The sequence below is a fragment of the Asparagus officinalis genome, chromosome 8, assembly GCF_001876935.1.
Source record: "Asparagus officinalis chromosome 8, Aspof.V1, whole genome shotgun sequence".
Classification (NCBI taxonomy): Eukaryota; Viridiplantae; Streptophyta; class Magnoliopsida; order Asparagales; family Asparagaceae; genus Asparagus; species Asparagus officinalis.
Window position 1 is genome coordinate 100,866,149 of NC_033801.1, and position 72,089 is coordinate 100,938,237.

Consider the following 72,089-nt stretch of genomic DNA (forward strand, 5'->3'; position numbering starts at 1 on the left):
GGTAGCTACTGGAATTATCGACGACTTCGGTTGGTTCACCGGATGTTGAACTTGCGTCGAAGGCTGCAACGATTGTGCCTTAGCCTGAATCGCCGCTTCAGACTTCAGCCTCCATACTTGGCGGGTTGGTGGCGGCTTCTTGGCCACTTCCTTCTGTAGCCTTCTACGGGCCTCTTGGACTTAAGCCCGTGCCTGCGCTGACATTGCGCGATGCTTGTGAATGCGCTCTTCGAGTGTCGAACGATTCCGTTTGACACGGACCCATTCGTTCGTTGGCGGCTTAGAAGAGCTGTCATTCATCGGTGGTTGAGGCTGTTTGCCTCTCCTGTTCTTCAGATCCGCGTGATAGCGGATTCTGTCAGTGGACTTCATCGCTTTCGCGAGTTGCCGCGCCAAGCGTTGACGTCGCCTCTGGCGGGCTCTCTTTGAGAGAGTCACAACGCCCTCAACGGTGGAGGCATCAGCGAGAACATGGTTGACCTGGTTGGAGGTCGGTGGAACTTCACCCGATGCCACTTTGGCATCAATTGGGGTGAGAACTTCGTTGGCGTTCTGTACTTCTTCATACCAACGAACTTTTCTCCTGGAGGAGAACTTCTTGGACTTACGGGGGGAGGTAGATCCGGACGAGGATGACAGATACTCCTCGAACTTTTGTTGGTCGAATTCATACTCGATCTCCTCCTCGACCGGGATTGAGATCCGCGGCTGCGACGCAACGATCTCAGCAGCGAGATCGGTGGCTCCCCGCGGCTGCGACGCAACGATCTCAGCAGCGAGATCGGTGGCTCCCACTGTGGTCGCCAGATTGTTCGCAGGAAAAATTATTTTCTTTGATGATTCCATTGTTTTCTTTGTTAACAGTTTTTCAGTTATAAAGATCCGGTCTTTTTATAAGATCCGGTTACAATAAAATCAAAAGAAAATGAAAATTACAACTTTCCTTATTTATCGAACGAATCACGAGATCCTGTTTTGCGGTCTCTCGCTTTTGTGGGTTCTTTGCCTGCGCCGGGGTTAATCCGTGGACCACTGCGCGATCTAGATCCGGTCGGATCTACACGATTATACGGGTATTATTCCACGAAGGGAATAATAGCCGGGAGGGATTAGTCCACCAAGGGAATAATCGCTCAGATCTCGGGATCTAAGACCAAGCTTAGATCCGGAGTATGATCACGTGTAGATCTCAGATCTGTTCTTCCTCTCTCTCGAACACCTGCCTTTTGTGACGTTGATGCTCGCCGAGATTCAGATCTGAATGTCCAAGTCTTCAAGTCTTCAAAACTCTAAGCTTGATCTTCAATTCGGCAGAGTTTCGGCTCTTGAAAGTTCCACCCCCCGAAAATGAACATCTCTAGGCCTATTTATAGGCTCTCAAGACTGTGCCCGCGCACAGAGAAATGTCAGCCACCCATAGGTGGCCGGCACTGTGCCGAGCCACCCATGGGTGGCTCTGGCCGCCGAGCCACCTAGGTGGCTCGGTGAGCCGCCTGAGTGGTTCGGGTTCGACCGAGCTCTTCCGGGTGTTCGTTGTTGTGTTCGTTGTCCGGTTTTGCGCTTTGTTGTTGATCTGGACTCTGATTTGGCAGTCCGGATCCCGATATGGCATTAAACCCGCTTCGGTGTTCGAGTTCGAATCCGTTATGCAGTTGGATGACTCGTTGACTCACCGAACCGTTAGCTTGATTCTGCACGCGAGTGGATGTATTCCGTTGTTTGCGTGTGGTTTGTTAGCCTCGTCACCTCGTTAATCCGCTTCGTCGCGTGTCACTTGGTTTCGGTGTTGCGGATTAATGCTCGTGTTTAGATACGTCACCCGATGGTTCGTTGGTTTGTCGAATCACTGTGCTGAGTTGTGCTAAGGGGACCCATAGGCAGTTTTATACGCCTACAGGAGGGAGCTAAAAGGATTACGGATCCAAACTACTGTGCGTACCACAAAAGGGTTCTTCATCCTACCGAGATTTGCTTTGGACTGAAAAACAAAATCCAAGCCTTAATTGACTCCGGTGTCATAACGGCGAAACAAGCCAAGTAAAGATGACTCTAACTCCATTGGGTGCACGAGTATAAACTGTTTCCCCTCACTCCAAAGAGTATATGAGTATAAACTGCTCCTCGATACTCCAATAGGTATATGAGTCTAAACTATTTCCCACTCTTGACGGGAAGTTCCTGGAGAATTTTTACATGTAATATTCTTAAGGATAACCCGGTCATGTAACTCGGTATAATGTTAGACCCAGTTTTGTGAAGAAAGCTGGGGGTGGATGGTTCGTGTAACAGAAGTTCCCAAAAGAATGTTATATATAATCTTAGGGATAACCCGATCATTACAAACAAAGTGATAAACACTACATCCCCACGATGATTTCTGAATACTCTTTTGTTGAGATGAGATTCGATCACTTTGTTGGATCAATCTTCCCTTACAAATTCTCATTTGGTCAAACCTTTAAACAGTTAAGACCAAAACCAAAATCCCCTCTCGATTCCTTCCATGAACGAGAGGTCCACTCAAATTGAACGATCAAACCTTTAAACAGTTAGGATCGTCTCAAACCCCTATTTGGTCAAACATTTAAACAGTTAAGACCAAAACCAAAATCCCCTCTAGATTCTTTCCATGAACGAGAGGTCCACAAATTGAACGATCAAACAGTTAGGATCGTCTCAAAACTCCCACTTGGTCAAACCTTACTACAGTTAGGACCAAAGCCAAAATCCCCTCTCGATTCCTTCTATGAACGAGAGGTCCACAAATTAAACGGTCAAACCTTTAAACAGTTAGGATCGTCTCAAATTCCCATCTGGTCAAACCTTTAAACAGTTAGGACCAAAACCAAAATCCCCTCTCGATTCCTTCCATGAACGAGAGGTCCACAAATTGAACGATCAAACAGTTAGGATCGTCTCAAAACTCCCACTTGGTCAAACCTTACTACAGTTAGGACCAAAGCCAAAATCCCCTCTCGATTCCTTCCATGAACGAGAGGTCCATAAATTGAACGGTCAAACCTTTAAACAGTTAGGATCGTCTCAAATTCCCATCTGGTTAAACCTTTAAACAGTTAGGACCAAAACCAAAATCCCTTCTCGATTCCTTCCATGAACGAGAGGTCCACAAATTAAACGATCAAACAATTAGGATCGTCTCAAAACTTCCACTTGGTCAAACCTTACTACAGTTAGGACCAAAGCCAAAATCCCCTCTCGATTCCTTTCATGAACGAGAGGTCCACAAATTGAACAATCAAACCTTTAAACAGTTAGGATCGTCTCAAGTCCCCATTTGGTCAAACCTTTAAACAGTTAGGACCAAAACCAAAATCCCCTCTCGATTCCTTTCATGAACGAGGGGTCCACAAATTGAACGATCAAACCTTTAAACAGTTAGGATCATCTCAAGTCCCCATTTGGTCAAACCTTACTACAGTTAGGACCACAACCAAAATCCTTTCGATTCATTTTGCGAACGAAAGGTTCAACTTTGAATTGGATAATCAAACCTTATGACAGTTAGGATTATTCAAACCAATCCAGATTCTCTAAGTGGAGATCCCACTTCGAGTTTCCTTTAGACCAGGAGATAGAATATAAAATTCTTCCTCTCCGATTTCGGGTTTATCTCTACCAATAAACAAGAGACCAGGAGATAGAATATAAAATTCTTCCTCTCCGATTTCAGGTTTATCTCTACCAACAAAAAAGAGACCAGGAGATAGAATATAAAATTCTTCCTCTCCATCATCAGATTTATCTCTACCAACAAAAAAGAGACCAGGAGATAGAATATAAAATTCTTCCTCTCCATCATTGGGTTCATATCTACCAATAAAAAAGAGACCAGAATACTCCAATAGGTACACGAGTCTAAACTGCTTCCCTACCCTCAACAGGAAGTTTCTGGAGAATATTAATCTGAATATTCTTAAGGATAACCTGACGAACTCACAAGGGACATACAAGCATCAATCTGGAAATACCAGCCTCGATTCAAGATCTCAACCATGGTCAAGCGATAAACGCAATGCCGGAGAAGCATTAGCTATTCTACAAAGAACTGAATAGACTAATGGATGAAGAGATCAAGAGTCGAAGCCATTTTATGGATTCCTCTACACGATCTACTCAACCAAGTATTGAAGAGATCGTAAGTAAAATCTATCTTATCCAAAGTATCCCAGACTCCTCTATACAAGAATGAGTCTAGAATACTTCGGAGGGGGTATCTGTAGGCGTCAAAAAATGCTAATAGATATCCAAATACAGCCCAAGAGGAGATCATCAAAAAATCAAAAGAATACAGATATGAACTGTCTCGCCCGCGAGGGAGACAGTCTTTACTGTCTCGCAAGCGAGATAGTCTTTACTGTCTCGCAGCGAGACAGTGTTTACTGTCTTGCCAGCGAGACAGTGTTGAAATGGTCAACAACCACCTTGATAACTGTCGTACACGTGTCCATAAACTGCCAAGGACGTGGAAAACATCGTGGGCGAGAATCACGTGGATAACTATCAAAATAACGGAGTTTGAAATGTGGGAAGGCAATTACTGCAGAAACCACTGTGCAGTTAGGTTTTCTGAGACAGTGTTTACTGTCTCGGAACCCGAGACAGTAAACTCTGTCTCGGCCGCCGAGACAGCAAACACTGTCTCGGTAGTCAAGACAACAAATGCTGTCTTGCGAGCTCATTTTCCTCTAACTGTTCATAGGGGTTATAAATAACCCCCTGAGGTCGATTTTTGAAAGGGGCTGATCATTTTGTATACGAAGGAAGAATCATTAAGCCCCCTTCACGATCTGTGATTCGGCGGTCCACGAACCAAAGCGTTCCCGACACAGGCAAAATCCCACAAAACAGGATTCGATAAACGACTTCTGTGTTATTTTCTCAAAAGTTGCAATTTTCTCTTTGTTGTGTAAAAGAGGTCTTATAAAAAGACTATATCTTTGAATTTGTTGTAATCAAACAAAAAATATAATGAATTCCATAGCAAAACCAACTTTTGACGAAAACAGTGAGCTTGGCGAACAGGCGGGGTCGGCTGGTGGGCCCCTCTAATGTGTGAGATGGCGTTCGTTGGCAAGCAGAGTTCGTGTGGGCGAACTCCCTACAGGCGTGCCTGGTTCATGCGGGCGAGCGAAGCATTCAAGCGAAGCTTATGCTCTGCGGGCGAGCTCAATAAACAGGCGAGATTGATCTCTACGGGCGAGCTCAATGAACAGGCGAGATTGAGCTCTACAGGTAAGCTCAAGGAACATGCAAGATTGAGCTCTACGGGTAAGCTCAATGAACATGTGAGATTGAGCTCTACAGACGAGCTTAATAAAATAGGAAAGATTGAACTCTGTGGGTGAGCTCAATAATCAGGCGAGATTGAGCTCTACGGACCAGCTCAAGTAAGGAGAGGTTGCTGAGCTATGCGAGTGAATTCAATAGACATGCGAGGTTGAGCTCTACGGGCGAGCTTAATGAACAGCAGCGATCAAGCTTTGCGGGCGAGCTTAATAAATAGGCGAAGTTGAACTCTACGGGCAAGCTCAATGAATATGGGCCATTGAGCTCTACGGACGAGCTCAATAGACATGCGAGGTTGAGCTCTACGGGTGAGCTCAATAAAGGAGAGGTTGAGTTCTACGGGCGAACTCAACAATTGGGTGTGATTGAGCTCGAGCGGGCGAGCTCAGTAAACAGGTGATTGAGCTCTACGGGCGAGCTCTTCTGGGCTTCGTTGAATGCAAACGAGCCCAAGCTATTGGCAGGCAGCTTTTGACACTTAGGCAATTTTTACTGCCTACAAGACCCCGTCAAAGTTTTCAGACCTAAATCACATTGAATATGGTCTGGAATACTTTGAATGAAAAGGCTCACTGCTTCTCTCGCTCAAGCGAGTTCAGACGCCTTTGTTGAGTTGAGCTCTTTGGGCGAGCTCAATGAATTGTAGGTGAGCTCGAGCTTTTGGGCGAGCTCAAGACAAGTATAGGCGAGCTCCAAATGGGCGGGCGAGCTACATGTCCGTATGTGGGCTTTTGTGCTTGCCAGTTAAGGCATGCTAGCTCACATTGAATGCATTCTGATGGGGGGCACCTTATCTTCACACGCTCAATCTGAGCCATGGATTTGGTGGCGTCTCTGATCTCAATCATCATTTCGATGAGAGATCATGGTCGTTCAATCTGAACTGCCTCATCTCGACCGTTCGTCGGGATTCCTAACGTCCTGCCATCTGGAACGCGATCGTGGCCGTTCGATTCGAATTGTCAAATCGAACCGTCATAGGTGATCTGAGTCGTTTATTTTTTGCTGTGATGGCGAATCTTAGCCGTTTGTGTAGCTTGTCTAAAAAATCATAACATATAGCTAATCACTATCACATTCAATATTTTGACAATGAAAGTTACAATCAAACGACTTTCACGAAAGGTGCAAATGGAGGACTTTTCACATAGATCGAGAGGAGTTACAATTCAACAACCCTTCCGACGACTGATGAAAACTTTATTCAGCGGTCTTTACAATCAACCATGAGAGTTACAATCTGACGGATCTCGCACCCTAAATAGCTAAAGCAAAGATTACAGAACAACGATCATTGCAGACGCTCCAATAGAAGGGGTTACAAATCAACAACCACTTCTAAACGCAGAGTTCACCTCTGCGTTCAACTTTCAAAACGCAGGCGACCCCTGCGTTCAGTTTTTGGCCCAAACCGAACTCTGTGTCTCAATTCTGAGATGCAGGGTTAATGTCCAGAACGCCAAAATAGATGTTGTTTGACTCATTCAACATGAGCTGAACGGTTCTAAAACCGTTTCCCATGATTTAGGGGCAGTTGATGCGGTATAAACATATACCAAAAAAGTGCAAGTGCACAACTAATCAAGTTATAGTATAAATATTTATCGATCCCACGAGGAAGGTGTTTTGTAGGAGAAAATATAAAATCGGTTCTTATGTTGTGTGCGTGACAAATATGAGTGATGAGTGAATGTGATTGTGGAGATATAATGAGAGTGAAAGTGATAGTGTGTAAATCAATGTTTTTGAGAGTGGATGTGAGTAAAAAATAAATGTGATCAACAAAGCAAGAAGGAAGAATGAATAAAATCGAGAAACAAATAAAAAATCAAGAATGTAAAGATAACGGATTCAATTAAAGATATGTGTAATCTAGAATTGAATCTACTTCTTAGAAAAATGTGATTCCCTACAGGGTTCTAGCCTAAAGGCAAATCAAAGAATGTGAAAATAAACAAAAAGAAAAACTAAACCCAAGAGGGTTCTAGCCTTAAGGTGAATAGTGCAAGAAATTAAAATCTAATTACAAAATAAATTATAAAATCTAAACTACAAGATAAATTACAAGAATTAAATGTAAGAAAATAAATCTACTCTATAAGCATGAAATAAATCTAATCTATGAGCATGAAATAAATCTAAGGCAAGTGGGTTTTAGCCTCTTGGCTATTTAAACAAGAAAATAAAATCTAATTACAAGCATGAAAATAAATCTAAACTAATAAACAATAAAAGAAAAATAAGAAAAACAAACCTTCAAATTAATCTCCATCTTTATCTTCATCTTCATCATCCAACAAAGAGAAGAAGTGAAAATTTTAAAATGATGAAAAATTTATTTTATTAATTGTAACAAAAAGTTACAAATTTGGAAGGTCTTCTCAATTAAGAGTAGCAATCCTCTCCAAAAGAAGTTACAAAAATTTTTACACCCTCAACCTCTTACTCTCTACCCCTATTTATAGTAAACAACAATGAATGAGAGCCCTTGGATAAAGACTTAAGCCCTAAGGAATCATTTTTAGCCTTTGAGCTTTTGGGCTTGAATTCTTAGGTCTTTTGCTTGTTTTCTTCATTAATTCAATGGGCTTTTGCTGAAAGAAGAGATCTTGAGCTTTATTCTTCATTAACCTTCACATTCTTCCCATAATTACTTCTCTAGCACAGAAATTCAGATTGTGCTTCTTTGTATGAATATTTGTCCATGATATATTCCGATTTCAGAGATCTCATAAATACAAAAGTTATAGATCTCGTTCTTAGCTTTCCAGAGAATGTTTATTTAGCCAATTCTGAGTTAATACGAGAGAGATATGGTCAAAATACCAAACATTACCAAAATATCCAGATTGCATGATTTGTTTCCTTTTTCACAAAACTTCTTCATTTGTTCCTTGATGGTATATTTATTTTTCTTGGGCTTTTGGGCTTGGACTTTTGGACATTTTCTTGACATTTTGGGCTTCAATGCTTTATTAAATATTAAAAGAAATTATTTGGCTTCATGGGCTTCATTCTTTTGCTTTTGGCTTTGGTGTTAAATCAAGGGACCTTTGTTGAGAGATGAGAGTTTGAGATTTACTCTTCATTAACCTGTAATTAAAAGATAAAAAATAATTATTAGTGGTATATTTATTCATAAAAAATAGATAACGAGGGTATAAAATTATAATAAAATGTGATTATCAAATACCCTCACACCTAAACTTTTGCTAGTTCTCTAGCAAAGAAAGAAAACTGAAAGAAAACCTAACTCACTTTCGCAGGAATCACGATTGTATTTAGCACATACAACAAGTTTTTAAACTCCTAGGTTACCCTAGTGGACGAGTTGTAGTCTCGTGAGGGTTTGCAGTGAATATACCCAAAAAATTCGGTCATCTTGCCAAATTAAAGAAGTTAGTAAATAACTAAATTTACTTGATAATTGAAGCTAGTTATTACTCAAAAAAACATTTTTATATATAATTCTAAGGTATATTTCCTAAAAAATCTTCTCATTATAGCAAAACCAAGCCAAACTTAGAAATTTAATTTAAAAGTTTTGAAAAGAACATGCTAACTCTTTGTTTAAAATAATATTCAAGTTGCTTGATCTAAAATATTTTCTAAGACCATATTTACATATATAAAACATTTATTAGTATTTTTATTTTTATTTTTTTTATTTTTTTATATTATCTTTAACTCTTTCTTCCTTGGTGATTTGTTTTTCTATTTTAACGGGCTTTCTAAGCGACCATTTAACGAGTTTTGGGCCAATGGATCCCAACCCAATTGGGCTTAGGTCATTAAGTATGGAAATACTCATTGGGCTTAATTACTCGATCAGCTTAGGCTTTATAAGATAGAATCACCTTGAATTTAAGAGTTTTTTTTTCTTTTGGTGCCCATTTTTCGCACTCTTCTTTTTGTGATTTTTTTATATGTATATGTGTATATATTCTAAAAAATATGTAAGTCAAGCCACTTTGAAAATTTATTTTTAACTCTAAGCTAAACATGTATTCCATTATTTTAAATAAAAATCTAAGTTAAGGCTTAAGTAAAGTATACTAATTTGAAAATCATTTCTTAAGAACTTTATTTAGAGTTATCATAAAAGGTGAACTTGAGTAAATAACAGATTAGAAAATTTAAAATTTATTAAATAAATCCATTATTACATAACTCTATCAATTTGGCAAGTGACGATATTTTTATAATTTTTTTTAGGAAAAGGAAAAAAATGACAAAAATGCAACAAAAATGTAAAACAAAGAGAAAAATTAACTAATTCTCACCCCCACACCTAAGTTCTGCATTGTCCTCAATGCAAACTCTATGATGCACAAAGTAAAGCATATAAGAAGTGAAGTACTTACATTTGATCAACTGATAAAAATCTACAATTACCTTTGGTCTGTGGAGGATAGAATCAAAAATTTATTATTCTCTTTTTTTTTCTTTTTTTCTTTTTTTTCTTTTTTTTCAACTGAATAAGAAACTCTCGAATGTGAGAAGAATAAATTCTTTTTATTATTCTGAAATAAACAAAACAAATAATGTAGAATTAAGTGTTCAACACGAAGAGCTCGTATTCTATATTGAATCCTACCTTATTGTTAAAAATTCTTCCCCGGATTTTAAATAAATTCAGAATGATATAATTAATAATGTTAAATTCTAAGCATTTTGGGGTGTTCAATAATTCTTGCAACAAAGTAAGGTAGGTATTATTGGTATCATGCATTTTGTATTTCTTAATGAACTCAGACTCTTGTACTGTGAAGGTTTGTTTTCTAACAACCAATTCTTCTGTAGAGTTCTGAAAATTTGGTTGTTGATTATTCTCTAAGAATCTAAGTTCATCAAGAAAGAGTTCTTTAAAATTTAATTCAAAGCAGCAAATGTTTAACTCGGTTTCATTATTCTCAAGGACCTGATCTGCTTCTTCTAAAAACTCTAACTCTTTATCAAAAATTTCCTCAAAACTCAAATCAGACTCTTCTTCTTCTTCTGATCTTTCCTGAATGTAATTTATTTCTAGAGGCTGATTTTTTGGTTGGTCCCCTGGATTAAAAATATTGAGATCAGCAGTCAAATTCCCAAAGGACAGCTTCATTTGACCAGTTCTACAGTTAATGAGAGCATTAGAAGTGGCTAAGAAAGATCATCCTAAGATGACAGGTGTCTGTCCTTTGGGATTGGAAACAGGTTGTGTTTCCAAGACTACAAAATCTACTGGAAAAATAAAATCTCCAACCTTAATCAGAACATCCTCTAACTCACCCATAGGGACTTTAACAGGTCTATCAGTCAACTGTAAGGTGCATCTGGTTGGGTTTAGTACACCTAGACCCAATTGCTGGTAGACTGAATATGGAAGCAAATTGACACTGGTCCCTAAGTCTAAAAGTGCCTTATCAATGTGAGTATTACCAATGATACATGAAATGATGGGGGAACCTGGATCTTTACGTTTAAAAGGTATGAGATTTGATAGCATTTTACTGATATTGGCGGCTAAAAAGACTTTCTTTGGAACATTTATTCTCCTCTTATTAGTGCATAATTCTTTTAAAAATTTAGCATAAGATGGAATTTGTTCAATTACATCTAAGAGAGGAATATTGACCTTAACCTGCTTGAATGTTTCTAGGATCTTCTCCTCCTGAGGAGAGTGTTTCCTAGACCTGAGTCTATCTGGAAAGGGAGCAACCGGTCTGAATCTATCAAAAGCAGGCTCAGGTTCGGGTTCAGGTTCTTGGTCATCTGAGGGGGGTGATTGTTGAATAGATTCATCAGAAGGAGAAGGAGAAGGAGAAGGAATTAGTATTGGATCAAAAGTTTGACTTGGAGGAGTTCTCACTTGATTATCGACCTGTCTACCTAACCGAAGTGAATGGATTGCATTCACTTGAGCTTCATAAGATGAACTGCATCCTGTATTTTTAGGGTTGACCACGGGTTGACTCGGAAATTTTTCTTTCTCTCTTTCACTCACGGCACTAGCTAGTTGACCAAGTTAGGATTCTAATCTAGCTATAGCTTAAGTGTTAGAGTTGAGCATTTGTCCAGTTGATTGCATAAAGGAATTCAGAGTACTAGACGTTTGAGTCAACATATTCGTGGTTTGAGTGGAGGCCTTAATTATGGTTTCCAAACCTCTTTCCAAGACATTGAGACGTTTATCCTGATCTGGATTGTGAGGATTCTGAATTATAGCTTGATGAAGAGGAGACTGATTTTGATACGGCAGATTGGGTTGTTGAAATTATGGATGAGAATTGAAAGGAACTGTGTTTCCCCTAGGAAAATGTTGGGTCGAAGCGGGAGTGAAGTTTTGAGTTCCGGGAGAATTTCCTCGATTCCATGCAAAGTTAGGATGATTTCTCCAACCTGGATTATAGGTTGGAGAAAATGGATTATTTCTAGGGTGCTGGAATACATCGTTCATCTATTCTAATGCATGGTTGTTTCCTAGGAGAGGGTATTCCTCTGAAACGTTGGTAGGAGACTGACAATTATGACATCCTGGGGCAGAAACATGATTGATTTGAGTTGGAGCTCGTTCCTTAATTTCTAAGTCTTCTAACCTCCGCAGAATTGTCGCCATCTTCGCTTCAGAAGCAATGTTTGACTCCAAGGAAAGATCACTAGACTTAGAATGGGGAACTGATAAAACTCTGTCATCACAATGTTCTCATTGCATTGTTTTCTCGGATAGACTCTCTAAAAATTCCCAAGCTTCGTCGGCATTTTTCCTCATGAAATCCCCATGACACATTGATTCTAATGAAGTTTTTGCAGAGTAATCTAATCCCTCATAAATTATTTGGCACAATCGCCATTTTTCTAAACCGTGATGAGGACATTGGATGAGAAGATCTTTAAATCGGTCAAAATACTTTTAAAAAGGTTCTCCCGAGACAATTTTAAAATTCATGATGCTGTTTCATAGCTTCACCGTTTTATGGATAGGAAAAATTTTCTTAAGAAAAAACGGTGATAAATTTCTCCCAAGTAGTGATGGAATTTACGGGTAAGCTATACAGCCATTTTTTGCTTTGTCTTTGAGAGCAAATGGAATAAATCTGAGTTTGATCGCATATTCTGTTAATTCTCTCATTTTAATCATAATACACACTTCCTCAAATTCCGAGATAAAAATATATGCATCTTCTGTTTCATTTCTAAGGAATTTGGGAAGCATGTTTATGTAATGCGGTCTAAGCTCAAAATTTATTCCATTTGTTTCGGGGAGCCTAATGCAAGAGGGGATTGCATTCCTAATGGGATAGCACATATCTTGAAGAACGGGTGGATTAGGATGCTCTATTTCTATGATTGGTTCAAAGCGAATTAATTGATGTGTATTATCCCTAATCCACAGTTGCATACACCAAAACTATTTCTTTTTATACTTTTTTTATAAAAGTTTGTTTTTTTAAGGAAAGAAAGACAATTAGTTTTTTTATGATAAAGAAAAATCCTAACTAAAACAAATCAAATCAATCACTTTTCAATCACTCTAACTCTAGGGTTAAGCCTAACTCAACTAGACTAGCTCCTAACCAAAAACTCCTAAAGTGAAAAGATTAAAGTTTTACCTAGGTAGTTAGCCAGGTAAGGATAGTACTAGAGGGTGATCAGAGGTCAATTAAGTACCTCATTCTTTGCGGAGCGCTTTACGCAACCCCTAAACCTTGCCTTAGACACCAACTAATCCAAGAAAACTTAAACCGGTTCACTTAAGGATTCTTTGTTCCTTATTGAGCTCGAATCCTTAGGGCCAACGTCTAATGAGTTTTATTAGGTTTGGGTGGTGTAGTGAGGAATTAGTGATTTTTGGGCTAAGCAAAGGGTGATGAAATCCCTCACCTTATCTTGAATATGGGGTTTTGCCCTTAAAAATATTTTTAAGTGTGTGCCAAATTAAGATGCTCAAATCACTTGGTGAATTCCTACTAACAATATGAAATGCAACCCTATGAATTAAAAGCAACTAAAAAGGATGGAAAAAAAATCTTTTTTTAATTAGGGTTAACAATCAAACAAATGAGAAGGAGGAAATTATTTGAATTTATTATCTTGTTAGTAAATGTCAAAGTAGAGGGTGAATTTTATTATGGTCAACAAAAATAAAATCTTTTTTTTAAATCCTAATTGTCTCTAATTGTGAAGAAGTAGCTAAAGGGTGGAATTAAAAAATTCTAGAAAGAAGAATTACCTACAAGCAAATCTTCAAATCCTAGTTCTCCAATCCGCGATCTATAAGCTCCAAGCGTTTCCTTCACAATAAACACACAAGTTAAAGAACTAAAATAATTAAAATCTACTTAAGCACCTTCCCCGGCAACGACACCAAAAACTTGATGCGACATAAACATATACCAAAAAGTTGCAAGTGCACAACTAATCAAGTTATAGTATAAAGAGTTATCAATCCCATGAGGAATGTGTTTTGTAGGAGAAAATATAAAATCAATTCTTATGTTGTGTGTGTGACAAATATGAGTGATGAGTGAATGTGATTATGGAGATATAATGAGAGTGAAAGTGATAGTGTGTAAATCAATGTTTTTGAGAGTGGATGTGAGTAAAAAATAAATATGATCAACAAGGCAAGAAGGAAGAATGAATAAAATCGAGAAACAAAGTAAAGATGGTGGATTCAATTAAAGATATGGGTAATCTAGAATTGAATCATCTTCTTAGAAAAAGGTGATTCCCTAGAGGGTTCTAGCCTAAAGGCGAATCAAAGAAAATAAAAATGAACAAAAAGAAAAACTAAACCCAAGAGGGTTCTAGCCTCAAGGTGAATAGTGCAAGAAATTAAAATCTAACTACAAAATAAATTATAAAATCTAAACTACAAGATAAATTGTAAGAATTAAATGCAAGAAAATAAATTTACACTATAAGCATGAAATAAATCTAATCTATGAGCATGAAATAAATCTAAGGTAAGAGGGTTCTAGCCTCTTGGCTATTTAAACAAGAAAATAAAATCTAATTACAAGCATGAAAATAAATCTAAACTAATAAATAATAAAAGAGAAATAAGAAAAACAAACCTTCAAATTAATCTCCATCTTTATTTTCATCTTCATCATCCAACAAAGAGAAGAAGAGAAAAATTTAAAATGGTGAAAAAATTATTTTATTAATTGTAACAAAAAGTTACAAATTTGGAAGGCCTTCTCAATTAAGAGTAGCTCTCCTCTCCAAAAGGAGTTATAAAAATTTTTACACCCTCAACCCCTCACTCTCTACCCCTATTTATAGTAAACAATAATAAATGAGAGCCCTTGGATGAAGACTTAAGTCCTAAGGAATCATTTTTAGCCTTTGAGCTTTTGGGCTTGAATTCTTGGGCCTTTTTCTTGTTTTCTTTATTAATTCAATGGGCTTTTACTGAAAGAAGAGATCTTGAGCTTTATTCTTCATTAACCTTCACATTCTTCCCATAATTACTTCTCTAGCACAGAAATTCAGATTGTGCTTCTTTGTATGAATATTTGTCCATGATATATTCCGATTTCAGAGATCTAGCACAGAAATTCAGATTGTGCTTCTTTGTATGAATATTTGTCCATGATATATTCCGATTTCAGAGATGTCATAAATACAAAAGTTATATATCTCGTTCTTAGCTTTCCAGAGAATATTTATTCAGCCAATTCCGAGTTAATACGAGAGAGATATGGCCAAAATACCAAATATTACCGAGATATCCAGATTGCATGATTTATTCCCTTTTTCACAAAACTTCTTCATTTGTTCCTTGATGGTATATCTATTTTTCTTGGGCTTTTGGGCTTGGACTTTTGGACATTTTCTTGACAATTTGGGCTTCAATGCTTTATTAAATATTAAAAGAAATTATTTGGCTTCATGGGCTTCATTCTTTTGCTTTTGGCTTTGGGCTTTGGTGTTAAATCAAGGGGTCTTTGTTGAGAGATGAGAGTTTGAGATTTATTCTTCATTAACCTGCAATTAAAAGATAAAAAATAATTATTAGTGGTATATTTATTCATAAAAAATAGATAACAAGGGTATAAAATTGTAATAAAATATAATTATCAACGGTTACACCCCACTTAGGAGCTATTTAAGGGGTAGTTACACCCCTTAATCCTCTATAAATAACTGAAAATCAATTCAGTTCAGGGAGAGATCGGATCTTTTGGAGAGGAGATCGGATCTTTTGGAGAGGGGAATCATCATCGAATTAGGAGGATTCTTTTTAGGGGGACTATCAAATTCAGAGGATCTAGAGTCGAATTTTTCTCCTTGAAGTTCGGTTTTCAGATAAAATCTCTAGTTTTCAGATAAAACCTCCAAGAGATCTAAAAAGATCTTCTTAGCAAAAGAGAGTTTTAACACTTGGCAATTAACCGAATTTTCGGTTAAAACAACTATTTTCACAGAGTTCCAACTCATCCTGAGTTCATAAACTCGTTAAGAGTTCTTTTGTTTTAAACTTGCCACGCAAGTTAATTGTTCCAATAAAGCGAGATGTTTGGATCGTCAATGGAGAGCAAATTCGATGTGAGCATTCGAGGGAGACACTCCATCGCCACCAAGAAGAACCCAGACTTAAACAAAGGGGAGGATCTCTGTCGATCTTCTTCTCTTTTATAATCAAAAATTCAAATTGTAATCAAGATTGAGAGAGTTGTAATCATTCTTTTTTTTAAGCAGTTAGAAAGAATAAAACATTTAATTCTTTCATTTTCTTATTACAAATTTTCCAACAAACAAAAGATAGTGACTTCGCTAGGGAGAATCTTCTATGACGACAAAGTAGTGGCGTAATCTGATGTTAACCTCATTGGAACAACGGTCGAAACTCTCGTCATGGAATTCGACCAAGCTAAGTACAAGGAAGCTCTTTCCTCTAGATCACTTAGCCACAAGGTTAGGCATAACGTCCGCAAGATCTCCAAAGAGATCCAAACTCCAATTATTGCTACAGTGCTGAAGAAATTCCTCTCCTTTGGCCAAAGTTGCTTAAACAGCCCCTCCTCCGAAGGAATGGGTTCCGACTCTGTCAAACTCGTTCAACGAGTTAAAATCTCCACACCCGCGTCAACACAGCGTGTAACGAGTCATAAAAGGCCTGTGGTGGAGGAAAATCCAACCAACATCGATGACATTGTCGCCAAGGCTTTGAAACAAGTCAAGAAGAATTCCGCTCGACGGAGGAGGAGATCTATACAATGAGCACACCTACAAAATAGCCGATCACTTGACCAACACGAAGGTCGCATTTTTGAGTCTCTACCTGAGTGCCGCGTCTCTACTTCGGAACGCACACTTCGTGGTAATGAGCCCAACTACAAACCTCGCGTGATACAACTTAAACGCGGCCCTCAGCGGCGCGCTGTTCATCCAAAACGTAGTCTTCAGGAAAGCGTTTCTAAAGATAAACGCACACCCTAGGGGTGCGTTTAACCAAAACATGACCCTCAAGGGTCTGTTTTAGCAATCAAACATACACCCCAGGGGTGTGTTCAACTAAAACATGACCCTCAGGGGTCTGTTTTAGCAATCAAACACACACCCCAGGGGTGCGTTCAACCAAAACATGACTCTCAGGGGTCTGTTTCGTCAATCAAACGCACACCCCAGGGGTGCGTTAAACCAAAACACGGCCCTCAGGGGTCTGTTTCATCAACTAAACGCAGGCCTTAGTCTACCGTTCATAAAATCAGAAGTGACCCTCGTGTTTCTTCTCCAGAACACGGTGTATTCCGCCAAGTTCAGAAAAAAATCAACATGGATTTAAGATTCATATCCGTCAAGAATCAGTCCCACCCACTCACGAGCAAGGGGTTCCATCTTCATCCTCACACTCTACGAGAGATTCATCCTAAGTATCCGACTTGCGAGAATTGTTGTCGAGAGGAAGACCTTCACAACAAATAGCTCATTCATGTTAATGTGAGCGGCTTATTTCTGTAGTCCTCTCAGAATGCCACTGTTGCGCATCCGCACCTCGGCTATCGGTATTTGACAGATTGACAAACATCACTAGGCCCGCCAAGCGACAACGTCATCACAAAAAGAAGAGTTCTGAAGCTGATTATCCTAAAGTCACTATTAATGCGATCGGTAGAGGGTAGGCTTCAGCTCCTAATTCTGACGAGTCAGAGAGAAGTCATTCTCCGACTGTCCAAGAAATTTATAACGAGTTCGAAGGAGTATATCGCCACACTCGAACCTAGATAGGAGCTATCCGCCCAGTTAACTATCAAAGATGAGCTCAGGGAATCATTTCGGATGATGAACACTCAACAATTATGGATTCACAATCATCAAGCTCTTTTACAGCACATGAGGAACCCGCCTATATGACTGGAAGTTCCGATGACTTAGCCAAGAAAGTCGACGAACATCATGTCATGATTCATGCACAGTAGGAGATGTTTGTCCAAATGAAGGATATGTTAGCCCAGCTCCTTGCAGAGAAAGGCCAAAAAGCCTGAATCTTCCCGGAGGACAATTTCAAAGGGAAAACAAAAGGCACACTAGAACTCAGATCATGAGACTCACAAGCTAGAGTATTCTTCTAAAAATGAGAAAGAAGCTGATAAGGAACAAAATCCTCAATCATCTAAAATGGACAAGTTAGAGGCTCGCCTTAATGCAATAGATAACAACAATGAGCTTCACGAAGAAGGAGTGGTACGACCTTACCCCGCGGAATGGGACGTAGCTCCTTATCCACCGAAATTTAAGGTCCCAACCTTGGAACCTTTCGACGGTACAGTATCACCAAATCAACATGTCTACTACTTCAAGTCACATACCGGAGACGTGGTGGCAAATGACGCCATTCTGACTCAATTTTCATTAGCACCCTTAAGGGCATTGCTTTCGAATGGTTCATGAAGTTGCCTGCTGGGTCTATTCAAAAATGGGTAGATCTGGAAAGGCTATTCTTAGCCAGATTTTTTGAGGATTATACAGAAGTGTCTGTCCTAACCCTTCTCACCACCAATCGGAGGAAGGGAGAATCTATTAAGACTTACGGCGAAAGATTCCACAACATGGCATTATGATGCCTATCAGATATGACCCAATCTACTTTGGTCGAAACTTATAGGCATAACTTGCAGACTCAGCTCATTGCTCAAATAGGGGTAGCGGAATGTTACTCTTGGAGACAATTGGTTTTGTAAGGGGAGTAGGTTGAAGAAATCGTTACTTGGGTCAAGGCTGAAGAGGCTACTCAACCGAAACCACAATAGCAACACAACCAAAACAATGCTCCTCGATCCAAGGGAAAGGAGACTTTGGCTGCCAATTCCAACACATGAGCATCACCTGCTAAGTAAGGCAAAACACTGAATCAGCAAAGAGCGCCTAAGCAATACTCGTTTAAAGAGGAGCATGTGGACACTTTGTTCCAACTACTTCGAAAGAATAACAAATTGCAAGTTCCCGAGATTAGGAAACCGGATGAGGCAGGAAAAGTAGATGACCCTAATTACTACTATTATCACATGTTCCTAGGACATCCTACTAGAAAATGCTATGTTTTCAAGGATATCCTGCAAAACTTGGTGAATGCTAATGTGCTCACATTGAAGCCCGAGCAGAAGACTGTATCTACTAATTTGAAAGCGGTCCAGTTCGGTAATTTCCCTCCTGTAATAGATGCAGATGGAGTTATGTCCATCTATAAAGGAGAAATGCACATAAAAAACACTAACCTACATGGTCAGAAAGATAAATGATTAACTCTCTTTACTACCTCGAAAGGGGAGATTATGTGGGTCCATCCCGATCTGGTTAAAGACCAACAGAGGACGAACACCTCGTCCAAAAAGAAAAGAGGTAAGACTAAGTCATCCAACATGATTAGCCCCTCCATTAATGAGAATGATGACTACCTCAAACCTCCCACTGATTCAGAAGAAGAGGGTCGTTCTTGTAGCAGACTAAGGTGGCAACCCTGGCACCCAGTCAGGAAAAGCTTATCTAAGGAACTATGATCAAGGTGCTCAAGAAACAGAAGAACAGCCTCAAGACGCTGGGGGTTCTGTCCCTCATAAGTCAACCGACAAAGGGAAACAAAAAGAAACAAGGTACAATAAGAACCTTTTCCAAGAACCCGGAGAATCAAGCGGTCCCTTCCGATTCAATGTCATGGTGCAGTTAGCCAACATACCGGCCTGGATTACCCTGTATGAGCTTCTACGATTGTCTAAAACCACCAAGGAAGCTCTAATTGAAGTTTTAATGAGCACGAAAAGCTTTATTACATCTGACTCTTGAAGCTTCTAATGCCTAATCATGTATATAGTGTTTATAAGCAGCAAGAAGTTTACCCTGCATATCATTCACTCAGAAAGATATGCAAGTCAAACACAAGCACGACAGACCTTTATATTACACATGATATATTAGGTCTTCGAAGATCAGTCGTGTCCAAGTTGATCTGGGCTCGGCACTTAGCATTATGCCTTACAGGGTCATGCAGGTCTTAGGAATTCCCACGCATTAGTTAAACACCACCCATACCACTATCTTCAGTTTCAACGCCAACCACACTCGGCCTCTGAGGAAGATCAAGCTCAGATGTCAAATCGGAGATCTCAAGTCCGAAGTGATTTGTTACATTATAGATGCAGACACATCTTATAACTTGTTGTTAGGGAGACCGTGGATTCACGCGAACCGCATTGTCCCATCTACCCTACATCAGGTTATAAAGTATGTTAATAATGAAGGAGAAGTCTGAACCCTAATTGCTGAGAAGCGTCCTTTCAGAGGGGTAGAAAACTTCCACATAGATTCTGTCTTCTACCTGGAATCTCAAGAGAAATTTGAAGAAGATATTAACAGTGGCCATGAAGCCGACATCGAGCCAGATCCTAAGGAAGATTGTCCATGGGAGTTAAATTTTGATGTAATGGGTCAGATTGAGAGCAATAATAATGTACCGAGTGAGAGCGAGTGGTACATTAATAAAGATTTTATTTTAGCATACTTATCTGATGTGTCCTCTAAAAATAAACAAATAGAGAATGATACTGATGCAGGTACCAACATATGGCGTACATTATGCACAAAGACATCACTCACATTACCGATTAAATCATCCTTCTCTACAAGATGAAGAAATCGAGAATACCCGAAAGGCTTTCTTCAAAGTCCCATCCAAAAGGAAAGGGCAGAAGCCTATCTATTTTGGGAAAGTCAAACCTGAACTATTCAAGCAAGGAAGTTCAGAAGAAGATAATGGGGTTCCTCAATTCCATTACCATGAACTCAATTCCATCCATTCAATGAAACAAATGGGTTATGATTTTAATGAAAAGAGAGTTTTAAATTTTAGGAAAGGATGACGACGAACACCCGTTCGAATGTCTCTCACTCCGGAAGGAAAACCTCCTGACTATTATCAAAAAACTGGAAGAGGTGTGGGTTATGTCACAACCCCTTCTCTTTTAGAAAACAAAACTAGTGATTGTCTGTGTCAAGAACATTCATCTGGGACGTCATCATGGGAGTCCAACATTAGTGTTGGAACCTTCTTCAAAACTTTGACCGTAGATATGGGTTCGACTAGCCACCCAGACGAAGACGCAGGGGGTGACAAAGAATTGATCGAATCAACCAATGGCCCTTGGATCAAGCGTCTTAACATTTTCTGGGATATACGCTTTGAACAGCGTGAGCCACCCACTAAAGATAAAATAATCCAAGTTAATATGGGATACGAATCTGATCCTAAACCAATCTTCATAAGTGAAAGCTTATCACCATCTGAGAAAGAAGATCTTATATCTCTCATTCAAGAATATATAGATGTCTTTGCCTGGAACTATGAAGATATGCCTAGCCTTGATCCAAAAGTAGCCATGCATCATCTTAATATTGATCCAGACGCAAAACCCATTAAACAACAACAACGTCGGTTTCGTCCAGATATCATGGAAGTAATTGAGTCAGAAGTCAAAAAGCTTATTGACTCGGGATTTATAAGAGAGGAACAACACTCTGATTGGGTATCCAACATTGTTCCAGTGCCCAAGAAAAACAGTAAAGTCCAGATATGTATTGACTTTCGTGACCTGAACATAGCATGTCCAAAAGATGAGTTTCCACTCCCCATCACGGATGTTATGATCGATAATACATGCGGGATGAAAGGATGTCTTTCATGGATGGTTTCTTCGTGTACAACCAAATCAAAATGTATCCTGAAGATGAAAAACATACTACTTTCAGAACACCATTGGGAGTATATTACTACACAGTGATGCCCATCGGATTGAAAAATGCAGGTGCGACCTACCAACGTGCAATGAACACAATCTTTCATGAGCACTTACGCAAGAAGATTGAATGCTATGTTGATGATATAGCAGTGAAAAGTCAACACAAAGTTGATCATCTTACAGATCTAAAAACAATGTTCGACATTATGAGAGCACATCAGCTGAAAATGAACCCGACTAAATCATTCCTTGGAGTGTCAAGTGAAAAATTCATGGGATTCATAGTTACGTCCAAGAGAATTTCTCTTGATCCAAAAAAAAGTGTGTGTCATCCAAGACATACCACCTCCAAAAAACCTCAAAGAGCTTTGAGGTTTGCAAGGCAGGTTAACCTACATCTGGAGATTCATTTCCAACCTTTCGGGACGCTGCCAACCTTTCTCTAAACTCATGAATAAAGGGGTATCCTTCGTTTGGGATGGAGACCTCCAGAAGGCATTTGAGGAGATTAAGAGATATCTTACTCAACCGCTCGTTCTTGTGACCCGATATCAGAAAAACCATTCTGCTATACGTGAGGGCTATGAATCATTCTCTTGGAGCCTTATTAGCCCAAAATAACAATCAAGGACAGGAGCAAGCAATCTACTCTCTAAGTAGGACCATGACGGGAGCCGAGCATCGCTACAATCCAGTCAAAAAAGAATGCCTTGCTTTGGTGTTTGCTGTCCAAAAGATGCGACATTACCTAGTCGGACAAATAATTCATGTCATCTCTAAGGTAAACCCATTGAGAGTGCTTATGAAGAAACCATCTTCACTGAATTGTCAATTAGCAAAATGGGCAATTCTCCTGTCACAGTATGACATGCAGTTCATGCCCCAGAAGGCTGTTAAAGGTCAAGCTGTAGTTGATTTCCTAGCTGATCATCTGGTATCGGGATTATCTAAGTTGTATGAAGACTTACCTGACGAAGTCGCTGAATCTTGCGTAGCCCAAGAAGTTATGCAAGTATGGAAGTTATTCTTTGATAGTGCATCCAGAGTAAACCCTCATAGCGCAATTACCGCGGGAGTAGGAGTAGTATTCATCTCTCTAAATAGTCACGTGATTCCAAGAGGATTTTCTCTGATCGAACCCTGCACCAACAATGTAGCTGAGTATAATGCTCTACTATTAGGGATGCAATTTGCTGAGGAGCTTAACATTCAACACCTCGAAGCATACGGTGACTCTCAGCTCATCGTAAATCGATTCTGTGGAGAATACAAAGTACGCAATGAGGATTTACTCCCATATTACTTTGTGGTCCTAGAACAAGAATGAAAGTTCAAAGGCTTCTTCATCGGGTATATCCCACGAACTCAGAATGCTTACGCTGATGCTTTGGTTTCATTTGCAACATCATTAGCATTGCTACCCGGGGCTGAAATAACAATTCCTGTCTCAGAATGTGAGTTATATTACCCCAAGATTTCCTCACAAAAACAATCCGACGAAGCGGTAACTGGAGAAGTCTGCACAACATCAATGGAATTCGAACCTAGAGACTGGCAATTCTCATATATCAACTATGTTTTATACGGGATTTTACCTGATAATCCCATGGAAGCGACCGCTATCAAACGGAGGAAAGCCCTCCGATTCTATTACAACACGACATCTCAAATTTTGTACCGTAAATCATACAATGGAGTTATGCTTCATTGTCTTTCTAGGAAAGAAGCGAAAGATGCTCTCAAGGAAGCTCATGAAGGGATGTGTAGAGCTCATCAACCCGGGGCTAAGTTGGAAGACCACCTCCGACGAATTGGTTATTATTGGCCAAAGATGTTTTCAGACGCAGTTGACTATGCTAAACGTTGTCACGCATGCCAAATCCATGACGACTTTATTCATTAGGCACCAAAGAACCTACATCCGACATCTGCCTCTTGGCCATTCGAGATATGGGATATGGATATTGTCGGACTCATCGCTCCTCCGACTTCCAAAGGACATCGGTTTATTTTGGCCATAACCGATTACTTCTCCAAATGGATAGAAGCAGTCATGTTGAAATAAGACTTCGAATGTGATCAAATTCATCAAGCATCATGTCATCTACCGTTTTGGAGTCCCGATACAAATAGTCCATGACAACGGAACATAATTTGTCAGCTATGGATTTTAGAGATTTTGTGATAAGTTTAGAATCCAAAGTGTTACATCTTGTAATGACTGTGAAATTTTGATATTAGTTAAAATAATTTTCTAGTATTTTAAAATATTTAATTATGATTTTTAAAAGAGTATTTGTATTTTTTTCAAATTTTTATAAATTTATATGATTTAAAAGTCTAAATATTATATTTATTTAAATAATTTTAATATTTATAAATTAATTTCATGCGGTGAAAATTTCTAGAATTAATCTATTGTGTTATTGATACTATTATGTATCATACGTTGTATTATTGTTACTATTACGTACTATTTCGTGTATTATGTTGTATTATTAATTACGTATTATTTGTATAATTTACTGTAATATTTCTACTAGTGCATATTACTTGTTGTATTAATACAACTGGTATGTTTTATTTTATAAATAATTTCCCCATAATTATTTGATTTTAAATGTAAATAATTATATTTTTTATTAATTATTCTCGTTTAATTGTATAATTAGTTGTATTATTTCTACTGTTGCGTATCAGCTACTATATAAATATAACTAGTATGTTTTTATTTGTAGATAAATGTTCCATAATTATTTTGATTTTTAAATATCAGTAATTAATATTTTAATTAATTTTTGTTTTTCAAAACCCTAATATTATCTATAAATATCTCCCCTCTCTCTCTCACGTTACTCAGCCGCCAACCCCCGTACACCACTCTCTCCTGACTGCCACGACGACCTCTCCCCTAGACGCCTGAGCCGTCGTCCAAGACCGCATCGATCGCCCGAAGGATACGCCCAGATTACGTGTATGCGCCCTCTCCTCCTTAGCAAACCTCCCAGAACGAGATCCCACGGCGCCTCTCTCATCTTCATATTCTTCCTCGTTCTCTATACTCGCTCTGTACAGTCGTCGCCACTTCCATAGGCCACCCAGGCCGCCCCCTCCCCCAGCCTTGACCCGCTACCATCCTCAACGCAGCCCGACCAGTCCCTCTCTCGCACCACAGGAGCGGTAGAAGAAGGGGCGCGATCCGTTATCCATCAACACCACCTCTCCTACTCCGACTATCATCTGCCCCGCCTCTCTCTGGCGCAGCCACGCATCTATTCGCCAATCCAGCACCATAGCCTCCTTACAATCTGCACCACCCTCACTGCAGCAATCCGAAACCTCTCTCGTTACCGCTATGCGAGCTCCGTGTAGACCTCTTATATCCCCCGCTCGTTATCTACAACACAATTCGATACTAGCCGCACTAGCAGAGCCGCTGCCCTCCATACCGGTTCTCTTCAGCATTCGTTCGTCGCGTCGATGCCGCGCACAGCCCGACATTCGCCATCGCCTCACCGTAATCTTACACGTCGACGTCGATTCATTCGACGTACCCGAGGCAAGATCCCTCTTACTCAAATCTGAATTTAAGATTTATTACACATTATATGCATATTTTGATTGTAGTGTGATTGGTTGTAGTTTTTAAATTGTGATATAATTATCTGCGTGGATTGTTTGATGATAAATGAGAATAACTGATATTGTAAGGATAAGAATTAATAGATTATTATTTTTAAAGATTATTTTTAGAATAATTATGATGAGAATGAATTTATTTAGAAAATGGGTTAGTTTTGAATAGTTATTAAAGTAGATAATTTAAAATTATTTATTTCGAAAAAGGGGTCATTTTGAGTTGTTAAGTTATTTTTGGCAAAAGAATTATATTTTTGATAATTATGATGATTTAAAGGAATTTATTTTGTAAAAAAGAATTATTTATTTTGAATTTAAATTAAATTATGATTTTATGTTGGTAGTTGTAGACTGTGACATTTTATGTGTAAAACGATCATGGTTTTTCGATTACATTTTTAACCGTAGTTATATTAGATATTATTTAGCTGTTGATAATTTTTATGAGTAGTTTTGAGATTCGGATAACAAGATATTGATAAAATTGGTTTGCATGTGTAATTTTACTATTCATGATTGCATTTCATGTTTTGTAAATATTTTACTGTATTTGACATGTTTGCTTTTATTGTTCCTGGTTGTATTGAGAACCTTAGTAGTTCATGACTTAGTGGCCTCGTACGTCATGAACAGACCTAGTGACATGTGTGGGTGTGTTGACTGAATTTAGGTGGTGAACCAGAGATAGTGTGGATTATGTTTGACTTAAAAAAGCGAGAAGAGTTGGGATGAGGAAGTCTTTGTAAGCGAGAAGAGTTGGGATGGGGAAGTCTTTGTTTATGTGATCAGATAAGGTTGTTGATATATCTTCCAAGCTCGTACCAGTGGATCGGTGTCACCACTGGGGTTGGTTTGTTGGGACAAAGTGGATCGGTGTCGCTACTTTAGTTCGTGAATTTGATATTCACCCGAGTTTAGCTTGAGTCCGGATCAGGCTAAAAACGGATTGAGTGTAGTCCTCTGACCGAGTTTGTGTAGCGATATTGGATGCACGTAGGAGATTTGTGAACAGTCAGTTATCCGATGATATGAGCGTTGACTCTGTGTGAGATATGGACCAGTAACCTATTATAGAATAGCTAGTTACATGACCTTGTTACTTAAGGTGATTATGGATTCTTGTGAGATATAGGTCAGTTGTATTTTATTTTCATACATAAATCATGATTAATATTTAATTATCTACAATTTGAGACATATAGTATATACATGGGGGTTTTCTTGTTTGGATTATTTCGCTTAACGTACTACGTCTCTTGTTGTAGATTTTTAAGTATTGATTCCATCTAGATGTATGACCTTGTTATGTGGATGATTATAGGATGGCTAGCTGTATGATCTTGTTACTTGGTTGATTTTTGGATTCTTTTGATTATTATATTATTATAATGGTGGATTGCATTTAAATTATTAGAATTTCAATACCATACTTCTATTATTATTATATCTGTTTTTTCCTTGGTCGTTCAACCGTTTCTTTCTCCCTTGTAGGATCTTGTTGTGTGCCATGCACGCTGACGTACACATATTTTCTCTGGTATACGTCAGATTTAGGAGACGGACAACCTTAGTTCGGGGTCGTACAGGAGCCAGAGGATTCTCAGCAGGAGTACCTTGCAGACGGAGCAGAAAAACAAGTTGAAGCTTAACTATTTTCTTAGTTATTTGATGGTCCTTAGTTTATTTTTAGCAGTACTTTCTTTTATTATGGACTATGTATTTTTATATTCCTAGTTGGATCATTTTTGTAATAAGGGCATGTTTGACCCAAACTTTGTGTCACGGATGATATTCTATTTGTGATATGTCTCTTTTCCATTCTGAGTTGTTCATTATATTCTTGCTATCTGTAAACGGGGACCTGTGCCTTTGCATTTATTTCTTGATGCTTAGCGTATTAGGTTGAGGAAAAATATTTATTTTTATTTATTCTCCTTAATCTAATATGTCGCAGGCTTGTTCACGTTCCGATTCCCCGGCATTTTGGGAAGCGGGGCGTGACACATCTACGACATATTATCCACCAGCAAATGGCCTCGTAGAAGCTTTTAACAAGACCATTATGAAGCTTCTCAGAAAATTCATTTCCAAGAGCTGACGTTATTGGGACGAGAAACTTGATGAATGTCTGTGGGCCTATCGTACGACGGTGAGGACCCCAACCCCTACAAAAGTCACTCCGTTCTCTTTGGTATATGGCTGTGAAGCTATATTGCCATTGGAAATCCAAATCCCTTCCCTGAGAATTGCCATCGTGAACAGAATGACAGAGGATGAGAAACATCGATTGTGCCTTCAGGAACTTGAAGCCTTAGACTCCAAGCGACTCCAAGCTTAGCAACAGATTGAGTTATATCAAGCTCGGATTTCGAAGGCTTACAACAAAAAAGTTAAAGAATGAATTTTTAAGAAAGGCGAATTGGTATTAGCCGTCAGACGACCTATGGTAATAACACATAAGACCAAAGGGAAGTCCAACCCCAAGTGGGAAGGGCCATTTGTAATAGAATCAGTCTATTCAAACGGAGCTTATCGCCTCATCGATAAAAAAGGCAACAGACTTATGATGCCAATTAACGAAAAATTTCTCAACAAATACTCCCCGTAGGCCGTGAAGCCCCCTTATCTCTCAACCTTCAGCCAAGTCAGGCTGGGGGTTGCCTATTTGAAATTTGTTTCAATAAAGAATAATCGTTTAGTTTTCCTACTTGTATATTGTTAAGTTAACAGTATACCTCTGACGATTGAAATTTTCTGGAGTTATTCTAATTAGTAATAAAGAGAATTTTGAACTTATGCTAAGTTAATATTACACTTATGATATTTGTAATATTTTTCATTGTCTGAAATTGGAATTCAACAAGAGAGATGATGGAAGGAAAAATGATATCATTTTCATTCAATGTTGTTAACTTGATACAGAGTGACAATACTTGGTATGAAAATAATACAAGAAAATTCTTATCCCCAGCTAAAAGCAATACAAAACTTAAGCGCCAGGACTCATCAGCCTAAGGGACCTGAGCTTGGACTTGAATGCAGAAAGTTTCTTTTCATGAGCCGCTCAGACTCATTCTTCAGTCTCCTTCCTGAGTTCTGCTTCAACAGATGCTGCAACATCAATCTCTTTTCAGATTACAACAGAAGCTTCATTTCCTTGTAGAAGTTCTTAAAATTTTCATCACTTTGAAGTACAAGTCCTTTTATAACGGCTACATCTTGAGCCAATTGGGCTTTCTTCTGAGCTAACTCAGTCCTCGACTGAACCATAGCCTCCTGAGCATCACGGACACTAGTAGCTAGACTACTTATATCAATGTTTATCTGAGTATGCTACTTCTGTAAGCTCGCTATGAGTGCCTCTTTATCAGATAAATTCTTGCAAAGGGTTTCCTAATAATGTATCTTCGAGATTGTAGCCAAAGAGAGAGTCTGTTCCACTTTAGATTCCAGATTAGTGCACTGTAGCTCCCAAAAAGCTGCCAACTCTGCTTCCAAGATGATGACACTCTCCCTGCAATGTTCTGTCCATGACACATCACCTTCATCCTTGATTCAATCTAAACAGCAAGTCAAAAGGGGTTCGAAATCCTTAAAAGAAACCCTCCCAAGGCTAACCGCATCAATTGTAAGCTTCATTGAGCTTTCCAATTGCTCGATACACCTCCTTAAAGTTTTGGAATATGGAGGAGGAGCAACTGGATAGATTAAGCCTACGAATTCAGTTGGAGCAGATTATGGAACAGTCTTAGAAGGAAGGTCCTTATGCGAACCCTGACTCTGGGCTATAGGGGGAGAAGTAGACTTTGAACCCCCAATGGGCAACGCCTTTTCAATTCCTATATTCTGAGGAGTATAGGGAGTTGATGGAAGACTTTTCCGTGCGACAAGTGCAGACTTTAGCGCGTCTCCCATTAACTTTGCTTTCTTGGAATTCTTGGTCACAATGGGTTTTCTTTTATGAACCCTCTTTTCATACTCATCTGCCTCTGCTATACCGAGGGATTGCTTACCAGTAGCCTTCTCTCACGAGATTCAGCAATTGGTGTCTCCACAAGAGTTTCCGTCGAAGCCGTTGTGGGGTGAGGATCAGCAGCTGGCGACCCCTCTTGGGTTCCCATGAAAGCCTTTTCTTCAGAAGGCTCAGCTACTGCCAGCTCTTCTGGGATCTCTCCAGCTTGGACCGCTTCTTGTTTACACGATAGATACTTCTCTATCCCCAGTAAACGAGTCCTGGTAGAACCACTTTTCGATTTATATAGTTCTCGGATTTCATTTATGCACGAAGTGTACACATCATACTCTAGAATCCGAGAAGCCTCATTAAACCAGTCATGGAAGTCCCTAACAGTGGAACAACTGGGCGGAGAATTAGGCAAAGTGAATCGTGCATGAGTCCCTTCGGCAGAGAAAAAGTACCATGCGCGAGCCCCTTTGTACAAGTTCCCAACCTGAGCCAACTCCGAGTTAGGATTACCTATATAAAGTTGATCATATCCGAACTGCCTGGCGAATCAAGAATGTATATAAGGTTCAATGATGCACTTCTCTCTCTAGCGGATGACCAGATAACCCAATCTGATCAAGAGAAGCCATCTAAAGACGCCTTCTTCTAAAGATGAGGAGCTATCAAAAAGTACATCCATAAAGCTTGTACCTTCCTCTTCAACCACGTCGAAATCGGGAGAGCAACAGAAAATTCTGTAATTGTCTCCCCGAGACAAAATCTATCGAGCTCTGACTATGTAGATATTAGTCCATGTGTCCGACTCTAATCTCTGTACAAAGGGAACATGAACCTCACTGTCTTCAGCAACCCCCGTTATCAACGAAGGGCAATGCAGTACAAACCAGACCACCAAGTATGTATACGACACTGGTACACGAGGTTAGGGAGTCTTCCAGGCTTTCCTCCCAGCAATAGTTATTTCTTGGACGTCGACAAATTCAGAAGTCAACGCTCTCAAGCTACTCTGCACATAACTTACCATGGCAGTGAGGAGACTTAATGGTCTCCCATAGGCCAACAAAACAGCTGGGTATACCACCTCAACCAATATTGACTAAACTGGCTTCGATGCACTACACACCGTTTCAGCCATATCATGAAGAAGCCAGCGAGGAGGGCAGCACCAGAGATAAGGATTGCGGCTTGGTAATGAAAGCTCTCGAATTTGATACCAGCTTCAAACCCATCCTCTACATGGTTGTTCTTGTAGGTAGCATTGGAGGCCTTAATATGGGTCTTAATGTTCTTCGGAGAGATAGCAACAAGTTGGGGAGCCCCCTCATCTTTATGACTTAAGTTCTGGAAAAGATAGTCTGCCCATGCAGTATGCATAATACCTCCTCCGCACATCCCAACGACTTGAGCACAAATTTGGAAATGACACATTAGCTCCCAGAAAGTTACATAAACTTCTGGATGCACCACCCTCAAAATAGAGAGTTATTCGGTAGTGGGGATAAACTCTTTATAGGGCATCTGACTGAATGGCAGCCCCAAAACTGCTCACATCTCATGGAGAGCAAAACCTAACTCCCCGATGGGTGTAAAGAATGTGCAACTATCTGGGTTGTACCTTTCCAGCATGGCGAAGAAATTGGGATAGCTTTGAATAATTCCACACCTGGTAGCCAACACCAGGACTGTGAGACCCGATTGAGCGAGTGGTTCCTTAAGGTCCTTGAGAACAAAGTCCACCATACGAGGCCACCAACCACCCTCTCCAAAACACACCCAATCAGGAGATCTGAACATCTGCATAGGAAATTCACCCCGAGCAGCAATGAACTGGCGTATGAAGACATTTGCCGGAAGTGGCGCCTCTAGACCAAGATATTTTTTCTCAAACTTGTCAGGCTTTAGACCTTTGATTTGCCTATCAATTTGTACACGAGATCTTCGATTAGATCCAAGTGATACATTTTCTCTCTCTTTGACAAGGTTGAAAGCCAAGCCCCTACGACAGCTGACGCTCAGGAAATAAGAAAGCGAATATATTCTCCTCATGCTTGGGAGAAACAAGAAATGGTTGTTGATTCTTTTCAGCAACCTAGAGTCTTCTACATGTATAAGTCTGTCATCCACCACTATGCGATCTCCAAACAAGAATGCTAGTTTTGAGAACTGGTCATGACCTGTAGGTGTTTCCATATCTAGGTTGATGATCATAGTCCTAAGGGTAGAACATTGGGCAAACTTAATTAAGTGTGTCCTCTCTGAATCAGGGAAAGTACACAATGGAATTCTTCTACGAAGACCAAAAAGTTCACCCTTGTCAGGACCGCCAATAATCCAAAATGATGCTCTTGAGAAAGTGGCACATTCGGAAAGAACGCTGCAAAACCAGAAACAAAGATTAGCAACCGAAGTAGGTTGCTGACGTAAATCTAAAAGGATAGATTAAAAACACAGAGGTTAAATCTCATGTTTTAAACATAAGGGCCAACCTTGTGTTATAAACCTTAAACGCAGAGGTCTAGACATGCGTTATAAAATGTAAACGCAGAGGTCAAGACATGCGTTATAAAATGTGAACGTAGAGGTCAAAACATGCGTTATAAAATGTGAATGCAGAGGTCAAGACCCATGTTCAGAGTTCAAATGCAGGAATCAATACCGTGTTTCATAATAAACACAGAATCCCAACTCTACATTTCCATCAAACAGAAATAAGTCATTTTCCTCGTTATCAAGAACTCATCTAGGGTTTTAAGAAAAACTTATCAAAACAAGTTATCACGGCCACCACCTACCATGATAGGAAGGACAGCATGGTGGCAACGTCAACGATGAGGTGCCCGCAGAAACAAGAACACTGTTGGCGTCCTTAACAGACGACACTGTTGGAATCATTCCCACTACCTTCTTAGAGCCCGAACTCATCCTCTGTGGCGCCATCGATGCTGCTGGTCAGAGAAGGCAGAGATCGTTGAAGGCCCTGGCGAAATTAACGAGAAGTTCTCGTTCACAGAATCAAGATGGAAGTGGAAAGAGTCAAATGACTCCTGATTTGACCACTCAGGTCTATTTATAACAGCCGTCAAGTTGTTAATACGGTTCAGGATTCTAGGAGAGAATCCCAACCATTTTAAAACACAAACTCAGTGTTAATAGATAAAATCAGTTAGATTTCCAAATGCAGAGTTCACTACTGTGTTCAAATCCCTAAACGCTAGGTCTAGACATGTGTTATGAGAGCTCTTAGCTCCGCATTTTGAACCTCAGACGCAGAGATCACCTGTGCGTTGCAATTATCCTAAACGAAGGGTCCACCCTTACGTTTTTAAACATGGCACTTGTTCTCTAAGATTATGAATTCTTTTAACGAAGTGTTGTTAAACCTCTGTATCTCCTCAGCAGAATCTAAGTTATTTTAGCTGATAAAATTCTTATCAAGTTAATACTATACTGCGGACGACTATCATCTCCACAGAGTTTGAATTTAGCTTTTATCACTTAAAGTGTGATGACAATTCCTCTGTCAAAATCAATCTATCGATTCTCATAAATAGAATGATAAGTCCCCAAAATTGCTCAAATCATGATCAATTTATTAGCTCTCCTCAGAAGAGTAATAAATGATTAACTTATCAATGCTCTTCAGCAGAGTGATAAGTTTCCAAAACTTGTTCAAATCATAAGTATCACAAGTCATCGCTCTGATGATAAACCACTTGGCAATTCTCCCCAGCGAGACGCTAAGTCCCCTAAAATCTTGTTCAATATTTTTCCCGTCACGTTAATATCACATCTCTGATAAAATCCACTTATCAACTCTCCCCAATAGAGCAATAGATCTTCAAAATTGTCCCGATCGCAATATTCTTTCTGTCACGTTAATATCATGTCTCTGACAAAATCCAATTATCGACTCTCCCCAATAGAGCGTTAGGTCTTCAAAATTGCCCCGATCGTAATATTCTTCCTGTCATGTTAATATCACACCTTTGATAAAATCCACTTATCGACTCTCCCCAATAAAGTGATAGGTCCTCAAAATTACTCCGATCACAATATTCTTCCTGTCAAGTTAATATCACACCTCCGACAAAATTAGCTTATCGGCTCTTTTCAATAGAGTGGTAGGTTCACAAATCTATGTTATGTTAACAATATACCTCTAACAGTTAAACCCCCTAATAAACCTGTTAATCCTTTTTTAATAAGAATAGCAAGTTCTTATTATAAAATCCCCAACGGGTAAACTTTTTCCAAAATTACCCTTGAGGATAATAAGGAAAATCTCACTCTATGTGAAAACTCATTCCAAGTTAATACTACACCTCTAGCACTTATAGACTTCTTTCAGTGTTTAAAGCAAAAGCATAACACAGGAAGAATTCAACTGATCAATCCTATCCTAAGGGAATGACGAGTACTTATACCCAGCAGATAGAAATTTTCTGGAATTATCTTAAATGATAATAAAGAGAATTTTCTAAATCAGGCATATTGTGGAAATCTATGCTAAGTTAAAATCACAGCTCTGGCATTTCTCAGGTAATTTTATTGCTTCAAGTCAAAACATGACACATGCAAGAAGTAATGAAAAGCCAATATTACTTTTTATTCAAAAGCCAAGAGAAAGTGATACAAAATAGGGTTGTTCTTATTAAAAGAACAATACAAGATCAAGTTCACTCATTCACTACATTAAAAGAAGTGAGTTGAGCCTTAACTTCAGATAGCTTCTCTTCGTGATTAGCTCACACTATGGCCTCAGCCTTCTCCTGCAATTCACCTTCGGTGGGCATGATGATGGCAGCTATCTCCTTCTTGGCCCGCTCCAGGGACTGAGCCTCCTTGTGATAACAAAAGAGTGTTCGTATTCTTAGCGCTGAGGGTCTTAACGATAGCTTCTTCACAAGAGAGTTCAACCTTCAATCGTAGCATTTCAGCTTTAGCTTCAACGAGCTTTGTACAAATGAAGCCCAAAGAAGCAGTCGAGAGCCTCAACTCCTTTTTCCTCTGGGTGCTCTGCTCCCACAGGTATGCAACCTGATGCTCTCTTTCGACCAAGTCCCGCTCCATCACCTCACAGCGAGCCACTTCTTTAACCTGAAGGTCGGCAAAAGTAGACACAATTTGCATCCGAATATCCATACAACCCAGGGCCTCGAAGTGCTGTAGTTGTGCTTCCAAATGAGAAATAACCTCTGAACAACGCTCAAAGCATTGAGCATCACCCACACTCTTAACTCCATTCAAGCCCACCTCTAGAAGAGGCTTGAAGGAGCTAAAAGTGCCCCGACTAGCCATTACAACTTCAATCACCTTCTTTGCAAAACTGTTCAAATACCCCAAAGAAATGTGGAGGAAGCCAGGTGCATCTATGGGGTTTGAAACAATAATCGGAGATGATCCCCTAGCCCCTTAGATAGGCATGTCAAAGCGAGGAAACCTAGGTGTAGAAGTCGTAGAAGCAACAGAAACATCCAGGTGCGAAGGCCTTGATGTCAAAGCCATCATGGTCCCCACCTAAGATGGATCCGGCACACTGACGATCCTTGTTGGTGCAAGTAAAATCCTCTTCAGTGTTGCCGGCGGGGTTGTTGCCAAGCTCGACTGGGGTTGTTCTTGCTGAGGAGTCACCGCTTGTATAAGTGGCTGCTCAACAGGAGGAGTTTCAGCGATGGTCTTGAGAGTGGGTGAACCTGCATTCAAAAACAGTCGAAACACGGAAGGGAGATGCAAAGAAATTCAAAATAAACTAGCATTACTGGTGATAGAAAAAGGCACAAGAGTGGACACTTTATCTGATGTAGCCTTGGGGACATCATCAAAAATGGTGATATCGTCTATAAAATCATGTTCTTCGTTCCCATCACCACCACCTATGTCAATCTCAGCGCCGTTATCCCTATCCTCTGTAGAGGAAGCTTCATAATCTACCCTTTCCTCGTCATCATGCTCAGAGGAACTAATGGCCGCAGTTAGTCTAACCAAGAGTCCTGTTGTCGGGCTAAGCCTTGACTCACCAACCTGTGATATTAATATAGAAGGAAAGGGAGAGTGTTGCTCCTTGTGCACCCTTGGTGCTGATACCGGAGCTTGGGGAGAGCCCACTACTGGCCTCAATTCAGCATCCACAACCATCAATTCTTCTTCTTCCTCTTCAGGAGCATGGTAAGAAGAAGCTTCACTGGACAAAGCAGGGCCACTTGAACGAAGCCCAGACCTATATGGAAGTCTTGTAATAGAAGGCTCTTGATGTTCTTCTTCTTCCAAAGCCTTGAAAGCATCAGCCATCAATTTTGGCTTCTGCTGACCTTTAGCAGGAAGGGACTCGACCATCAATTTTCGACGAGTCGGTTGCTTGTTCCTCTTTTGATTCAGCACACGGGTCCTCAAAAGACAAGTACTCATCAATCCATCTCAGACGAGATGTCTTAGACCCCCTCCTCAAAGCATACGTATATCTGATTTCCTTCAGACAAGACGTATTCAAGTTGTATTCTAGATTCCGGGAGGCAGCAAAATACCAATTGCAGAAACCTATAGAGGTATAAGAATTGGGTGTTTTGTAGGGAAGCTTGAAAATGGCCTTTGTACAACCGGCCATTGAATAGTACCAAGCTCTGGCTCCCTCATACAGATTGCCCACGATTACAAGCTGAGGTCGAGGATTCCCGACATATAGCTGGTCATATCCAAATTGACGAGCAAATTTGTATGGCTGATAGGGTTCAATGAAGCACTTGCCACCCTGCCTGAAAATCAAGTAGCTTGGCCTTATATTAAGGAGCTAACGGAAAACACCACCACTTAACTGAGTGAATCCGTTAGGGCCTGCTATGTCCTGAAATGTTGCCCTATATACCCCACCTTCTAAATCGGGGAAGCAATGAAAAATGTGGTAATGGGTGTCCCTTGTCAAGATCTGACGGATCTTGACCATATAAGTCCCCTTCCACTTTGCAGATTCTAGTTGTTGCACAAGTAGGATGAATGAGTCACCTCGAGAAGAAGCTGCACTCATCAATAAGGGACAATAAGACATGTACCATGCCATTAAATAAGTGTATGACATTGACACTCGAGGGTTAGGAGTCTTGAAAGTTTTGCCCTCCTTAGACTCCACCTCTGAGACTTGGACAAAATCCAAAGCCAACTCCCTCAACCCACTCTACAGACAGCACACCATGGTTGAGAGGAGATTCAACAGCTTCACGTGAGCCAAAAGAACTACGGGATAAATTACCTCTGCAACCAGGGTGTCAATCGGCCTAGTAGGGATGACGCACCACTTCAACCATAACATTAAGAATCCTGCCAACAATGTAGTGTCAGAGATGGGGATCTGAGCTTGATAATGAAAGCTCTCAAACTCTGTGTAAGCATAAAAAATATCCTCTTTAGCCTCATTTGTGTAGCGCGAGGTGGCAGCATCAATCCGGGCATGGATCTCCTCTAGAGTACTAGCAGCTAACCTAGTCACTTGGTATTCTTTCTTCGTCAGATTATGAAACAAGTACTCCGCCCAAGAGACTTGTTTCACACCACCTCCTCGTGCCCCCATTTATTGAGTACAGATATGGAAGTGGCACATGACCTCCCAAAGGGTGGAATAGACTTCAGGGCTGGTCTTCCTCAGAATCTTTAGTTCTGTTGAGCCGAGAATGAATTCTTCATAGGGTAAATCCCCAAAAGACAAACCCAAGATGTCTTACATCTCATGGAGAGAGAAACCCGACTCCCTAACTGGTGTAAAGAAGGTGCAGGTTTCGGGATTGTATCGCTCCAAGATGGAGAAGAAATGGTAGTGACTTTGGGCAATTCTGTACTAGGTGGCCATCACCAGAGTTTTCAAGCTAGCTCGAGTGAGAGGAGCATCCAATTCTTCTAAAACAAACTTAGTCATGCGGGTCCATCATCCCGTCACTAAAGAATGAACCCAACCAGAAGATCTAAACACTTGAGTAGGGAATTCCCCTTTCGCAGCCATGAATCTTTTGATAATGGTGTTGGTGGGGCTGGCCACCTCACCAACTGGGTATTCTTTAGCAAACAGGCCCGGTCACAAAAGCCGTCACCTGCCTGTTATAGCCCACTGTGCGAACACCCTGGAATGTTAAAGTTCCGATAGCAACTTCGTCTTGTTCTTTGACAAGATCCTAATCCATATGATGAGGAATTGAAGCACATTGGAAATATGATATTGGGAACATCCTCTCCGTATTAGGTAGAAAGAGATGGCAGTCTCCAACCTTCCTCAGCAATTTATAGTCCCCATCATAAGCGATTCATGCTTAGAAATTGATGAAGTCTCCAAAAAGAAACACCGGTTTAACGAATGACTTCCTACTCAGGTCTTTGAACCTGACATCCATGACCAACGTTCACAGAGTTTCAGAAGAAGCCCGGGTGATCGCCTCGACACGTTCCTTGTCAGTCATACGAAAAACGGGGAGCTCTTGGCGCAGATTGAAGGTCATATTTAGATCTACACCACCTTCATGGCCAAAATGATGGCGGAAAGGGAGAGGCTCATTGGTGTAACGCACTACAAATGCAGAACTAAAAAGACTCAATTCAAATGCAGAAGTTGAATGCTGCGTTGGTAAATTCAAACGCAGACTGCGTTATCCATGTTAAACGCAGAAGTCAAAATCTGCGTTGGTAAAACACAGAAGTCAAAATCTGTGTTAGCAAACTCAAACGCAGAAGAAAAAATCATACGTTAGTGAATTCAAACGCAGAAGTTGAACTCTGTGTTGGCGAATTCAAAATGCGGAAGTTGAATCTTGCGTTAGTGAATTCAAAATGCGAAAATTAAGCTCCACGTTTCGAATTTCAAATAATAGAATCCTAATCCTACGTTACATCATCATAACGAGTCTCCTCATTGATTCAAAGTTTGGAACTTGTCGTAGCAAGTTTTACGGTCACAACGGCCTCACTTACCACTGACTAAAGGAAACTGAGACGGCGACACACCTGCTTGGGGCATAGCACTGCCAGCGGGCGAAGCCGACAGCGAACCCTGAGCCACGGCGACATTGGGCTTGGTGGATCGAGAGACGGTCTTCTTCCTGGGCACCATTGATGTTGCTTGATGAGGAAGATGAATAGTATTCACCGGAGTTTAAAACAAAAAGCTTTCAANATGACTATTGATTTTACCCCAGCGGTCTATGTATAGACAGCTGTGAGTTGTCAAATTAGGACGAGATTCTAGGCTAGAATCCCGCCAAACACGACCTCTATGTTCGTGTTAAAATTGGTTGAACTTCTGAACGCGGAATTCAACCCTGCGTTTTAATGCTCAAACACAAAGCCCACTGGTGCATTTTAGTGTCACAAAACGAACATTTTAATGACCAAGGCCATGACATAGCTTCAAATAAATAAAGAGAAGCTAACATTGGTCATCAATGTGACAAAGGCCGAGAAGAAAATAGCTTATAACAAGAAATTATGCAGCCTCTTGGATGAGTACATGCAGGTTATAATTAATAATGCTGAAATCATCGAGCTCAATTTGTCACGCAACTCATCCTTTTAATTGGCTTAACATTCTAACAAAGGTGTTCAACTTCACTGAAGAAGACATCGTTGACAAATTTGAGTTGTTGTTTCGATGGTGGCTTTGCTATCATTGGCTCTCGTATTACTTAACTCCCACGGCTGCGCGTTGAGTGTTCATTAATGCCTACAAGAATCTTCTGATTAGTGTTGTTGACATTGAATACACCTCCATATAAGTTGAAGGAGTATCTCAAGGATCCAAGCAAATTCACTATTACTATCGCTCTTGTTGCATTAACAACGATGACTTGTGCTTTAGCTTGTTTGACTAAGTTCATTATCATCAAGGTACAAAAGTTACCTTGTTTGGTTTAACAACAATGACTTGGCATTTAGCTTGTTTGACTAAGTTCATTGTCATCAAGGCACAAAAGTTAGCTTGTTTGGTTTAACAACGATGACATGGGATTTAGCTTGTTTAACTAAGTTTATTGTCATCAAAGCACAAAAGTTACCTTGTTTGGTTTAACAACGATGACTTGGGCTTTAGCTTGTTTGACTAAGTTCATTGTCATCAAAGCACAAACGTTATCTTGTTTGGTTTAAGGAAGCAGAATTGCAACATTCCGACAACTAGGTTCGCGATGTCTTCAAATCAGACAGAGTAAACAATCATTCAATAAACTTTAGGATCCAAAGTATTCCGAAAATTCATCCCAGTCAACCGTGAACTTTCAAAAACTTTGGAGGGGGTTCTGTAGGCTGTCTAAAAAATCACAACAGATAGCTGATCCCTATCAAGCTTTAGTCAATATTTTGACAATAAAAGTTATAATCAAATGACTTTCACGAAAGCTGCAAATAGAGGACTTTTCACATAGATCGAGAGGAGTTACAATTCAACGATCCTTCCAACGACTGATGAAAATTTTATTCAGCAGTCTTCACAATCAACCATGAGAGCTACAATCTGACGGCTCTCACACCCCAAATAGCTATAGCAAAGATTACAGAACAACGGTCATTGCAGACGCTCTAATAGAAGGGGTTACAAGTCAACAACCACTTCTAAACACAGAGTTCACCTTTGAGTTCAACTTTCAAAATGCAGGCGACCACTGTGTTCAGTTTTTGGCCCAAACCAAACTCTGTGTCTCAATTCTGAGACGCAGGGTTAACGTTCAGAACGCCAAACTGGGCGTTGTTTGACTCATTCAACATGAGCTGAACGGTTACAAAACCATTTCCCACGATTTGGGGGCGGTTACACCCCCACTTAGGAGCGATTTAAGGGGTAGTTACACCACTTAATCCTCTATAAATAACTAAAAATCAATTCAGTTCAGGGAGAGATCAGATCTTTTGGAGAGGAGATCAGATCTTTTGGAGAGGGGAATCATCATCAAATTAGGAGGATCCTTTTTAGAGGGACTATCAAATTCAGAGGATCTAGAGTCAGATTTTTCTTCTTGAAGTTCGGTTTTCAGATAAAATCTCCAAGAGATCTAAAAAGATCTTCTTAGCAACAGAGAGCTTTAACACTTGGCAATTAACCAAATTTTCGGTTAAAACAACTCTTTTCACAGAGTTCCAACTCATCCTGAGTTCATAAACTCGTTACGAGTTCTTTTGTTTTAAACTTGCCACACAAGTTAATTGTTCCAACAAAGTGAGACGTCCGGATCGTCAACGGAGAGCAAACTCAACACGAGCATTCGAGGAAGACATTCCATCGCAACTAAGAAGAACCCAGACTTAAACAAAGGGTAGGATCTCCGTCGATCTTCTTCTCTTTTGTAGTCAGGAATTCAAATTGTAATCGAGATTAAGAGAGTTGTAACTATTCTTTTTTTAAGCAGTTAGAGAGAATAAAACATTTAATTCTTTTACTTTCTTATTACAAATTTTCCAACAAATAGTCTGGGTTTTGTTGGACCCTAGAGTGGGGGTGATTAGGGTCTTGAGGTAATAATAGTGCAATAAAAAATATGACAAGTAATACACCACAAAATGAAAAGCCAAAGTAAAAGAGATAAGGTAAGAAATCGTTATCCAAGTGACGCGCGATGTGTTCATGAGGTTCGGTCTGCTGACCTACGTCCATGTGATGCGGCATAAACATGTACCAAAAAGGTTGCAAGAGCACAACCGTGTCAAGTTATAGTATTTAAGATATCGATCCCACGAGGAAGGTGTTTTGTAGGAGAAATTATGAAATCGGTTCTTATGTTGTGTGCGTGACAAGTAGGAGTGATAAGTGAATGTGATTAATGATTTTTTGTGAATATATGCAAAAGATAATGAATTGAATGTTAGAGGAGAGAAGGAAGAATTAAAGAATAAATGAAATCACAAGGCAAGAAAGATGAATGAATAAAATCAAGAAATAAAACTAAGAATGAAAAGAAAATTTAAGAAAGTCAAGATGGAGGATTCAAAAGAGGTAAGAAATCTAGAATATAATCCACTAACCAATTTCAATTACAAAATATAAACTATTCTCTTTTTATCATATTTCAACTTAGATTTATTAAGCATAGATTATCAAACCATTTAAGGAAAGTGTAACCTATCAAATTATCATCTAAGCTAAAATTACTATTCATGATAAGAACAACAACATGATAATAATCCTAGAATTCATAAGCATAACCTATCAAACCATTTAAGATAAGCATAGATTATCAAATTCTTCTTCTACCGATTAGTTCTCTAGTTGATTATCCTAAACATGAACATTTTAAGTACAAGAGAATAATTCATACAATATAAAGGAAATTAGACTAGTTTCATATAATTCTAAACTTCCTACAAGAATTAAATTCACATCTTTAAGAAATAAAAACAAAATTACAAAATTAAAAAGAAAAGAAAAATCTAAACTATGAACAAGAAATAAATCTAATTACAAAGAAAATAAAAATCTAAACTATAAAATAAATTACAGAAATTATATGCAAGAAAAATAAATCTACTCTACAAATTAAAGTGCGAAAAGAAATAAAAAAAGACAAGAAAAAAATCTACACTACAAGCATGAATTTAAATCTAACTAATAAACAATAATAAAGAAATTACTAAAAAGAAATAAAAGAGAAAAGAAATACAAACCTTCAATTTGCTCTTCATCTCCATCCTCGTCATTCAACAAAGAGGAGAAAGAACAAATTTAAAGAGGGAAAATTTATTATTATTAATTTCAACTAAAGTTATAATTTTTGGAAGGCCTTCTCAATTAAGAGTAGCCCTCCTCTCCAAAAGGAGTTTACAAAATTTTTCACACCCTTAACCCCTCACTCTCTACCCCTATTTATAGTAATCTTCAATGAATATGAGTCATTGGATTTGTCTTGAGCCCCAAGCACAAATCTCCACCTTTGATTTATTTGATTTTCTAAGGCCCAATTTTTATTTGATTTTCCAAGAAGAAAAGAACAAGCAAGTCCGGCCCATAGAGTCCATATTCATGATTCATTTGATTGTCAAAAAGAAAATGAAAATCCGACCAAATGATGTTAAAAACCAACTCTGCAGCAAAGTCATTTGGTTCATTTGATATTAAAGAGAAAAATCATGTCCGGCCTTCAAATGCAGCAGGTCCCAATTCATATGATTTTCAAATCTTCGGCCCAGCAACACACAAGTCCGGCCCATGAAGATGTTGTGCTTTTAATTGCTTTTTTTTTCCTTTCTTTTTAGCAACCGGCCCATTCCATATTTGCAGCAGTCCGGTCTATTTTTGTATCCAAGTCCGGCTTATTCCACTCTTTGCATCCAAGTCCATTCCACTCTTTGGTGTAATCATTTTTTTGTTTTGATGGGTTTTGAGCTTCAATCATTTTTCTCCTTTTGCTTCATGGGCTTCTAAAATGCTATACAATAAAGAAGAGAGATTTTGAGGAGTTTTTTACATTTAATAATGATAATGAGGGTATAAAACTGTAATAAAATGTGATTATCAAATACCCCCACACCTAAACTTTTGCTAGTCCTCTAGCAAAGAAAATAAAAAGAAAATCCTAACTCACTTTCGCAGGAATCGCGGTTGTATTTAGCGTATACAACAAGCCTTTAAACCCCTAGGTTACCCCAGTGGACGAGTTGTAGTCTCGTGAGGGTTTGCAGTGAATATACCCACAAAATTCGGTCAACTTGCCAAGTTAAATAAGTCAGTAAATAACAGATTTTCCTTGATATATTTAAACATTCTAATTGAAGCTAGTTAATAATCAAGAAAACGTTTTTATATATAACTCTAATGTAAATCCCCTAGAAAATATTTTTCATTATAGCAATACAAAACCAAGTCAAATCTTAGAAATTTAATTAAAAAGTTTTGAAAAGAACATGCCAACTTTTTTTTTTAAATAACTTTCAAGTCTCTTGATCAAAAATTGTTTTTCCAAGCCATATATACAAAACAACAATATATATAAAAACAATGGTTAGTGTTATATATATATTTTTTTCACTCTCTAATTCTTGGTGATTGTTTTCTATTTTAACGGGCTTTCTAAGTGACCATTTAACGAGTTTTGGGCCAATGAATCCCAACCCAATTGGGCTTAGGTCATTAAGTATAGAGATACTCCTTGGGCTTAATTGCTCAGTCAACTTAGGCTTTATAAGATAGAATCACCTTGAATTTAAGAGTTTTTATTTATTTATTTTTTTTGGGTGGTGCCCATTTTTCGCACTCTTCTTTTATAAGGTTAGTTTTTTTTAATATATATATGTGTAAGTATATATAGTCTTTAAAAAAAATTGTGTAAATCAAGATAACTTGAAAAAAAATATTTTTAACTCTAAGTTAAGCATGCAAAAATTTCATTATTTTAAATAAAAATCCAAGTTAAGGCTTAAATAAAGTATACTACTTTGAAAATCATTTCTTAAAAAATTTATTTAGAGTTATCATAAAAGGTGATCTGTTATCATAAAAGGTGAACTTGAATATGTCACTAACTAAGAATTAGAAAATTTAAAATCTATCAATTTGATCAATTATTACTTAACTCTATTAATTTGGCAAGTGATAATATTTTTATAAATTTTTTTTTAACAAAAAGAAAGAAAAATGCAACTAAAAAGGTAAAATAAAGAGGAAAATATGTATTTCTCACCCCCACACCTAAATTTTGCATTGTCCTCAATGCAAATTCGCTGAAGCACAAAGTAAAGCAGATAAAATTGAAGAACTTACAGTTGTTCGGTTGACAATGATGATAAGGATCTGCAATTACTGTTAGTATGAGGATGAAGAAATCAAATAAGAGGAAAATTGTAAGTAATTTTTTTTAACCTATGTTACTTATTCAAAATTTTTTTGTTGTTGTTGTTTTTTTTAAGTGAAAAAAAAATAAGTGAGAAAATATGTATATATTTTTTTTCTTCTTTTTTTTATGAGGAAATATGTATGTATTTTTTTTTAGAAACTATTCGAAATATTTCTTTTTTTTATATGTCTTTTTTTTAGATTTTTTTTGGAAAGAAAAAAAAATAGTTTTTTTTTTAGAAAGGAAAAACCTAATTAAAACAAATCCTACTTTTTTTTAAGTTCGTTTTTTTTAGATAAAAGGAAGGAAAATTATCCTAGGGAAGGCAATTTTCTTTAGGAAAGAAAAAATTAGTTTTTTTTAAAGGAAAGAGAATTAGTTTTTTTAAAATATATGAGAAGATAAAGAAAAAGAAAAATCCTAACTAAAACAAATCAAATCAATCACTTTTCAATCAACTCTAATTCTAAGGTTTAGCCTAACTCAACTAGACCAGCTCCTAACCAAAAACTCCTACAGTGAAAAGATGAAAGTTTTACCCAGGTAGTTAGCCAGGTAAGGATAGTACTAGAGGGTGATCAGTGATCAATTAAGTACCTCGTTCCTTACGGAGCATATTACGCAACCCCTAAACCTTGCCTTAGACACCAACTAATCTGAGAAAACTTAAACCGGTTCACTTAAGGATTTCTTGTTCCTTATTGAGCTCGAGTCCTTAGGGGCCAACGTCTAATGAGTTTTAGAAGGCTTGGGTTTGCGAAGTGAGGAATTAGTGATTTGTGGGCTAAGGAAAGGGTGATGAAATCCCTTACCTTATCTTGATTTAGGGTTTTGCCCTTAAGAATATTTTAAGTGTGTGCCAAATCAAGTGCTACAATCACTTTGTTGAATTCCTACTAATTATATGAAATGCAAACCTAAGAATTAAAAGCGACTAAAAAGGATGGTAAAAAAAACTTTTTTTTTTAATTAGGGTTAACAATCAAACAAAAGAGAATGGGGAAAAATTGTTTGAATTTATTATCTTGTTAGTATTTATTCAAGTGGAAGGTGGATTTTATTATGGTCAACAAAAATAAATTTTTTTTTAAAATCCTAATTGTCTCTAATTGTGAAGCTAGCTAAAAGGGTGGAATTGAAAACTAGAAAGAGGACTTACCCGAAAGCAATTCTTCAAATTCTTGATCTTCAATCCAAGATTTTCAAGCTCCAAGCGGTTCCATCACAAGAAAACACACAAGTTAAAGAACCAAAATAATAAAATCCTATTTTAGCACCTTCCCCGGCAACGGCGCCAAAAACTTGATGCGGCATAAACATGTACCAAAAAGGTTGCAAGTGCACAATCGTGTCAAGTTATAGTATTTAAGATATCAATCCCACGAGGAAGGTGTTTTGTAGGAGAAATTATAAAATCGGTTCTTATGTTGTGTGCGTGACAAGTAGGAGTGATAAGTGAATGTGATTAATTATTTTTTGTGAATATATGCAAAAGATAATGAATTGAATTTTAGAGGAGAGAAGGAAGAATTAAAGAATAAATGAAATCACAAGGCAAGAAATATGAATGAATAAAATCAAGAAATAAAACTAAGAATGAAAAGAAAATTTAAGAAAGTCAAGATAGAGGATTTAAAAGAGGTAAGAAATCTAGAATATAATCCACTAACCAATTTCAATTACAAAATATAAACTATTCTCTTTTTATCATATTTCAACTTAGATTTATTAAGCATAGATTATCAAACCATTTAAGGAAAGTGTAACCTATCAAATTATCATCTAAGTTAAAATTACTATTCATGATAAGAACAACAACATGATAATAATCCTAGAATTCATAAGCATAACCTATCAAACCATTTAAGATAAGCATAGATTATCAAATTCTTCTTCTACCGATTAGTTCTCTAGTTGATTATCCTAACATGAACATTTTAAGTACAAGAGAATAATTCATACAATATAAAAGAAATTAGACTAGTTTCATACAATTCTAAGATTCCTACAAGAATTAAATTCACATCTTAAGAAATAAAAACAAGAAAAAGAAGACTAATTACAAAATTAAAAAGAAAAGAAAAATCTAAACTATGAACAAGAAATAAATCTAATTACAAAGAAAATAAAAATCTAAACTACAAAATAAATTGCAGAAATTAAATGCAAGAAAAATAAATCTACTCTACAAATTAAAGTGCAAAAAGAAAATAAAAAAGACAAGAAAGTAAATCTATACTACAAGCATGAATTTAAATCTAACTAATAAGCAATAATAAAGAAATTACTAAAAAGAAATAAAAGAGAAAAGAAATGCAAACCTTCAAATTGCTCTTCATCTCCATCCTCATCATTCAACAAGAGGAGAAAGAACAAATTTAAAGAGGAAAAAATTATTATTATTAATTACAACTAAAGTTATAATTTTTGGAAGGCCTTCTCAATTAAGAGTAGCCCCCCTCTCCAAAAGGAGTTTACAAAATTTTTCACACCCTTAACCCCTCACTCTCTACCCCTATTTATAGTAATCTTCAATGAATATGAGCCATTGGATTTGTCTTGAGCCCCAAGCACAAATCTCCACCTTTGATTTATTTGATTTTCCAAGGCCCAATTTTTATTTGATTTTCCAAGAAGAAAAGAACAAGCAAGTCCGGCCCATAGAGTCCATATTCATGATTCATTTGATTGTCAAAAAGAAAATGAAAATCCGGCCAAATGATGTTAAAAACCAACTCTGCAGCAAAGTCATTTGGTTCATTTGATATTTAAGAGAAAAATCATGTCCGGCCTTCAAATGCAGCAGGTCCCAATTCATATGATTTTCAAATCTTCGGCCCAGCAACACACAAGTCCGGCCCATGAAGATGTTGTGCTTTTAATTGCTTTTTTTTTCCTTTCTTTTTAGCAACCGGCCCATTCCCCGGCCCATGAAGATGTTGTGCTTTTAATTGCTTTTTTTTTCCTTTCTTTTTAGCAACCGGCCCATTCCTTATCTGCAGCAGTCCGGTCTGTTTTTGCATCCAAGTCCGGCTTATTCCACTCTTTGCATCCAAGTCCATTCCACTCTTTGGTGTAATCATTTTTTTTGTTTTGATGGGCTTTGGGCTTCAATCATTTTTCACCTTTTGCTTCATGGGCTTCTAAAATGCTATACAATAAAGAAGAGAGATTTTGAGGAGTTTTTTACATTTAATAATATTTATTCAATTATGTGCAAACTAATCTAACAACAATTATTAATGGTATATTTATTCATATAAAATAGATAATGTGGGTATAAAATTGTAATAAAATGTGATTATCACCATGCTCCCCACTCTCGAGGAGAATCCACTACACAACCCGGTTTGGAAGCCGAAACTTCTTCTACACAACGATCTCCATGAGATCTCACAACCACACAATTGATCTCCACGAGATCACACTCACAACAGTAGCAATAGAAGGAAAGAGTCTCTCTTTACAGTAGCCCTATGGTAAGAAGAGAGATTACACTTGAAGCTTGGAATGTGAAAACGAAACAGTAAATAATAGGATGAAAGTTGAAGCTCTTTGAAAACAATAAACTTGAAAATAATAGTTTTGCAATTAAGGCTTGGTTTTGAAGTGGTTGGGGTGTTGGGTATTTATGAGGAAAGATAACAGCAGCCAAAGCCCCAAAAATCAGACAAAATCCCCCAAAAACAGGATTTTTGAAACTGTACAAAAATAACCGTTACAGTATTATGAGTCGACTCAGTACTGTTCATGAGTCGACTCATAAGTAGCCGTTACAGACTAAATACCAACTTATGGGTTGACTCATAAAATTCATGAGTCGACTCATCATGCATGGGTCGACTAATGAAGTCATGGGTCGACTCAGTAGAAACAAAACACATTTTTCAACACAGTTTATGAGTCGACTTATGACAGGCATGAGTCGACTCAACCTGATAGGTCGACTCATGATGTTATGAGTCGACTCATCAGAAATAATTGGAAACTACGCAGCAGTTTGTGAGTCGACTCAATACAATTCATGAGTAGACTCATAAACATGCACACAAAAAATATCAACTTTGAACCTTGTTAAAATTATCAAATAAATTCAGAAAAATATAAAACTTTGGGAATAGTTTATAAAACTTGTTTAAAAAGGAATTTTGCAAAAAAGGTCCTCGTATTTGTTAAAATCATCATTTTACAAAAGTACCAAAATACGAGTTTTGAAATAGTGCAAGTGTGTGTGATATCCCAAATAGCTTCAAATAAAATCTACAATTACTTGCCTACATTTAAGTACTAGAGAGAAAGTAAAATAGCAAATATCTCTTACATAGAAATACATTTCTTTAGTCTTAATATTGCTTTAGAGTTGATGAAGCTTCTCATTGCGTTAAGTGTTCTTGATAAACATTGCTTCATCACTATGCCTCCAGCTCCTTTAGATATTGACGTTGTAGCTCATATTCCATCCAATCCTCCATAAATGGTACTAACAAGCTTGATATTCATATTAACTATACTATCACTCAACAAGCAATTAGTACCGATAATGGTGGTTGTAAATCATCATCAAAACATAAGGGCTAACAGGTTTCACCTATATAAGATGTTCGTCTCCCTCGTTGGGAGGCTATTGTTCCATTCGAAATTCCCAAGCCTTCGAAGAAGATTTGAGTCCTTGTCCTCATTTCCTCTTCTCTTCATGCTTGTAATGGCCCTCAAGAAGATTGCTTCCAAGGGGAGGAGGATAGCCTCTTCTTCCGCCGCTGCTGCTACGGCCACCTCTGGCATGACTCGACCTCGCCACGGTAAGTTAAGGACTATGGGATCAAAAATGGAGGAGATGAACAGACTCTCGTTCATCTCTTGACGAGCTTCGCCTACTCAGGCGAGGTTCCGCTATTCTGGCGAGCTGAGCTGTCAGGCGAGCTCCTACCATGTCAGGTGAACTCAGCTGTCAAGCGAGCTTCTGCCTTGTCAGGAAAACTCTAGCCTTTGTCAGGAGAGGTTTGCTTGATAGGCGAGCTTTGTCAACTTGCCTGCATGATGAGGCTCGCTTGGACCTTGTAGGTCGCCTGTTCTCAAGTCTTAGAAAATTTTTGATCTTTTGAGTTAAAGTTTTTTTTGGACTTTGTTCGAACGTTTAGTTGTAACTTTGTTCGAACGCATGTTGCCTTTAATATTTTGTGTGCATATTTCCTGACTCTTGTTGGCCAATCATTTAGGATTTTTAGCAAACCCTCAACTATCAACGAATTTGATTTGCCTTTACCGATTACCGTTTGAATCGGGCTAGCAGTACTATTCTCCTTAGTACGATGAGTTGTCAGAAAGTTTCTTTTAGATTTAATGCTAAAATTTCTTTCTTACCCTTAGCCGCTCAAGGCATCGGGTTGGGCTAATTACAACCGTTATGTTGTAATTAGGTTAGGCTGTGTCGTTAAGTATAACAACTTAGCCTGAAATGACCGATCGCTTGCGTGAGTGACTAGGAGAGGGTTCGAATAACGACTCATCACTTAGTAGGTCGCTATCTGGGAATCGATAAGGCACATCACTTGGTAGGCCATTATCGATGAACAATGTCATTTGCGGGAATGACAGTGTTGGGATAATCAAATCATTTAGGGACATATGAGTGTGACAGTTGATCGTTGTAGAAGCCATCGCATGGTAGGCTACTACCCATCGATAGTTCTAAGAATATTAGAATGCTCGGAACGGATTAGATCGTTCAGGGACGTATGAGTATGACGATTGATTGGACAACGCCATTTGCGAGAATGATGAAGTTGACTATCAGAGGTAATTGTTAACATGATAGTTCTGTGGATCCACCATCCTATTGGAGAGGATTGGTGGAGGATTTTGTCAGAGGTGATTGTTAACGTAACAGTAAGAGTTTGTTGTGATTTGAGCAACTCTGTGGGCTCACTATCATATTAGAGAGGATTGATAAGTTGATTTGTCAGAGGTAATTGTTAACATGACAGTAGGAGTGGTCCCATCATCCTATTGGAGAGGATCGATGGGGGAAATTTGGAAAAGACTATCAGAGGTAATAGTTAACTTGATAGTTTTACAAGATCCATCGTCCAGTTGAATGAGAATGATAGAAAAATAACTATCAGATGTGGCAATTAACTTGATAGTTGGCTTTGGTCCTAACTGTAGGAAGGTTTGACCAGGTTGGAGACTCGGGATGATCCTGACTGTGAGAAGATTTGATCGTCCAGAAAGTGGACCTCTTGTTCTTAGAAGGAATCAAGAGGGGATTTTGGCTATGGTTCTAATTGTAGGAAGGTTTGACTAAGTGGGAGATGTAGGGAGCATTTTAGCCTCATGCACCAGTTGGAGGGTTTTAATCATTTTGAACGTGATCAAATAGCCACAACAGGAGGTTCCTAATCATTTTTATTATGATTAAGAGTGGATTACTAGGATGGTTGGTTTTCATCCAGAATAATCAGCTTGTTTCGGGCTATCCTTAAGAATATCATGTGTAACATTCTCCAGGGACTCCCCGTCAAAGATAGGAAATAGTTTAGCCTCGTATACCAGTTGGAGGTTTAGAAAATAGTTTATACTCATATACCCATTAGAGTAAGGGAGCAGTTTAGCCTCGTGCACCAGTTGGAGGAAAGAAGGAGCAGTTTTAGCCTCGTGCACCAGTGGGAGGATTTAATCATTTTGCACATGATCAAATAGCCACAGCGGGAGGTTGTCAGGTTATCATTAAGAATATTCTTTAGGAACTTCCCGTCAAAGGTAGGGAATAGTTTATCCTCGTATACCAGTTGGAGGTAAGAAGTAGTTTATACTCGTGTACTTGTCAGAGTGAGGGAGCAGTTTAGCCTCATGCACTAGTGGGAGGAAAGAAGGACCAATTTAGCCTCGTATACCAGTTGGAGGTAAGAAGGTCGGAAGAAGACTAATGGTAGTACTTCTTTAAGAATTTACCGTTGATAGGCATCAGAATCTTGTCGCCGTTTGGTTTGACGAGGCGATAAGCTCCATTTGAATAAACTATTTCTATTACAAACGGACCTTCTCATCTGGGTTGAAATTTGCCCTTCTTCTTGGAGTTGAGGATCATGGGTCGTCGAACTACGAGGACCAGCTCTTCCTCCTTGAAGGACCTGTGTTTGACTTTCTTGTTGAAAGCCTTAGGGGGGTTATTCATTGGTGTAATTTGGGATAAATTATGGTAAATTGTTCTAATGGGGTAATTTTACCCAATGAGATAATTTGAGTGGGATAAAGTGGGGTAAAATGGGGTAATGGGACAATTTGAGTGGGATAATTTGTATGGCATCTTTTTATAATATTATATTTATAGCTCAATTAAATTCAAGTTTAACTTGATATAACATCAAATGATTAAATAAATAATAGTTATAATATACAATAATATTATTTTTTAAGATTATTTTAATATAAAATATTAAAAATAATATAATAATATTAATAATATTAATATTAATCAATCTTTAAATATTTTAAGGCTATTCATAAGGTATAAGATAATGTTGTATGGACTTTTAAGGCTATTCAGAAGGACTCCCTGTAACACAAACTATCCAATGCAAAATAGATATAATACAGAACATGTACATGTACAAAAACAAAATTCAATGATGGAATTTTAGAAGTTAAATAACAAATCGGATTATCGTCATATAAAAACATGATAAATGAACTTTTTCTAATTGGAATCCAAGAATATTTACTTTTACTCCTACCGTATCCACGCTGAATTCTAGACAAAAAGCAACTTAACAGGGACTAAAATGAGGTTCATGTCACTAAACCAAACTAGTAAGCTTGAGGGACATATACCTTGAGCATGATGGTCAATCTTATACACCCAAATATGAACTCATTACCTTGAGCACGATGGTCAATCTTATACACCCAAGCCATATGAGATGATACATGTGCTTCCATGCATAGAATAGATCATTCAAGTGCCAAATGTGATTGCAACATTAATTTTAACTGAATCATGCGGATTGAATCATTCAAATATGAACTCATTATAGCCACCTAGACTTAAAACCTGAACCTTGCCTGAAATGGGAAGTACGGATTCAGGCAAGGTTTAGCTTCATCAGAATCCATGCATGTTAGTGTACATGTAACTTACAAGACCAGGAACTAGTATAATGAATTAAATTATAAAAGCATAAGATTTTTGGGCTTTCTAACATTCAACATTATGGATATATCCATGTAATTCTACATAATTTAGTTAACCAAAGCATAATACAGTTGCGCATTATGTGATCACGGACCTGAACTGCAATGAAAACATGTATTTCAATTTTGATCATTCATCATACCCATAAACTTGTTTAAAATCAAACTGCTACACAGCCCGCAATAACAGACCAAAAGTAGGCTAGCAAAAATCACAACTCTAAAATTGACTAGGAATGTATTTTACGTACATCTCAATTCGAGATGAATGACACTGGACATCACACAAATTTCTGACATATGGAAAATCATCAAATGCTGCTCAACTTTATGACAACATATCAAGTTTTACAAAGGAGTTGAGATATGCATTATCATTTCACTGTAATGGCATGTTTACCTAACGCTGAACAAGTAATTATAGACTTGTATTTGCATTCTCTTTTAACAGTAAATTATTCTCTCCACAGCATAAAAACTTATGTATCTCTTCGTCAAAATTGGATCAAATTTTCATCAAAATTTCAGCAAAAAATAACTTTACCTTCCATCAGCTGATGACCTTGGGTATTCCGAGTTCTAGACCAGCATCTCATCATCCACCTGTTGCAAAATAACAACGAAGCCATTAACCAAAGCTTAGATCCATCAAAGCCATTAACCAAAGCTTAAACCAAAAAAGAGAAATTTGAGAAACAAATAATAAAGGTGAAGAAAAAGGAATAAAATTAATAAGTGAGAAGAACAAAAAGTTACCTCCTTGAAGTTCGCCGTCGTCGTCCTCATCGTCGGAGTCATCTCTCACGGCAACTAGGGTTTTGGGCGATCGCCTCCGTCGTCATCGTCTTCAAGCTCGTCGTCGTCGTCTTCAAGCTCCGTCGCGTTCAAATCTCGGCCATCTAAAGACGAGATCGACGAGGGCGGCTTCGTCTTCAAGATGGCTCGACCCCAAATTTTGAGAACGGTGGGGTGGGGTGGGAACAAAGTGGGGTAATTTTGTTCCAGCAAACGAAGTTGGGTAAATTTTCAGGGTTGGCTGAGCATTGGTTTTTTAACAATTGGTATCAGAGCTTGGTGCTCTTTGATTTAAGGTCTAATCGCCTGGAGTTAAAGATCCAAGTTTGCTTATTTTGTAATCTAATTTTGAGCTTTTATTTGTATCTTGCTTGCCTTTTATATTATGGATATGCATGGTTTAGGTTTTTTGTTCCAGCAAACGAAGTTGGGTAAATTTTCAGGGTTGGCTGAGCATTGGTTTTTATAGCTGGGATAGTTTGGGGGAAAGTGAGGTTTTTGTCCCCCAATTACACCAACAAACTAATAACGCCAAAGAGTTCACTCCAGTTCCAATTACCCCAACCAATAACACCAAAAACTGATGTTCCACAAATTACCAGTTCACTCCAGTTCCAATTACCCCAACCAATAACACCAAAAACTGATGTTCCACAAATTACCCCATTATCCCACAAATTACACCAACGAATAACCCCCAATAACACCAAAAACTGATGTTCCACAAATTACCCCATTATCCCACAAATTACACCAACGAATAACCCTCCATTAGAGATTCGGGCTTGATAAAACTCAATGTGCTACTGAGCTTTAAGCTACTTTTCATCTAATGCCTCCAATTCTACAAGATGTCGTTGATGACTTTCTTTAGTCATCATCCTCGTTGTGAGTGCGACGCGTAGGGACGGAATCTGAATCTCCAGCATAGCACGGCTTCGCAACCGTATACTAGTGAATAAGGTGTGGCTCCGGTCGGTGTACGAACTGTGGTCCATTACACCCATAAGCTTTCACCTAGCTTCTCATCCCAGTCGCGCTTGCTATTGGATGTCAGCTTGGTCAAGATCTTGATGATTGTCTTGTTGAAAGCCTCGGCTAATCTGTTTGCTGAGGGATTATAAGTCATGGACGCTAGGTTTTGTATTCTAAACTTGTCATAGAATAGGGTGAAGGCATGACTCACGAATTATGATCCGTTGTCATGAATGATGCGCCTCGAGACACCGTATTGGTAGATGATGTGATGCTTGATGAACTTAATCACGTCACTAGTTTTGACTTCTCTCAAGGGCACGGCTTCGACCAATTTAGAGAAGTAGTTGGTTATCATAAGGATGAAGCGATGACCTTTGGTTGATGGAGGAGATATCGGTCCGACGATATCCATCCCCTATGTTTCAAATGGCCACAAAGTCACTGTCGGATGCAGCTCTTCGGGTGGTTTGTGCATGTAATTGGTGTGGATTTAACACGTGTGGCAACTCTTGGCGTAAGCAATAGCGTCGTTGACCATTTTGGGCTAATAGTAGCCAATTCTTTGCAAGCAGTCCCAGAGCTTGGATCTGGGTTGGTGAGCTCTGCACGTATCGTCATAGGCTTCCCGTAAGGCCGCCCGTGCTTCTGTTATAGAGAGACATCAAAACAGCATAGCATCGTACGACTTACGATACAGTGCCTTTATGGTTGTGTCATAGTAGAACCTCAGGCTATGTCTACGAGCAGAGTCTCGCTCCTTAACATCTTCAGGTAGGTTACCGTACAAGATGTAGTCAATGATCGGGAAGCACCAATCTCTTGACTCGAGATGGTCGGTAGCCTGGTAAGTTGCATTCACCTCCAGAGCATACTCAGGTTGGTAGAGTTATCGGCTTGTGATGGTAACGTGTTGGCTTGTCCCCAATGGCCAATAAAGCTAATGCATCTGCATGCGTATTCTTAGAACGGAGCACATGCTCGATGTGGAAGTTGTCGAATGATTCAGCTAGCTTGATAGCTGCTTGGTGACATGTGATTAAGTCATCATTTCTGACCTCATATTCTCCTATCATCTGTCTGACAATGAGCTGAGAGTCACCAAAAGCTTCAAGATGCTTCACCTCCAACTCCTTGGCGAAGTTGAGCCCGATGAGTAGCATATTATACTCAACCACATTGTTGGTACATGGCACAATCAGTGAGAAAGCTCGGGGTAATATATAGTTTTGCAGAGAAATCAAGATCACCCCCATACCTGCAATGATAGACCCACTAGTGTCCACGCGAGAAGCGCCGTCAAAATATAGCCGCCGGGCTTCTTCCTGTGAGGTTGCATTGACCTTGTGGTTTTCGTCCGACATGTCTTCAAACAGGTCAGTCTTCCTTCGACTCGAGCGGGTGACTGGCCATGAGATCGCAGATTGTTTGTCCTTTGACAGACTTCTACGGTATGAATTGGATGTCATATTAAGACATCAAGAGTGCCCATCGTGCTAGGCGCCAGTTCAAGGACCCGGGCTGTGTCATGAAGACTCGGATGGGATTCATCCGGGAGATGACCTAAATGGTTTGATCGACCAAGTAGTGTTGAATTTTCTAGATTGCGAACACTAGGGATAGACATTCCTTTTTAACTATGGGGTATTGCCCTCGGCTCCCTGCAGGGTCTTACTCAGGTAGTAGATGCCTTGCTCATGGCCGACATCATCATTCTATGCTAAGAGGGCGCTAAGGGAATACTCCATTTCTCTCACATAGATTAGGAAGGGTTTCCCCGAGACGGGGGCTGCCAAGACAAGTGGATTCGAGAGATAATTCTTGATCTCATCAAAAGCCAGTTGGCAAGATTTGTCCAATATGAAGGAAAAGTCTTTCTTCATAAGCTTCGAGAAGGGTTGGTATTTGCCCGAAAGATTTATAATGAATCTTCAGATGTATGCCAATCGTTCTTGTAGTCGTCTCAATTCCTTGAGATTCCTAGGCGGTTGGAGCTCTTGGATAGCTCGCACCTTGTCTGGGTTTATGTGGATCCCCTTCGTCGTGATGATGAATCCGAGGAACTTGCCACTCGTCATACCTAAGAATGACTTCGTAGGGTTCATCTTCAGTTTATGGGACCGCATGAGGTCGAACATGGCTCTCAGGTCTTGAAGGTGATCGACTTTGTCGCAGCTCTTCATGACCAGGTCATCCACGTAACATTCGACTGTCTTTCGAAGGGCATAACTTTGTAACAGTACACCCCTACCGGAGTCCTGAATGAAGTGTGCTTCTCGTCCTCAGGGTGCATCTTGATCTGATTATACCCTGAGGATCCGCCCATGAAGAACATCCTCTTGAAACCACAAGTGTTGTCGATGATGACATCTGTGATGGGCAAATGAAATTCATCCTTGGGACATGCAGCATTGAGGTCTCTAAAGTCGATACAGATATGGATCTTACCATTCTTCTTCAGGACTGAAATAATGTTAGCCACCTAATTAGGGTGTTGCTCCTCTCTGATGAAGCTTGATTCGATCAACTTCTTTACTTTGGCTTTGATCGCTTCCATGATTTGTGAACAAAACCGTCTTTGCTATTGTTTGATGGGTTTGGTGTCTGAGCCGATGTTGAGGCGATGCATGGTGATCTGAGGATCCAGACCATGCATATCCTCATAATTCCATGTGACGACATTGATATATTCTCGTATGAGGGATATGAGGTGTTCTTTCTCTTGGGGAGGTAAGCCATTGCTGATAAATATGAGTTTAGGATTTTGTTCGAAGTGGCCACTCCACTGGTCACTGACGTGGTGATCACATGCTTCATCATAAAGAAGAATATGTTTGTCCTCTTGGACTTCGGTGGGATCGACCATAGCCATGTTGATCGTGAAGTCTTTGAACAGGGTCCCGATGCTGACGTCTAAGTCCCAAGTTGAGGATGTTGACGATTGATCATCTGAGTGAGCATCGTCGGATATTCTGTCAAAATTGCAATACAATTCCGAGGAAGAGGAGGAGTAACCTAGCCCTCTTTGAGTTTTTCCATAGTAATTGTCAGGCTTCCCTTTGAAAACATAGGCAGGTTGAAGGGGCATTTTTTGGCCTTTGGCGTACTTTAAGCCTTCCTTGCGGATGAAGTCATAACCCATCCTTTCCATCATGTGTTTTGCAACGGGGCTGTAACATGAGAATTGAAAAGCAGGTTCGTCTTCGTCTGACTCATCCCATAATGTGCGTGCGGGCTGGTCTATCCTTCTGAAGATTATCTCTTGCTGAGAAATATTTTGGGCATGTATAACAAAGACAGCTTGCGAGGACTCGATCATCTGCTTGTTCATGATAAATGACGAGTGCACAGGCAAGTGCAAAGAAAAATTGGAGTACAATCCTGGGATCAGGCTGCTAAACTCATCCTCAAAAGATAAGCAAATGCGGGTTCTTCATTCATGGTAAGTCTGTCCGCCTTGTCAGTTACAACAAGGCCTTCGTAGCCGATTACAATGGGTTCAAAGTTGTTTAAAGCAAGACCCTCGTTGCACTCAGACTCACTATCGACCTCATTACCGCTACCACGTTCATTGGCCGGAGGTTCGCCACTTGACTCGAGGTCCTGGTAGAGTAAGGAATAAGTGAAGTAGTTTTCAACTCCTTTGAATGGTTGTTTATCTGCAACTACCATCTTCACTTGGTCACAGTCATCCACATATATCAAGCTCTAGTGCAATATGGATGGGACTATCATGTTACTATGGATCCATGGTTAGCCTAACAGTATGTTATATGAGGGTTCTACATCAATGACATAGCAGGTCACCTCAGTTTTCATGTCACTTAGTCAGCACATAAGACGAATCTTCCTAAGATGCTGGGTTCCAGGGGCATTGAAGCCAAAGATTATGGTGGTCGTCAAAGACAACCGCTTTTGAGGCACCTCCAAGTGCTTGATGAGCTTCAGGGGGACAATGCTTAGTGCAGACCCTGGGTCCACCTGGATTTTATCTACTCGAGAGGAACCGACGTATCTTGTGAAGTACAATGGTCGGTCGTGAGACGTGCTTTTGATGAGCATGTCTTCTGGAGTGAAAGTGATGCAGGGGATCTGCTATTTGGATTCCTAACAACACTATGGACATCCTATTTCTACCTCTTCTTCGGGAGCGGGTAAGAAATGTGTGGCAAATACTTCTGAATTGGTCGGCACCTCTCGCAAGGCTTCGCAGGTCATCTTGGACAACCGCAGGAGCTCATACAGGATGATCCTAGCTAGAATATTTTTTAGCTGCATGAGTAGGTCGAACCGGAAGGGTTGACCACTTGAACTCGGCTTGTCAGGACTTGGCTGAACTGTCGGTGGTAGTCCCACTGGTAGTCTTGCCAAACTCTCTGCCGTCGGAGGGTAGTTCTTAGTAAAGTCCTTCCTTGTTCGGGTGATCAATGCGTCTGCCTCCTAGTTGGAATCGGTGAGGGTTGCTACCTCCGCTTTGTTATCATTTGGAATTGCCAAAATGACATTACAAAGCATAGATTTGCCTTTGGACTCGTTAGAAGTTTATTGCTCGTCGCCGAGGAGATCGGGATGAACCCACATCACCTGTCCTGACGGCAAAGTTTGTGGTGCCAAACCTTTTCCTCATTGATTGTGAGTGTCATCATTGGCAATCTTCAGTTCCGCCTTGGGAATGGGTACAACTCTTGCCGGTGTATGAACTTCGGGGAGACCCGTTTTGAATTTAAGGGTGACCATGTTTGCGGTCACTGTTTTCTGCACCTTCTCCTTCTTTAGGTCTCCTACATTATAAAGAGCTTGCAGTTTATCCTTAAGGATATAGCATTTGGAGATGTGGTGACCGACAAATCTGTGGTATGCACAGTAGCTTGGATCATCAGTCTTGTTCACGTCTTCAAGTTTCATGGCTTCTGGCAGTTGATCCTGTTACTCTTGAGAAGAGTGTTGAAGGTAACCACCACCTGGTCTTCCATGAAGTCGTATTGCCTTTGCGAGTGCTACTCGAAGGGATTAGGCTTTTTCCTCTGTGCTGGTTTAGGGGCTGGAGTTGAATCGACAGCCATGATCTCCTTTCCTCTTGACCGAGGGTTCCTAGAGGTGTTTGGTTCCGAAGCTATGCTCTTGGGCTGAGGTTCTTCGCTTTCAATCTTCTGATCATGTTCTCAACTTGCTCAACTTAGCAAACAAGTTCCTTCCAGGTCCGGGTCTCCACCACGCTGATCCTGGACAGAATGTCAATTGAGAGGTTATTGCGGCACATCTCAACCAGGGTGCTCAAGGAGAGTTGGTCCCGACACTAAACTGACTGATTCTTGAATCTCTTGATAAAAACGTTGACTGACTCTGTCTTCTTCTATTTGTTGGAAAGCAAGGTGGCCATCAACACTTTCGTATCGTCATCGAAGAAATGGGCTAAGAAAAGCCTTTCTACGTCAGCCCATGTTGTGATGGAGCCTGGTTCCAGCTTACGAAACCATTCAAAGGCCACCCCTCTCAGGGTACCAATGAACAGTCGGGTGAGAATGGTATTATTTCCCATGAGGAATCCTGTCTGAGATAGGAAATAGTAAACGTGCTATGAGGGAGAGCCATTGCCATCAAACTGGACCAGGCTCATTGGTTTGAACTCCATCGGGTAGGCGACCGTGTCCCATTCGAGTGGATACGGTCTGATCACCCCCAGCTTGTTCATGTTCCTCGGGAGTTTCAAGGCGTTGAGTTGACTCTGAAACTCATCAAACCTCCTGTCTCGGGGAGTGCTACCTGAATGTGAGTGTCTTCTCGAGTATTTGTTGGAATAATTTGAGTGTGGATCGTGATTATCTTCTTCCTCAGTCGTGTGAAAAGGAGTGAGCTTTTGCTCTCTGTTCCTTGAGGGTCTTCATCGATTTTGCAAATTCCTCTTCTTCTTCTTCTCGCTGAGAAGTTGTTCCATCTGCTCTTTTAGAGAGTTGATGGTTGCCTGTTGCTCTTCAAACATTTTGGCCAAGTTTTTTGAGGATTCTGCTATGTGCACCTTTGCGTGCTTGTCGTAGGCTGAGCTTGAGGTTTGGGATGTTGCTGCTGCTGAGCACACCTCATCCTCGTTGTCATAGATGGGTGTCAAACGGGCATAATTGAATGGGATAGTCACTCTTGTTTGAAGGCGAGTGCGTTGGTATACACCCCCTCCTCAACGGGCGTCCATCTGATCCCCGGGCATATTCAAGATCTGAGTAATCCGAATACCAGGATTTACCTTTCCCTGCCATGTTGAATGTGGCTATCAGGAGTTCTAAGTCACCAATAGCTTGCTTCTTCTAACGATGGCATCTTCGACGAGGATGCCTTGGCTCAAGAGATAGTTGAGAACGCCTCTCGAACACTGATAGCTTCGATGTCTCGGTGCACTGGCAGTCAACAAGTACCACCTGGATGAGCCTCTCACAGCGGCACTGAGGTTTTGCCTCGTGAATAGTGCATTTGCGAGTTAGATGATCCCTGAGATCCCCGCGGGTTGATGCTAGCATTCCTCGGCATCACAAGGACTAGATGTGCAGTCACATGGAGGAGACTCAAGGGAGTCGACTTGGGAACATTTGGGAAAATTCCCAAGTGTTGACTTCATGCGATCTTGCCTTGACAGGCGAGGTCCAGAGTTTGGGCGAGCTTGAGCCGACGGTTGTTGAGCTTGAGCCGACTGATCATTCATGTGACCTTGCCTTGATAGGCGAGGTCTGGAGTTTGGGTGAGCTTCAGTCGACTGCTGGCGAGCTCGATCCGACTGCTTGTTCAGGTGAGGTTCGCTCGCCTGAGTCATTCTAGCTTTGCCTTTTTGGTTAAGGCTGGTTCTCAAGCGGTCCTGCTGGAGTTTGCCTGCATGCTGGCTTCTATTAGGGGGGCGAAGCTCCCCTATTGTGTGAAGCTCGCCTACTTGAAGGCGTGGCTCGTCTGATCTGGGACTTCATGCGATCTTGCCTTGACAGGCGAGGTCCAGAGTTTGGGCGAGCTTGAGCCGACGGTTGTTGAGCTTGAGCCGACTGATCATTCATGTGACCTTGCCTTGATAGGCGAGGTCTGGAGTTTGGGTGAGCTTCAGTCGACTGCTGGCGAGCTCGATCCGACTGCTTGTTCAGGTGAGGTTCGCTCGCCTGAGTCATTCTAGCTTTGCCTTTTTGGTTAAGGCTGGTTCTCAAGCGGTCCTGCTGGAGTTTGCCTGCATGCTGGCTTCTATTAGGGGGGCGAAGCTCCCCTATTGTGTGAAGCTCGCCTACTTGAAGGCGTGGCTCGTCTGATCTGGACGACTCGCCTGATTTGAATGACTCACCTGTTTTGGACAGACGACTTAAAGAGCGAAGCCCACTTGATTTGGTGGGCTCGCTTGAGTTGCTGAGTCGGATAGGGAACTCAGGTGCTGGAGTGAGGCTCGCCTGAAATGTCAGGCTTGTCTGGAATGCTAAGCTCACCAGTTTTAGGAACTTTTCCAATGTAGGGGAACCCGCCTGAATAGGTAGGCTCACCTGATCGACTCGATCCGCCAAATCTAGGAACTTTACATTCCTGTCCGGCTTTCTTTAGGCCTGAATAGTAATTCAAGCCATCGTAGGAGATGAAGGCTTGGGCTTCCTGATGGCGAGAGCTTGTCGTTACCACCGTTGGGTTCTTCTGGAGAGGGGGAGACTCATGTTGATAGCGAATGCGTGGTCCATGCTGACACGTACCATAATCTCCTCTTGCATGGGGGACGACGTGGTTTACTTGGGAACCCATCAATCAGTCCTTTGGCTTGCTTGCTTGGCTTTGATTGGCTTGGGGGAGATAGAACCTCCTACTTTAGCTCAGGTAGAGCTCTCAGCCATAGCTACCTTGACCACTTGGGGTCGGGCCACATGCGCGACTCTGTAGCATTTGCATGAAGCATGGCTACCAGAGGAGGAAGAAAATAAATATTCTTCATACTTGGCTTGGTCGACCTCGATCATAAGGGACTCGACAGTCGTCCCTTCTGCAACTTTATCAAACTGTGCCACCACTAATTCATCTAAGTGAATGGTTCCTCCTACTGTGCTCACCATCTTTTGTTAGGATGTAAAAAATTAACTTCCCAGCTTGAGGGGTCGTTTGTATTTATAAGATTGACTTATTACAAACTAATGATTAATGTTTTACAATAGAGGAGAAAGGAATGGCCATCCTTGTTTAACGTGGGTTCGTTGGCAATGGTAGGATGCCTCTTTTGATGCTCGCACTGAGTTTGATTTCCTTGGACGATCCGATCGAAGTTGCGGCGGGAGCTTCAGTGCACAGTAGAGGCTCCGGAGTGATTGAGTTCGACTATACCCGAGCTTAAAAGTATCAAATCAGCGAGCTTGGAGAGAGCTACGATGCAAGAATTTGCAAAGAGCTGATGAGCCTCAAATCTGAGAGTTCACATTGATCTACTTCAACAATCCAAGCAAAGAGCTAGGAATATTCTACCGAGCAAGTGAGCCAAAACAAGTCTCTGATTGAAGAGCCTTACTAATAGAAATGCCAAGCCCAACCAATCAACCCCTTTCACGTTGGCTGAAGGAGGCTTTAAATAGGCAAGGAATAACATGGATCATCCCTTGATTTATAGGATTTGACCACTAATGGGTGAGAAGCATCATGCCCTCCCCTAGCTGTGGGATGTGACCACTTAGGGGTAATGAGAGTCATACCTCATCATCACCCAGGACGTAGGAAGTGGGTAGGCCCATTCCCACAAGCAAGCAGCCCGCTTGCATTTCTCAGGTGAGGTTAGAAAAACTACAGACAAGCTTGAGAGCTATCTAAATGCTCAAGTGAGCTTGTAGGCGAGCTTGAAAAATAGGCAGGGTCGGCTAATGGGCCCCTCCAACGTGTGAGCTGGCATTTGTTGGCAAGCGGAGTTCGTGTGACTGAACTCCCTGCAGGCGTGCCTAGCTCGTGCGGGGGAGTGAAGCATTCAGGTGAGGCTTGAGCTTTATAGGCAAGCTCAATAAACATGCGAGATTGAGCTCTACGGGCGAGCTCAATGAACATGCGAGATTGAGCTCTACGGGCGAGCTCAAGGAACATGCGAGATTAAGCTCTATGGGCGAGCTCAATGAACATGTGAGATTGAGCTCTACGGGCGAGCACAATAAACATGGGAGATTGAACTCTGTGGGCAAGCTCAATAATCAGGCGAGGTTGAGCTCTACGGGCGAGCTCAAGTAAGAGCTCTGCAGGCAAATTCAATAGACAGGCAAGGTTGATCTCTAAGGGCGAGCTTAATGAACAGGGGCGATTGATCTCTGCGGGTGAGCTCAATAAATAGGAGAAGTTGAGCTCTACGGGCAAGCTCAATGAATATGAACGATTGAGCTCTGCGGGCGAGCTCAATAGACAAGTGAGATTGAGCTCTACTTGTGAGCTCAATAAAAGAGAGGTTGAGTTCTGCGGGCGAACTCAACAATTGGGCATGATTGAGCTTGAGTGGGCAAGCTCAGTAAACATGTGATTGAGCTTTGTGACGAGCTCTGCTCGACTTCATTTAATGCAAACGAGCCCAAGCTATTGGCAGGCGGGCTTTGACACTTAGGCAATTTTCACTGCCTACGTAGGTCCAAGCAGCTATGAGGGGCAGGGGGGCCTTTAGGCAAATCCCATTTCAGAGATCATAGGAGATTACAAGAGAAGCTCTCGTGTACAAGCTTAAGACCTGAACTTTGGTCCCTGTAGCCTAAGCTATCGTCAGAAGCTCTTGCGATCTGTTTCTGATCATCAACGGGAAGCAATCTCGACTTAAGCATCGAGTGAAGCATCCTCTCACCACCTAGAACCCACCTCAAACAAAAGAGAAGTCAAATCTATCTTCTCTTCCTCTATAATCGAGAGCGTGAGTGATTGTAAAAGGTTCTTACCAAGCGATATAATCCATTCTTAAAGTAAGAATCAATCAACTTTAATTTTTCGACCTTACAAAAGATGGTGACCATAAAGGTAGAAGCCGTTCTTTCTGACAAACTGGTAGTGGCACAATCAGATCAGATCGCGGTGGAAACCGAGGTCAAAACTCTTGTCATCGACTTCGACCAATCTAAGTATGAGGAGTTCCTCTCCTATGGAACTTCGAGTCCCACGAAAGCACCATAGAGTCTCTTATGAGACTTCAGCCCATGTGGTTTTTGATGATTCAACTCGAATTAGTCTCGAGGAGAAATCTTTGCTTCCCAAAGAAAAGACTCTGAAAACTAGCTGCCAGACTAAGAGGTGGGTTGCTAAGCAACCTCGCAGAACATTGGTTGATGCTGTTGAGTAACCTCGCCAAACTTTGGCTAATATGGAACTCGCTGTTAAGCCGCTTTCCAAACGTGCAAGACAACGTCGATAAAAGAATCAGGCTCGCCGTAAGGCTCGAGCCTTGGTCTTGTTGAACGGTTTCCACTATCGGCCATGAGACAATACGTCTAAGTCCCACGAGTCTGCCGAAGGTCAATTAGCTGAAGTGCATCAAAATGATGAACATTACTCCTACATCCAAAGGTTCTTGAATGACGAACCTCATCTTCAACACGAGGCTCATCAAAACAACATGCCTCATCCATGCATTCAAATATGCTCGGTTGACGAACCTCGTTTTCAAAACGAGGCTCGTCCAAAACAACTAGTGAAAATTTGCCCTGCCGCTCAGAATAGGAAGACTGAGGCTCGACGAAGTGATGAACCTTGTTGAAAAGACAAATCTCGCCGTCAATCTCAGACTAGCACTATTACAGAGAAACAGTCAAGGGTCCAAGATGAGGTTCGACCTAGACGACAAATCTATCCTTAGAACCAAGTTCGTCCGATTAACGAACCTCACATCAAATACGAGGCTCGCCCCCCAAACCAAGTTCATCCGAATATCAAAGCTCACATGAATGATGAGGCTCGCCTAACTGACAAACCTCGTATCACACATGAGCCTTGCCCAAGCGTCCGAGTGCACTCAAATGACGAACCTGTTAGCCTTCTTGTTTTGATGATGATTTACAAACAATTTACATCTAATATTGTTTGACTAGTGTTTGTGTTTTATATTTATTCTAGGCAAATAATATGTTAGAGGATGGATGGAATCGAGCATTCAAAATCAAATCCAATAGAGGTTAGCGGAATAGTGGAGTGAAAGTACGTAATTCAAGTCAAAGATTCAAGTTCAAGCTTCATCCGCAAGTGTATCAAGTCGAGCTTATTGAAGACATATAGCTTAGGTAATCTAGTTTAGGAGTTTATATTATGTGTGTTAAGTACTTTAAGCTTAATTATATATACACACACATTTATATATATACACATACACTTTAATTGTGGTTTCTATGTATATATATATATATATATATATATATATATATATATACTTATATGTTTTGGTTTATATGTATATATATATATACATATACATATATGTTTTGGTTTGATAGTTTTCAAGTTTTAATATGAAATAATTGAATACAATTAAAAATATATTTCTTGTTTCATACTTATATGCATATATATAATTTTATCAATATCAATTTTATTTAGTTCAATGAAATCATATTTATTGTTTTTGAAAATGTTGCAAAATATGCAATTTTATGAAAATATTGTATTCTCAATTTTTGGACTTAACAATAATTATATACATCTTTTATTAAGTCTACAAAATTAATTTGTAATGTTTCAAAACATGGTTAAGCTAAAATGTCAAAAATCATGTGTTTACATTTTTATGTTTTGGACTATTTTATAAAATAATGATATTTTTCATTTGGGAGGTCCTTTTTAAAAACCAGTTTTTGTAACATGTTTATTATCATGTCTATAATTATTTCTCAAAGTTTCATAATTTTTGGAGTTTGTTTGATATTTTTAAACAGGATTTTAAAATCAAAAAATAGTTTTTAAACCTGGAATTTTCATATATCAGTTTGCGGTCGACCACCACGGTCGACCGCCTTAAGTCCAGAGACTCAATATGTTTTTCAGTACCTCGCGGTCGACTGTAGTGGTCTACTGGATGTAGTCCAGAGAGTTTCGCGGTCGACCGCGCGTTTCCCACGGTCGCCCGCCGATCTGTCATTCAGATTCCAACGGCTAGTTTCCAGAGCCGTTTTTGGGTTGGTTTTTTGGTCTTTTCTTGACTTTCTCTTGGCTTTGGGGTTTCATATAAATACCCCATTATATCTCAGTTCTTAAATTATACAAGAAATGTTTTAAATAAGTTCTAAAAGATTTTATATTGGTTTTAAGTTTGTTTAAGGGTTTGGTTTGTGAAGAATTCCATAAGAGCAAGTGGAGATCATCTATTTAGTGTTTGAGCATTCAACTCTTCTCCTTATCTCTTGTTATCTATAGAGAAGTTTTCTAAACTCAATTTTTAGCTTTTAATTTATATTGTTTGATTATCATTCTATTAAGCTAGTGTTTATATTTGAGTTTAGTTGATTTGATTTCACTCATTGTTTACACACACCCACTTGAGCTTATTGTATTTTCATATATAGTATACTAGTACGAACACCGTGCAAAGCGCGACATACTTTTTTTTTTTGCTACAGTATTCCTGGTTTAACTGCTAAAGTATTCTTTTTTTGAATTTTTTGGATTGCTACATTATCACGCCTCTGCTACGGTATTTACGTGGGCTAAGTAATTTTTTTCAAAAAAACCGCGATGTCCAGTGTCATGCTTGCTACGGTGATAATGTTACTATAGCATTTAGTGTATCATGTAGTAAATCTTGGGTTTTCTCATTTGTATAGAGGAGTAGATTTGGGTTGGTGAGAGTTGTAACAATTGAGTGTGAGCTTTTATTGTGTTCTCATCCATATTAGAGAACAGTTGTAACAATTGAGTGTGAGCTTTTATTGTGTTCTCATCCATATTAGAGAACAATCATTTGTTGTATTATGCTTATTGTGAGATTCACTTTGTATTACTAGAGAACAATCATTTGTTGTATTATGCTTATTGTGAGATTCACTTTGTATTACACTAGTACACCGAGAGAAGTGTATGGTGAGAGATGGGGTCGCTTCCCAGAGGAGTGGGGTCGGTAGTAAAACCTAGAGAGAGGTAGTAATTCCGAGCACTTGAGGAAGGACACGAGCTAGAGACCAACACTTAGAGGGTGTGGAGTGTAGTTACATTGTGAGATTGTGAACGTTGATCGGTGAACGTTAAAAACTGATATTGTGTGGTGTAAACGCTATTCGGGTGAGCGTAGAAAACCCAGTTATGATAGTGAAGATCTCCTCAATGTGAGGAGCTGAGACGTAGGTCGTGGGGATCGAACTCCGTGAACATATTATTTGTTTGTGATTGCATTGACGCACTTATTTTTATGTTCATGTCTTATATCGCCTTTGTATATTGTTTGTTGCTTATATTGCCCACTATCTAGTTTAGATTGTTTACCCTTGTGTTATTTGTATATCCTCGCATATATCTCATAGTATATCTCATTGCTAGGATATTTTTCTTTGTTCATATTGCATATTCTTGCTCATAACATATTATATATCTATCTTGCAAGAATAATTTATTAATAAGTTTTAATTGGAATAAAATTGGATTAGATTAGCACAAGACCCTAATCACCCCCCCCCCCCCCCCCTCTAGGGTCTAACAATTGGTATTAGATCTTGGTGCTCTTTGATTTAAGGTCTAATCATCTAATCGCCTTGAGTTAAAGATCCAAGTTATCTTTTTGTGCTAATCTTGTTTAGATTTCATTTGTTATCTTGTTTGCACATATATACATACATTATGGATATGCACGATGCACCTAGTTTAGGTTATGCCATTAATGTTGCTCCTCGTTTGGATAATTTTCCATATGCTCAATGGTGTGTTAGATTCAAACTTTTTGTTCGATCTAGACATTTTGATTTATGGAAAATTATAGATTATACTTATATTGTATCCACTTTGGAGAAATCCAAGTAGAGTAAAGATGATCATAAAATGTTTACCATGAACAAGCTTTTGTTAGAATTTTTACATAATGTGTTCCACTCATCTTTTTCTAACAAGCTTGATTCTTTTGATAGTGCTTACACATTGTGGAAATTTATAGAAGCACATCAAGGGAATTTGGAGGCAATCCGACAAGCTTTGGAGGATTCCGCTTCTAGTTCATGTGGAGCTTCATTTTCATGCACACGGCCACTAGGCGATAGCCCTAGTGAGGTTTACGAGTTTGAATCTATTAATGATGAACTTGCTTGTGCTTCCGAAAAATTATTGCATGCCTATAACAAATTGCATAAAATTTTTATTGAATTGAAAAGCAAGCATGTTAATTTAGAATACGATCACGAGTTTCTAGGTGTTAGATATAGGTGCTCTCCAGACAATAATTGTATATTGTAACAGGACCTATATGAATATAACATCCTTATTCAAAATGACAGTATGCTATTTTGGTCAGATTTATTTGGTATTTTAATACAGATAAAGTCCTTAGAATGATACTAGACTGTCAGATTTATTTGGTATTTTAATACAGATAAAGTCCTTAGAATGATACTAGACTATCAGACATTTCGGATATGATCGTAGTGAAGAGATCTGATTTGTCGCTAACGTATATTCTAAAATGTTCCTAGTCGATGAAGTGTTGAAATGTGACATCATCACTTTGTGAGGACTAGTGTATACTCTATTTCTCCTTTGGTAGGATGATGATCCATCTCTTGGATCATTGATGTAAGACATCAAGATATAGTATACAGGTGACTCATTAGTGAATGAGTTAACTGAATGACTCACTAAGAACATCTAGTTGGTAGTTATACTTAACTGTCAAATAGAAGTTCTCAAGTGATATAGTACATAGTAGTCTTTTGACCTGAGGTATGAGTGTAATATCTTACATGTCAGTATAGGTGTACTTAGACTTTTACCTAACTATAGTTCTCATTGAGTTGTGCATAACGGTTCTTGTTGGGTGCATCCCGAGACATAAGTAGATATTGAGATACCAAGATGAGATTCGTCTCTCCCAGTATAAAGGGTTGATATCATAAGATTGTTTGATATAACTATAGCCAAGAAATTCTTGGCCGAGGTAAATAAGATAAACTGAGTGTCAGTTTGATCTTATAGGTTATGAGTTTAATATCAACAAACACTAATCGAGCTATTAGGATTTGATAGTTTTCCATACCCTAGGCTCAATAGTTTGACATGGTTTGATGAAGAGACCGGACTATACAATATTATCACTGAGTGGTCCTGACAAAATTATATTAGCATCTTGCAGACATTTATCATAACTTATACCTTGGTAGTCTTCATGTGTAGCTAGCACCTCTGTTGTACTTGTGGATATCATCCACTGCCGAGTTCTTAAGTTGGGCCCTAGAGTCATACCAAGCGCGTACTTAAATCCTATGAAACACTATTTATAGAGTGATGCATATGATTAATACGCATATATGATTTTACCGGATACACATAAACGGTTATGTATATCGGTAAAATCAGAATGCTATGTGCTTAGGAAATGAATTCTAGTATTTTTCCCATAATGTTAACTTTTAGTCAACTAGTTGACTTTTTTTGTCAACAGTTGACTTTTGGTCAACTCATTGACTTTTTTGGTCATATAATGACTTGTTGGTCAATGATTGTAAAGTTACAAAATATCGTATTTATGAAATACCGTATTGATGTTGTATTTTTATTTATGAAATACGCATTTCATTATACCTTGATTAATGAGTCATGAGATGAGTCATTAAGGTGGTATGGTTTGGGAACATGGTTTTAGCACATAGTTTTGATTCTTCATGATTCATTGCATAACTCATGAGATGAGTCATTGCATGACTCGTGAGAGAATCATTGTTTTGATGACTCATGGTGTGACTCATAGAATGAGTCATTCATGTCATGACATATTCTTCCTCTATAAATATGAGCTCTCTTTCTTCTTTCATGGTTAATGGAGAAATAAAATAAATGGTTTATTCATAGTTGCTTTCCATAAAAGAAAAGAAGAGAGATGATCTATCTCTTACTAAACTCTAGCAAGCTTTGAGTAATAGGAAGTAGTAGGATTTTAAAGTACCCCGGGGTGGATATCTTGCCTTGTGTCTCAAGAAGATTCCGATTTTATCAAGCTCACTTGAAGACTTGGCGATCCACTACGAAGAGATTTACTACTACAAGGAGCAAGAGCTAGGGGTTGTTCGATCTTCCATCGAATCACGCTTCAAAAGTACGACTTTCTAACTCTTGTATGCTCTCTTTAATATAGGGATCATGTTAGATTCAATTAGGATGGTCCTATTTTGTTTTTCATGCTCTCTACATGCTTAGTATTATTATACATACAGTCTTTCGTTGCGTATTTTGCATGTATTTAGCACGAATTTCCTTCACTAGGTTCCAAATTTGATGTCATTGCAAAAGAAAATACCTTACTTAAAGAAAACAATGACATGTTAAATTTGGAAAATGAAAAATTGATCTTATCCATTTTTAGCTTAACTCATGAAAGAGATAATGCCATACTCATCAGCTATTGGTAGTCTTATGTATGCAATGGTTTGCATGAGGCTGTATATCGCCCATACAATGGGAGTTGTGAGCATGTTTGCCAGTAATCTAGGGAAGCAGCATTAGAAGGTCGTGAAGTAGATACTGAGATACTTGAGAGGGACTACATATATACCATTGTGCTTTAGGAGAAAAGAATTGGTACTGCAGGGATATGTGGATGCAGACTTTGCCGATGATTATGATATAAGGCGAAGTACCACAAAATATATTTATACTCTAGGGTCGACATCAGTAAGCTGGGTCTCACATTTGTAGAAGATAGTGCATTGTCCATGACTGAGGCAGAGTATGTCGCAGTGACTGAGGCTAGCAAAGAGATGATTTAGTTGACTGGATGTCTGGAAGAGTTGATTTGAAGCGGGGGAATAGAGTTTTTTATTGTGATAGCCAGAGTGCTATACACCTTGCCAAGAACCCAATATATCATGCCAGAACACCGCACATCGACGTGCGTTTCCACTTCATACGCTCACTGATAGAGGAATGGAAGTTACTGTTGGAGAAAATTTTAAGAAGCCAAAATACTGCAGATATGTTAACGAAGAGAGTAAACATTGAGAAACTGGAGTTGTGCGTAACTTTAGTTGGCCTTCATATGTAGGAGATGATGGCATAGCCACACTAGGAGGACAAGTAGGATCACCAAGAATGATGTTGATTGAAGAAAGAAATTTTTCGGGTATGAGAAAGTGCTTGCTAAGATGGCTAAAGTTCAAGAGAGATTGTTGATGGAGGTTTGGACTCTAAGTTGGAGATTGTTGGTTTTGGGTGTGTAGATCGAAACCTGGGAACAAAAATCAGCAAGCAGCGAAAACCCTGCTGGGTCCTTTTGTTTTGATGGTGTATTTATAAACAATTTACAACTAATATTGTTTTTCTAGTGTTTGTGTTTTCTTATTTATTTTAGACAAACAATATGTTGGAGGATGGATGGAATCGAGCATTCACGATTATATTTAATGGAGGTTGGCGGAATAGTGGTTGAAGCCTATGCAATTCAAGTTCAAGATCCAAGTTCAAGCTTCATCCGCAAGTATACCAAGTAGAGCTTATTTAAGACCTTCAAGCTTGGGTATATAGTTTATAGTGTTTATAGTATAGCTTTATACATGTGTGTTAATGCTTTAAGCTCATATTATCCACACACGCGTATTTGTTGAATTTATCAAAATATAGGTGTTTTTGATAAAATATTATTTTATTAGTTTATAGACTTCAACATCACTTTATACATAGTTTATCAAGTCTATAAAAATATTTCACAAAGTTTCAAAAGTTTGTTAAGTCAAATGTCAAAAACATGTATGTTTAGTTTTCTATAAAAATATTTCACAAAGTTTCAAAAGTTTGTTAAGTCAAATGTCAAAAACATGTATGTTTAGTTTTTATGTTTTTGAACATATTTGAAAAATGAAGAGATTTCACATTTGGGAGATGATTTTTGAAAACCATTTTTTTAACATGTGTATTATCATGTCTACAATCATTTCCCAAAGTTTTACATTTTTTGGAATTTTTTGCTATTTTTAAAAGTAGTTTAAAAATCAGATTTCTACCTTAAACAGACTGCATACTTGTTATCAGTTGACTAGTCAGTCGACTGATGCAATCAGTCGACCGATCAGTCGACTGATGAAAGTGCCTGCAGTTACC

The 72,089-nt window shown here is 39.3% G+C and overlaps 1 protein-coding gene across 1 annotated transcript; it reads left to right on the forward strand.

The window, feature by feature from the left end:
- On the forward strand, positions 22,192-22,854 carry LOC109821605. Its single transcript, XM_020387782.1, has one exon. The coding sequence runs from the start codon at positions 22,192-22,194 to the stop codon at positions 22,852-22,854; it is 663 nt and encodes a 220-aa protein (XP_020243371.1).

What these genes read in the sequence shown, in the direction of transcription:
- LOC109821605 (XM_020387782.1), top strand. Translation starts at nt 22,192, where the DNA reads ATGACGGGAGCCGAGCATCGCTACAATCCAGTCAAAAAAGAATGCCTT.